Raw genomic sequence first — 72089 nt, 5'->3', positions numbered from 1 at the left:
TGCTGTATTAATTAATATGCATGCATAAAAATTTACCCCCAAACTTAGCAGCTAAAAGCAATACATACTGATTATTTTACAGTTTCTGTGGGGTTAGGATTCTGTGGGGTTAGGGTGATTTTACTGCAGAGTCTCCTCTCCCATAAGGTTGCATGCGAGCTGTTAGCTGAGGCTGCAGTCATCTGAAGGCTCGACTGGGAGAGGAAAATCTGCTTCCAAGCTCGCTCACATGGGTGTTGTCAGGAGGCCTCAGTTCCTCTCTGATGTTGGCTGGAGGCTTCAGTTCCTTGCCATATGGGCCTCACCACACAACATGGCAGAGATCTGAGAGAGAGAGCATGCATCCAAGACAGAAATTTATAGTCTTTATAACCTCATCTTAGAAATGACGTAACATCACTTCTCCCACATGCTATTGTGATATGGGAAGGGACTACACATGGCCCATGAACTAGGAATGATTTTACATTTTCAAATGGTTGGAAAAAAAAATAAAAAGAATAATTATATTTAATGACATGTGAAAAGGACATGATTCAAATTTTAGGATCCATAAATACACTTTCCTGGAACACAGCTATACTCACTTGTTTAGGTATTGTCTACAGCTGCTCTTACACTGAAATAGCAGAGTTGAGTAATTGCAACCGAGACTGGCCTGCAAATTCTAAAAGATTTACCATCTGGCTCTTTACATAAAAAGTTTGCCAATCCCTGATTTAAAAGAACATTTAAAATAATGTCCTTGTTACTCATATTGGCAAAAGAATATGAAGAACTTTTAAAATTGATAGTAGAGTATGTTTTAGGGATTAATATTTGTGTAATGACATAGGAATAGTATATTGACTCTTATAGACACTCTGATATTGCTACGTTCATTCGGCATATATCCAATACAAATATTTAACGGACAACGAGCTATACTTCAATAGATAATGGGAGGCATTATTAAACACTTTTGGTGTTTGATGAGAACAACTTCTCCTTATTTGTTGTATTTAACATCTATTTAATCTTTTTTTAAAAAAAAAATCTTTAAATTGTCATCTATTTTGTATGTTGTTAACTTTTTAAATATATGTATTACAGAAAAATCAGAGTATAATATCAAAATCAGAATATAATGAAAAGCAAAACAAAGAAAAAATGTCTACAGTTTCACTTACCCTGTGGAATATAATCACTGTATATTTTAGTGTATATCTTTATATATTAGAGAGACAGGACAGAAATTGTAACATTTCCTAGAGCCTTTAGTTTGATACAGTACATTTTGCATATCCAAAAATATAATATAGTATGCAATGTTTCCCAAATGTAGTTTGACTGCCAAAACTCTTTCCTCAAAATTAATATTAATATCACCGAGTGCACTAGTGTCCTATAAACGAGTGTTCCCATAAGTATTGAGAAATACTGTGTTAGATACACATCTGGGGATGTCCCCTTTTATGTGTCATTTGTTGAGGGTATAGAATAGACTCACATCATCTACTAGTAAGTTTTAAAATAAATAGAATCAAGCTCTATTTTGCTTTAATTATGTGCAATGTACTTAGGGGGACTGTGGCCTCCTGTCCAGTGTGGACTCCCTTTTCTCTCCCAGCTATCTTTGGTGGGATGAGAGGCAGGAAGGGCATGGAGGCAGCAGCAAACCACAGTCCTCAGCAACTGATGCCCAACGAGGAAATCCACCAGGATCAGAGTCAGCCCAGGGTTTCTTTCTCACAGCAGTGGCGATAGGTGTGGGGCAACATAAATTCATGAACATTTGGCTGTGACCACACAAAGGAGGAAAAACAGGTGGCCCAGTGGTTTGAAACACTCCTTTTTATCTGCTTTGCTTTGACTGTAACAGAACCACCCCATACTCATTTGCACGGGTTCTCAGGCCCTGCCTGATTCCCTGCAGTCTTAGTGGGATTGCCAAATACAGTGCTCCGTGCTGGCTGACATGCAGGGAAAAAAAGCAGTTTGGAGATGAGTCCTAGGGAGATTGTGATTTTCATTGCTACGGGCTGAGGGCCACCAAGGTTCCCGTGCATTCTGAGGCCTGAGCTTTCTACTTGAACTATGGGAACTTACTAGTGTCATCCTAATAAATACTTTTTATTATTTAAATAACTGAAGGGTAGCAGGATTTGCTCCTCCCCAAATACGGCACTTTGGCATAACGATTAACTTGAGCTGAAGGCATCTGAGAAGAACAGATACAAGAAAAGCTCTCTGCTCTCCTCTATTTGCCTAAAAGTAGGGCATAAGTTTATAAAGATGTACCCCACTCCTCTCTCTATCAGGAACGTCAGAAGTTAACCACCGAGACTATTCTAGACCCTTATCAACCCAGAGAAGGCACCAGAGGAATCTACATAACGAACCTAGCTGAAGTTAGCCCTTATCCACTATTGACTTCCCCATGTGTTTGCCTTCCCATAATCTGCTGCCCGCCCCTAGAAACTCAAAGTCTTTTTCTTTAATCTTGTCACTTCACTAGAAAATTATTGTTCTTTGCTAAGATGCTATATAAGCTCTCTGTGTATTCCCAGGTACAAGTGTGATATGCCTGTCAGTAAGCGTCTGTTTTTCCCCTGCTAACCTATCTTTTGTCTGTCTAATTTGCAAGGTCCCAGTCAATGAACCTAAGATGGGTAGAAGAAAAAGAAAATTCCCTCCCCTGCATAGGTCAGAGTCAGTTTTTCTTACTGGCAACCAAATAATAATAATAAAGTTGGGATGGGTGTGGGGATGGTATAACCAGGAAATGTACACCAATGTTTCAAAAGTAACAGTTGCTATTTTTCTTTATTTTTTGTGTCTATATTTCCTACAATGAATAATGAACATGTATTGCTTTTATGATATAATATGAAAGGATACTCAAACTACTTTTACAATTAGGATCAGAGACAGAGATGGGGCTGGGCACCTGGGATGCACTGGTTACTACAAGTGATTTTAGTTTAGATCTGACTTTTTTGGGAGTTAAGGAAAAAAGTTGAGACAGGAAACACATGGGTTATTTAGTCTGATAAAAAGAAGCACACATATTTTTCTAAGAAGACAAGGTTTTTCCTGGCACTGAACTTGAGGATGAATTTTGTATGTGTGGGTTCTTGTTTAAGGTACACTGAGTAATATAATAGATATCTTAAGATGTGTTTTTGCAAAAGACAGAATGTTCTTCAAATGAATTTTTTTTTCCAGTGTATGTATATATTGTTGTGCAAAACAAATTTATTTCAAAGCATTGTTGAATTCATAACAGCTTTTGTCATCAAATGTTTTCTCAGCAGATCCTAAAACCACAACTGCTCTTATGGGGATTTTAGAGATTGGAAGACATTAAAAATGTTTCTTCATATTCAAAAATGTTGCAAACCACTTAAGTGGGTGTCAGAGCACATGTGTAAATCTGGTGGAGATAGGAAAGGCAGGTACTTACTGAATGTCATTCAAATGGTCCTTCTTTAGCTTATGTTCTACGTTGGGTACAAATTTAATTATTCCTTTCTGAGAAGCTCAAGTACTGTCTTCTTTCTTTTTTTTTTTTTTTTTTTTTTTTTACATGCCTTTTATCATTATTCCCTTGACTGAGACAAATGTGGGACGGCAGAGACAAAGATAGAGCCCTGTTACAATCTCTTGGCAATACTCCCCCAGGTTTTTTTTTTTTTTTTTTTTTCCACACACACACACTGTATTTTATTTTTACAAGAGATAAATAGACTGACACCAAGCATTGTACATGGATGACCACAACAAAAGCAACAATGATTGCAATTACCAAACATGAAACACAGTTATACTATGTCATAATATTGACATTCAGTCCAGTAATCCTCCACTGTAACAGCTCCTTTACTTTGCAGTGAAAATTGATTTGTATATTCTTTTCCTCTGAGTCCTTGTGGGATTTTTTTTTTTTTTAATTCAGACAGAAAGTCACAAAAATTATACTCATCCTCATCAGTTCACTCAGTCCCATGTAATTAATTTCTTTTTTTTTTTCATCTTGATCTTTTGTTAGCACTTTTATGAGTTCATCAGTTTCAAATGAATTTTTTATATTAGCATGCTGTAAAAACTATGAGACTTATATTACATCTTAATATGGTGGAAACATTTCTGCCAGAGACCAAAATAATAAGATCGAAGTAAGTTTCATTCTCCAGATATTACCCAATACAAGTAATAGGCCTTGGCTCCCACTCTCACCTACCTCAGAGCCAAATTCAGAATTTCATCGCTTCTTCCAAAGTAGATCCAAATTCACATTGTTATAAAAAGTGGACATATTTGTGGTTGGTTTGTGATTCACATCCCTCACCAAACAGCAAGAACTTAATCAAACTCATCCAGTGGAGTTTGTTCCTCTTTCCAGATACTCCTTTGTCTCCTTTCTCTTCCCCAAATTACTACAAATACTGTGTTCCAGGTTTAGCTTTTGTCCTCAGCTGAGGACAATCCAGCTCTTGTCTGTCTCGTTCAATAAAACAAAAGCCTAGTTTGGTTAGTGGAATAATTTCCATTTATTGTTCTCAAGCAAGACCCTAATGCCTTACCAACCTACCAAGAAATGAGATCTGAAAGTCTTCTGCTTTTGACATGATGGTGGACCAGATGTCTCCTCTTACAAAAAAACCAGAATTTACATAAAGCACAATTTTTATTATATTGCTTGTATCACAGCAAACAGAGAACTTTCCAAAGGAAAAAACAAAACCTCAGTGAATCTCGTGCCTCTGAGAAGACAGAGTTGAACAGGAGGGAAATGAAATTACAATATCCGCCCTGCAATCCAGAAACTAAGCTGTTAGGTCAGTGGCAAGATGGAGGAGGGAGAGGAAGGGAGGGATGAGCCCAGGACTTCTGATGCTCCAAATGTGGGTTAAAAGTGGTTGCAGGTTCACAGCAATCCCAAGCTCCTGGAAGACGTGAATAAAAATCATATCTGGAGGAAGCATCCTCAACTTGGGCCACAGATTTTAAACAGATGAATATCAACCAAATGTCAGCTTACAATCAAAGATCACCAAAGCCATATATATAAAAGAAAAGAATGAGATTCCATACAAACAATAAACAACAAATTTAGACTACCAAGAACTCCAGATATTAGAATATCAGACAGCAACTATAAAATAGCTATGGATGAAATGTCTAAAGAAACAAAAGATGAAATCACGATGATGTGGTAGGTCAAAAGAGACTATAAAATAGACTCATGTGGCTATGAAAAAGAAATTTAAAGTCAATGAGACCAAGTAGCAGCAATCCCTTTCCAAAAAATATTTGGGGATAGAATCAAATATTCACCAGCAGTAGAATGGATAGATTTTGGACAATTGAATACCATACTTCAATAAAAACTAGAGCTATATGCAATAATATAAATGCATCTCTCAATGCCAAACAAAAGAAACAAGATCCTCAAGAATACAAATAATAGGATTCTATATAGTTCTAAAACAAGCAAAATTAAGCTACAGTAATCAAAACCGTGTGGTACTGGCATAAAGACAGACATATAGACGATGGAATAGAATAGAGAGCCCAGAAATAAACCCTTGCATATATGCTCAAATGATTTTCAGTGGGGCAAAGTATAGTTTTTTTCAACAAACGGTGTTGGGAAAACTGAATAGCCACATGCAATAGAATGAAGTTGAACTCTTAACTAACACCATAAAAAATTAACTAAAAATGAATCAAAGCCTTAAATGTAAGACCTAAAACTGTAGAACTCTTAGGACAAAACATAGGGGAAAATCTCTGTGACACTGGATTTGGCAAGGATTTCTTGAATATAATACCAACAGCTCAGGAAATAAAAGTAAAAATAGATTAATTTGACTACATCAAAATTAAAAACTTCTCTGTGTCAAAGGACACAATCAACAAAGTGAAAAGGCAACCCATAGAATTGGAGTAAATATTTGTAAATCATATATCTGATAAAGGTTAATATTTCAGAATATATAAAGAATTTCTACAACTCAACAACAAAAACTCAAATAACTATTTAAAAATGGGCAAATGACATGAATAGACATTTCTTTAAAGAAGATATAAAACTGGCCAATAAGGTGCAGCCACTGTGGAAAACATTATGGAAGTTCCTCAGAAAACTGAAAATAGAACTACCGTATGATCCAGCAATCCCACTCTTGGGCATAAACACAGACAAAACTATAATTCAAAAAGATACATGCACTCCTATGTTCATAGCAGCACTATTCACAATAGCCAAGCCATGGAAACAACCTAAATGTCCATCAACAGATGAATGGATAAAGATGTGGTACATATATACAATGGAATACTACTCAGCCATAAAAAAGGATGAAATAATGCCATTCGCAGCAACATGGATGCAACTAGAGATTATCATACTAAGTGAAGGAAGTCAGAAGAGAAAGACAAATACCATATGATATCACTTATATGCAAAATCTAAAATATGACACAAATAAACCTATCTAGAAAACAGAAACAGAATCACAGACATAGAGAACAGACTGGTGGTTATCAGGGGGGAGGGGTTTGGGGGAGGGATGGAGTGGGAGGTTGAGGTTAGCAGATGTAAGCTTTTATATATAGAATGAATAAACAACAAGGTTCTACTGTATAGCCCAGAGAACTATATTAAATATCCTAAGATAAACCATAATGGAAAAGAATATATATATAAAAAATGACTATATATATATATATATATATATATATGTGTGTGTGTGTGTGTGTGTGTGTATAACTAAATCACTTTGCTGTACAGCAGTACAACATTGTAAATCAACTATTGTAAAGCAGTACAACATTGTAAATCAACTATACTTCAATAAAAAATAATTTTAAAAAAGCTTCTCAATAAGATTAAATTGAATCATATCCCGAGACTGCAAGGCAAAGTAACTTTTTAAGCCTATTGCCACATGTACTGACTTTTTAATGTGAATGTTAGTGCTATCAGTCCTTGTATAAGCAAAATAAAGAATTCAACTCATACTGAAATTGAAAAATAAAATGACCAACAAGCATATGAAAAGATGCTCAACATCACTAATCATTAGGAAAATGCCAATCAAAAACACAACATCAGGGGCTTCCCTGGTGGTGCAGTGGTTAAGAATCTGCTTGCCAATGCAGGAGGCACGGGTTCGAGCCCTGGGCCTGGAAGATCCCACATGCCGCGGAGCAACTAAAGCCCGTGTGCCACAACTACTGAGCCTGTGCTCTAGAGCCTGTGAGCCACAACTACTGAAGCCCACGTGCCTAGAGCCCATGGTCTGCAACAAGAGAAGCCACCACAATGAGAAGCCTGCGGACCACAGCAAAGAGAAAGCCCGCACGCAGCAACGAAGACCCAATGCAGCAAAAAATAAATAAAATAAATATATTAAAAACAAACAAACAAAAAACCACAACATCACCTCACACCCACTATGAGGGCTGCTATAAAAAAACAAAAAGAAAAAGAAAAAAACAAAAAAATAACAAGTTTTGACAAGGATGTGGAGAAATTGGAACCCTGTGCACTGTTTGTGGGAATATACAATGGTGCAGCTGCTATGGAAAACAGTATGGTGTTTCCTCAAAAACTTAAAATAGAATAACTATATAGCCCCGTAATACCACTTATGGATATATATCCAAAGGAATTGAAAGCAGGGTATTGAAGAGATGATTGTACAGCTATGTTCACTGTAGCATTATTCACGATAACCAAAGGCAAAAGCAATCCAAATACCCTGTTGACAGATAATTAGATAAACAAAATGTGATATATATGTACAATGGAATGGCGGGGAATGGGAGCTGTCGTTTAACAGGTATAAAGTTTCAGTTTTGCAACATGAAAAATTCAGGAGCTCTGTTGCACAACAGTATACACTTAGAAATGGTTAAGATGGAAAATTTTATGTTCCATGTATTTTACCACAATTCAAAATTTTAGAAGACAAGCAAAATTACTATACTGGTTAGAGATACACTTCTACGTGTGCATTTACATGTGCATATAAATTACAAAGGAAAACACAATTATTATCAAACAGTCAAGATAATGGTGATCTCCAGGAAGAGGGAGAAGTATATGCTACGGAAGGGCGTATGTGGTTTCTAGGCTGCTGAGAATATCCTATTTCTTGACTTGGGTGATGGTTACACACACATTCACTTTGTAATTTTTCTTTACACTGTTTCTATGTTTTATTCACTACCGTGTATATGTTTATACACGGTAGTAAAAAGTGTGTATATGTATACACACTTTTTAAAGAAAAACATTAAAACTTTTATATAGATGAATAAAACATAGAAACAGTGTAAAGAAAAATTACAAAGTGAATGTGTGTGTATATATGTATATGCATGTATATATGTATATGCATGTACATGTGTATATGCATATGTATATATACATATCTATGTATACATATGTGTTTATTTCTTTTTCCTTCTGTAACAAATTACAACAAAGTTAGTGGCTTAAAACAACATAAATTTATCTGACAGTTTGGAGCTCAAAATATTTCTTCTGATGGCTCTGGGTGATCCCTTTCCCTGCCTTTTCTAGCTTCCAGAGGCCTTTTGCACTCTTGGCTCATGGCTCCATCATCTATCTTCCAAACCAGCAGCCTAGCATCTTCCAATGTCTCTCTCTGCTTCTGTCATCACATCACCTTTTCCTGATTCTGACCCTCATGCCTCCCTTTTACAAGGACCCTTGTGGTTACACTGGGCCCAACTGAATAATCAGGATAATCTCCCATTTCAAGATCCTTAATTTCATCACACTTGCAGGGTTTCTCTTGCCATGTAAGGTAATAGTATCATATTCACAAATTCCAGGGATTAGGATGTGGACATCTTTGGGAAGCCATTGTTCAGCTTACGGCAAAGTGTTTAATTTTTTTTTGGTCAATTTTTGTATTTTGTATTAAGTTTTGAGATTTCTTCATCTGTTTTAGTCTTAATACAGAAGTGATCTGCAAATGTTTTCTCCCGATATATGGCTTGTCTTGTCACTTTCTTAGTGGTGCCTTTTGAGGACCACAGTTGTTAATTTTGAAGAATTCCAATTTGTTTTTCTTATGGATCATGATTTGCTGTCATATCTAAGAAATCTTTGCCTAATCTAAGATCTCAACAAATTTTTTTCCTATTTTTCTTCTGCAAGTTTTTTAGTTTTTTTTAAAAAATTAATTTATTTAATTTATTTTTGGCTGCGTTGGGTCTTTGTTGCGGTGCGCGGGCTTCTCATTGCGGTGGCTTCTTCTGTTGCAGAGCACAGGCTCTAGGTGCATGGGCTTCAGTAGTTGTGGCTCGCGGGCTCTAGAGCGCAGACTCAGTAGTTGTGGCGCACTGGCTTAGTTGCTCCGCGGCATGTGGGATCTTCCTGGACCAGGGCTCGAACCCGTGTCCCTGCATTGGCAGGTGGATTCTTAACCACTATGCCACCAGGGAAGCCCAGCAAGTTTTTTAGTTTTAAGCTTTACATTTAGAGATATTATCTATTTTGAGTTAATTTTTATATAAGGTGTGAGGCATAGGTCTTAAAAATTTTAAGGTTTCACCACATGATATCATTTATATGTGGAATCTAAAAATATGACACAAATCACCTTATCTACGAAACAGGAACAGACTCACAGACATAGAGAACAGACTTGTGGTTGCCAAGGGGAAAGGTAGGGGTGGGGGAGGGATGGATTGGGAGTTTGGGGTTAGCAGATGCAAACTATTATATATATAGAATGGATAAACAAGAAGGTCCTACTGTATAGCACAGGGAACCATATTCAATATTCTGTGCTAAGTCATAATGGAAAAGAATATGAAAAAGAATATATATGTATAACTGAATCACTTTGCTGTACAGCAGGAATTAACGCAACATTGTAAATCAACTATACTTCAATAAAATAAATTTTAAAAATAAAAATTTTCAAGATTTAAGTCTTGAATGAATGATGCAAAGACTAAAATATAGTGAGAATTTATCAGCTGCAGGGGTGGTTAGTATTGGATGTTCTATACTAGCAGCCTCTTGGCCACAGTAGTCCTTCCAGAACACCTAGGTTTCTGTCTTCAAGTATGACAAGACAACTATACTGAAGATAAAAATTACATTTGTGTTCAACAAAACATAAAAAATCCCTAAACAATGTCCTAAAATAACAACAACAAACAAAAACACCTTCCTTAGAAACCAGTTTGTGATGATAAATATTCTTTTCTTTACCATATTTTAAAATGTTTAAATAAGGGATTTATTACAGACACTGAACAAGAATAAGACTAACTTACATTGTACTCTTCGTTGAGGAGTTATCTAAGGAGACCTGAACTGAACAGTATAATTTTTTTTATCCCGGTGATAGTTAAATCGATGTCTTAGAATATTGCTTGTTTGGCTGATCCCTTAATGCATCTCTTTGTTTATGTGTCTCTTCTCAGGTTTCCATGATGGAAAGAGATTTCCCCCTTATTATTATATTCTAATATTTTGTTCTTATTTGGTTGAAATTTGGGAAAGGAGGGAAATGAAATATGAGTTCTCAAAACACTCTGGACCTTTAAATGCTTAAAAATTATTTTTATGTCTATGTCTGCCTTTTTGATGTTGTCCACTGTGTTTGCTTTATACAAATAATATAAAGCAAATACAGATAATTTCTAAATGAGCGCTCTCAAATGCTAAATGCTACAGGATCAGAGATGGGAGAACATGCGTCCTGGCACTAGGTAGGTCTGGGCTTCAATCCCAGCTTTGGTGCTTATCAGACTTTAGAGAGTTTCTTAGTCTTGCTGAACCTCAGGTTTCTCTTCCGCAAAATGGAGATAATTATACCTTCCTTGGATGCACACACTAGGTGCTTTATAAACCTAGTTATTTGGAGGAGGCCATGGGGCTTGAGAGGAGGCAGAATTCGGGGCTGGATCTTGAGGGATGGTTGGGATGCTTTCTCTGACTTTTGCTTTTCACCAGCTTCTTTGTCTCTGTGACAAAGTAGCATCCCTCCTCCACTGCCTGCCTTTGCTGTTACCATGGTGATCCAGGTTCTATTTAGCCAGAGTTTGTGACAGGACAGATTGGTTTTGCGATTTGTGAAATCTCACTCTCTAAAATAAGGACCAGGCAGTCACGGCAGCAGTAACAACATGGTATTGGGTAGAGCTTCTGCAACCTCCCAGTCACACAGTAAGTGGAGAAGCTATTGTCAGCCTGGGTTGGTGCTGTCTTCTTTTTTTTTTTAATATATATTTTTTAATTTTTTTGGCTGCGTTGGGTCTTCGTTGCTGCGCTTGGGCTTTTCTCTAGCTGCGGCAAGCGGGGGCTACTTTTTGTTGTGGTGCACGGGCTTCTCACTGCGGTGGCTTCCCTTGTTGCGGAGCACAGGCTCTAGGCGCACAGGCTTCAGTAGTTGTGGTGCGTTGGCTCAGTAGTTGTGGTGCTCGGGCTTAGTTGCTCTGCAGCATGTGGGACCTTCCCGGACCAGGGATTGAACCCATGTCCCCTGCATTGGCAGGCGGATTCTTATCCACTGCACCACCAGGGAAGTCCCGGTCCTGTCTTCTTATTTTTTTTTTTAAATTTTTATTGGAGTATAGTTGATGTACAATGTTGTGTTAGTGTCAGGTATACAGCAAAGTGAATCAGTTATACATTTACATATATCCACTCTTTTTTAGATTCTTTTCCCATATAGGCCATTACAGAGTATTGAGTAGAGTTCCCTGTGCTATACAGTAGGTCTTTATTAGTTATCTATTTTATATGTAGCAGTGTGTATACATCAATCCCAATCTCCCAATTTATCCCTCCCCCACCCTTATCCCCTGGTAACCATAAGTTTGTTTTCTACATCTGTAACTCTATTTCTGTTTTGTAGATAAGTTCATTTGTACCCTTTTTAGGAGGGGCTGTCTTCTGAACTGATAAGATATAGCAGTTGAAGATTGCCATTATCTTTTGTTTTGCTTTCCTTCAGTTTCTTTTTTACATCACATGGCTTTGTGTTCCACCCTTTCTACCATCAAAGGCATGCTCTTAGCTCATATGTTCTTACTCAGCTGACATAGTAGAAGTCATGTAGTGGGCCTTAAACTTAGAGGTTTCTTAGAATTGGTTTCAGAAAACTTTTTATTATGGAAAATTTCAAACATTAAAAAGTAGACACTACTCATCACCCAACCTCAGTAATTATCAATTCTTGGCCAATGTTTACCTCTTTGCAATTTCACCCTCACCCATATTTTTGAAGCAAATCCCAGAAACTGTTATCACTTAGTCCATAAATAATTCAAAGATAAAAGATAAGAATCAGTGTGTGTGTGTGTGTGTGTGTGTATGTGTAAAACAGGACCACAATACCATTTACAATGACCTTGGAGATACCCTTCATCACTCCTGGAGAAATTATGAAGAATAAAATGATTGACTTGTGCTTCTTCTCATGAAGGTTTAACTGCAACAAGAATTTCTTTCCTGTAATAAAAAACTAGAAAATTAAACAAAATATATGTGACAACTATTGCTAGACAGTGGGTGGCAGGCAGCATAGGACTGTGAAATACACAAGGGGGGCCCTATGGTAGTCCCAGCTTGCCGGCTGCGGCCACTTCCAGGCTGTGGTGCAGGAAGGAGAATGGAAACAGAGCCTAGTGGACACACTGGATTGAGGAGCAGAGATCAGAATTACTGGCTAGAATTTGCAGGGCAGAATATCAGTGAGGGGGGGATTGGCAGGGGGACGGGGGGTGGGGAGAGAGGGAGAGAATGAGGATACTCTGGATGTCTGCAGGGCAGTCGTTGAGAATCTTTGGCTAACTGATCGTGCGGGGTGAAATTCCATGAGATGAGGAAAGAACCACCAGAAAGCACTAGGTTGAATAATTCCTGGAACTCACACAAGGCTGGGAATGGTTTGCATTGCTAGCGACCAGAGTGGAAAAGACCTTGTAATATTTGCAGCTCCTTTGTTGTACATTACCTTTGACTTGGTGAAAATAAGCAGTTAATGGGCCAAAGTCTATTTAAAAAAAAACTTGTGTAGATAAGTATTGTCTGAATTAGAGCCCTGATACAGAGCCCACCCTAGGATAACCGGTTAGCAGGAACCGTCTTCTATTAAATCACATGATCATTCTGAGTGATATAAAGATAGGCAATGCTGTAACCCTATCTTTTAAGTTTATTTCTCAATGATTTTTAACAATTTTTGGATCAGCTGTAAGCTTCTCCTCATCTGTCCCATTTGTTATGTAGGAAATAGAAAAAAAATGTGTCTTTCTCTGCTTCAATATATATACTTTTAGCTGTTATCTAGCTATAATCAGAAAGCTTAATACAAACACCTTAAAAGCCGTTATTTTTTATCAGCATCCCTCCCCTCAAAATTATTGATTGGTATTCAACAACTTCATAGGGAAGACCAATATGATTAATTACGTTCGGTATATTACTTTTCAATCTTCTGTCTTAGTGGGACCACTATGATTCTGTGTTGTTTAATATCCGCCTATCTGCCTATCTACTGCATCCCACTCCCAGCTTTGTTCAGGGCCTTTTTTTTCTTAGTGTGGCATGTTCATGTCCCTAAGAACATCTAGAACACTATACTTCGGGAAGCAGATAATAGAGCTATCCTAGTAATGTCTGCTTTTATACTCTTCTAGTTCAAAATCACTATTGCCTATGATATACAACCTTGATTAATCATTCACATATTTATATATATGGTAGAGTGGCCCACCAACTGTTTTCCAAGAAGAATCTTTGTCCTGGCGTAAAAAAACCCTGCAACCACCAAATGCAGAAGGGGTATATTCATCTGTAAGGTGTGAATTATTTGTGCATTTGACTGGAGTTAGCCTGTGAAGATGGAAGCAATATTAATCCTTTTACACAAAGGATAATATGCAGTGTCATAGTTGTGTACCCTGCTCTTTTCCACTTAGCAATATACTCATTCATCCATTCATTTAACATTTAAATAGTATTTATAGAGTTCTTAATATGTGCCAGGTCCTGTTCTAGATGCTGGGCATGCAGCCTGCCTTTTGGTGCTTTGTCTTGCCACCAAGAGTAGCTCCAGGTTCAGACTGGCAATCCAATTGGCAGGACTCAATGGGACCGAGTCTAGCAGTAAGGTTACTCTGTCAATGGAAACAGGTCATGGAAAGCAGCACACAAACTTGTTTGGGCTCATCAGTGATCCAGCAGGGAGTGCAAACATAGTTTCCATGAACAAGGTCAGGGTACGTGTGATTCATCTTGAAAAAGAGACTTTTCTGCCCTAGTTCCCCTCCTGTCTCTCTATATGATTCCAGTTATGTCAGCCCAAGGCTTGAGTGCCCATTTGCTGCTCTCTCAGTAAACAAGACAGATAACAAAAATGTTGTATGTAGTGGTCCACATTTATGCAAGGAAGTAGAGCTGTGAGAAAGCAAACCCAGGATCAGCTCCCCAAGCAAGTCTGCTGCTCACCCTTTACTTACACACATGCGCTCGAGGGGAAGACAGACAAAACAAATTAGTATATCGGTAGGTGCTATGACGACCAAGAAGGAGAAAGAAATAGAGGATGATGCAAGGTACTGCTTTATACTTTGAGGAGGGGAGTCCTTGTATACTTGTTATTTGCACACAGGTAAGTATATCCATAGGATTTTTGCTCAAAAGCAGATTTGCTGGGTCAAGGAATATGTGCTTTTTGGAATTTTGATATAGCCAAATTTCCTTCTGTAGAGTTTGCTCTGCTTTATACTCCTACCAGCCACGTGCCTATTTCCCTACATCTTCATCAACACAGGATGCCATCTAACTTTTGACTCTGAGCCATCTGATATGTAAAGAATTGCATCTCATCTTTTTTTGGGTTCACACATTTTTCATAAGTTTAAGAATCATTTGAACTTCCTTTCCCATGACCTGTTCATGTTCTCTAACCATTTTCATTGTCTTTACCTTATTTCTTTGTGTGAATTTTTAGTACATCAAGGAAATAAGTCTTTTGCCTGGGATATGTAATAAAATATTTTTTTTTGATTTGACACATTTTTTGCTTTGTCTGTGATGCTTTTTTTATACATAGTTTTTTTTTTAACTTTTATGTAATTTAATCTATCAACCTCTTATGGCATCACCACTCTGGGATTATAAAAATAATTTTACCTCATGTTTTCTGATAGGAATCTCCAGATATCATTTTTAATATTTACATTTTTGATCCATCTGGAATGTATTTTGACATAAGGTGTGAAATGTAGAATATATATATATCTGTAGACTATATATATCTGCTTTTTCTATATGTCTATCATCACTTTGATTTATTGAATAACAACTTGATATTATTTCAGAGCATATACATCTGCTCTTAATTGGCCACCTAGAATATACACACTTTAGGCCTTTGCCAAAGATTATAACATCAAATTTTTACTGTTAAACTTTTATCTCAAGCACTTTGATGAAAGATGATTTACATGGAAGATTGTTTAAAGGATATTCCTCTGAGATTTTATATACGTGTGTGTGTTTTCAAGTTTTATTTCTGGATTAAGACAGAGAGTTTTATATATAACTCCTATTGTTTTAACACCTTTTTGAAGGTGAGCACTTATTTCCTTACCTCAGATTTGTTGAGAGATTTTAAGAAATTGCTATACAAAATCCAAGATTGCATTTATCGTAGGGATATTTTATTCAGTGACTTCTGTATAAAAAACACAGTAAGCATTTTTTTTTTTAAATGAAGAGTCAATGAAGCTTGGTTCCTTATTTTGAAATGGTGACTCTTTTTGGGGTGGGGTTGATGTGAATTTCATGATTGATTTCTCTTGGCTGCCAAGCGCCTGAGCTTAAAGGGAGGGTATGCCAGGTATTGTGTGGAGCTTGTAGGCTCTGGAATGAGACAGATCTGGATCAAATCCCAACCAACTGTCCTTATGAGCTGAGCTGCCTTGGGCAAGCCAATTATTTATTTATTTGTTTATTTATTTATTTATTATCCGAGCATTCTCATTTATTTTTATGAATAATCTTTGTCCTTTAAATAATTTTTAAATTGAACTATAGTTGATTTACAATGTTTCAGGTGTACAGCAAAGTGATTCAGTTACACATATATATAGATTTTTTTCCATTATAGGTTATTACTGGATACTGAATATAGTTCCCTGTGCTATACAGTAGGTCCTTGTTATTTATCTATTTTATATATAATACTGTGTATCTGTTAATCCTGAATTCCTAATTTATAGCTCTTCCTCCTTTCCCCTTTGGTAACTGTAAGTTTGTTTTCTGTGTCTGAGTCTGTTTTGTAAATAAATTCATTTGTATCATTTTTTAGATTCCACATATAAGTGATATCATATTATATTTGTCTTCCTCTGTCTGACTGACTTCACTTAATATGATAATCTCTAGGTCCTCAGGCAAGTCACGTAACTCCTCTGTGCTCACTGCCTCACCCGCAAGCCAGGTACAATAACAGTTGCCTCGTTAGATTGGGAGGATTAGATGAGGTTAAAATAAATGAAGGGTTAGCACAATGCCAAAACATAGTAAGCATTCAATAAATCTTAGCTTATTATTATTATTATTATTATTATTATTATTATTGATTCATGTTGATCAAAGTGTTAAGAAGTATGCCATTTTAAAAATGGTTTATAGCATTTGGAAGATTAACATAAGTCTTAGATGCATTGACATCTGTCCTTCCCAGGAGGAGCTGAATTATTTCTCTTTTGCTATTGTCCTTAACATCCTAGAAACCAGGGGCTTGAAAAAGATCAAACTGTCAAAAAACAAACAAACAAAGCAAATGTGAGTGAATCCTGTTCATTTCATAGAATCATAGAATCTAGGTGTCAGAAAGGAATTTAGATGTTATTTGGTCCAGTTTCCCTTCCAAGAGTTATTTGCTAAATATTTAAATAAACCCCAATTTTAACTTTTTTCCCCTATAAGTGAGACTAAGATGTCTTTTAAAAGAAACGGGAAGTCAGTTTTAATCGGAACAAAATGTATATTTATTATTTCTAATTTGTCAAATATTTTCGGAACCAAATCAGGATCTGATATTTCACTTGGTTTAATTCTTTTGGGAAACAATTTCCTCTGTCTTTCATGGGAGGTTAGCTGCTAGAGGGCGGGAGATCTCACAGCGCTCCTGGCACCCACTCAGATCTGGTACCCACTGTGGTCCTGCACAGTCAGGCAGTAATCAGCAACCACTGCCGCTGCTGCAGAGAGGACGTTGTGCTGACCCGGGAATAACAGCTCTGAGTTGATGATGTCAGTAACTTTTAAAATAGCTTATTTAAAAATCTCTTCCGTGACCTCAGCTACACTTAAGGCCACTTAGCTCATCTAGACATGGGCAGGAAATGTAAGAAGGATAGGTGACAACTGGAACTCCAAGCAGCTGTATCTTCAGAAGCCCATTTTAGGAAAGAACTTGTCTGAACAAGCTGAAGATTGAAGATACACTTGGTATCAAGTGACCGTGATGTAGATATAGAACTTGTGTATCCCCAGCCCTGCAAGTCTGGGGAAAATCTAGCTATACAACAACAGTTGTACATGGTATTTCTCAAGCTCTGCACATACCTTCTGTGATGGGAGCTCTGGCTCCCTTCTCTGGTCCCCTGTGTATTTTGGAAATTCTGCAGGAAATGATTCACAGGGACTCATGGACAGCTCTATCAGTTACCGTGTGTTTCCCCCGTTGGCCCTTCTTAGCGTTCTCTCCTGCAGCTCAGGCTGCCACTGCAGCAGGCGGTGCCTCCCTAGGTCTGCTGCAGCCAGGCTGGGGATTCGTAATGCCAAAGATGCTGATGTCGTTTTTTCAGGAACCTCCATACTGTTCTCCATAGTGGCTGTATCAATTTACATTCCCACCAACAGTGCAAGAGTGTTCCCTTTCCTCTAGGACATGGAAGCAACCTAAATGTCCATCGACAGATGAATGGATAAAGAAGATGTGGCACATATATACAATGGAATATTACTCAGCCATAAAAAGAAATGAAATGGAGGTATTTGTAATGAGGTGGATGGAGTTAGAGTCTGTCATACAGAGTGAAGTAAGTCAGAAAGAGAAAAACAAATACAGTATGCTAACACATATATATGGAATCTAAGGAAAAAAAAAAAAGGCCATGAAGAACCTAGTGGCAAGACGGGAATAAAGACACAGACCTACTAGAGAATGGACTTGAGGATATGGGGAGGGGGAGGGGTGAGATGTGACAGGGTGAGAGAGTGGCATGGACATATACACACTACCAAATGTAAAATAGATAGCTAGTGGGAAGCAGCCGCATAGCACAGGGAGATCAGCTCAGTGCTTTGTGACCACCTAGAGGGGTGGGATAGGGAGGGTGGGAGGGAGGGAGATGCAAGAGGGAAGAGATATGGGAACATATGTATATGTATAACTGATTCACCTTGTTATAAAGCAGAAACTAACACACCATTGTAAAGCAATTATACTCCAATAAAGATGTTAAAAAAAAAAAAAAAGATGCTGATGTCTGTACTGAGAGCACGTCCCCCACTTGCAGAGCCACTTGCAGAGGGCGCCACTGACAGTCCCTGAAAAGCTGTGCTTAGTCTTCTGGAGCCTTCAGTGTAGCTGAAGCAACACCAAACCAGATGGCATTTTGGCATTTGTTATGCTATTCATCTGTTCATTGGACACCAAAGCTATACCCCCAAATCTCCAGCCATCTATACCTGTTACTATTAAAATTTTTATAGACCATTATTAAACATGCTCTTATTAAAAATTCAACAGTTGATTCCACAGCACCTGGATCATCACAGAACTCAACAACTTTTCAGCCTAATAAAAATTCTAAGTTTGGGGCTTCCCTGGTGGCACAGTGGTTAAGAATCCTCTTGCCAATTCAGGGGACATGGGTTCAAGCCCTGGTCCGGGAAGATCCCACATACCGGGGAGCAACTAAGCCCGTGCGCCACAACTACTGAGCCCACATGCCTAGAGCCCATGCTCTGCAACAAGAGAAGCCACCGCAATGAGAAGTTCACGCACCACAATGAAGAGTAGCGCACTGCTCGCTGCAACTAAAGAAAGCCCACACAGCAACGAAGACCCAACGCAGACAAAAATAAATAAATAAATAAATAAAAATAAAGTTCCCTTTAAAAAAAAATTCCAAGTTTGTTTTGCAAAAATTAGCACATAAAGTTTTGAACTGGTTCACGTCCTGTTTTTTTCCCCACTTATTTCTATTGAATGCCTTTATTTCAGTCTATACATGCTTTGTAATTCATTTAACCAACATTTTATTCTTGCACATTTAGATTTCCCCCTAACTTCTCATTACAGTGGTCCCTTGGTACCCGTGGGGAATTGCTTCCAGGAACCCCGCTCAGATACCAAAAATTGGCAGACGCTCAAATCCCTTACATAAAATGGCATAGTATTTGCACATGACCTATGCACATCTTCCTCTATACTTTATTTTTTTAAAAATAAATTTATTTATTTATTTTTGGCTGCGTTAGGTCTTCGTTGCTGCGCGCGGGTTTTCTTTTCAGTTGCAGTGAGCGGGGGCTACTCTTAGTTGCCGTGCGCAGGCCTCTCATTAGGGTGGCTTCTCTTGTTGCAGAGCATGGGCTCTAGGTGCGTGGGCTCCAGTAGTTGTGGCACATGGGCTCAGCAGTTGTGCCTCGTGGGCTCTAGAGCGAAGGCTCAGTAGTTGTGGCGCATGGGCTTAGTTGCCCCGCGGCATGTGGGATCTTCCCGGACCAGGGCTCCAACCCCTGTCCCCTGCATTGGCAGGCGGATTCTTAACACTGCGCCACCAGGGAAGCCCTTCATGTACAGTTTAAATCATCTCTAGATTACTTATAATGCCTAATACAATGTAAATGCTATGTAAATAGTTGCTGGTGCTTAGCAAATTCAAGTTTTACTTTTTGGAACTTTCTGGAATTTTTTTCTGAGTATTTTCTATCTGTGGTTGGTCGAATCCTTGGATTTGGAACCTGTGGATATGGAGGGCCATATTATAAACCACACTGCACAGAACATCCTCATGGCTATATTTCCTCCTCACAACTATAATTATTTCCTTAAGGGGGAAAATTCCTGATTGCTGAGTCAAAGGAGTTGTATTTTTTTAAGGCTTTTGCTATACACGATCTAGTTGCCCTCTGCAATGGTGGGACTGATTTACACTCCTACCATGCTCTTGACAACTCTGAGTAAATCATTAAAATAAATGCTTACTTCATTTATACGTAATTACTGCAAGAATACATGCACACTGTAACAAGTTCAAATGATAAAGAAGTGATTAAAGTGGAAGGTGAAAGCCTTCTGACTTCCCCGACTTCCTAAAACATTTGGGGTTATGTCAACAGTTTTTTTGTTTGTTTGGTTTTTTAGTTTTTAGTTTTTTGCAGTGAAAGCATGGGGTCCTAACCACTGGATCGCCTGGGAATTCCCAAGGTTAACAGTTTTGTATGTTTCCTTCCACTTCCCTGAGCAGTGCACCTAGAAGAAGGCAGTTCTGAGACTTTGGCATTTACCTGCTCTGATGTGATGAAAACGACCCTGTTAAAATATAAAATCACTGCTTTTAATGGAAAACACTTAAAACATCAATTCACCCTCTTTCATTTCCATATTTATTTCATTCCTTTCTGTACTGTTTAAAATGTTTACTGGTTTGTACTATTTCGATAATCCAAAAAAATCCATGAGTATATTTACAAATATGTTAGAATTGGGATGACCTCTAAGGGATGTCGCCTGTTGCCCAAAACCATAAAAAAGATAGTTGTTATATTTATTATAATGTATGCATATTACAGAGTGCTGAGAAAACTGTTAGAAATTTAGTTGAGGGGTTTTCTGTTGCTGTCTAGAGTTAAGGACAAAGGATCATACTGTAGCCTGTTTCCCCTAACCTGCAAAAAGCAGGAGTTCCCTCCCTCAGATTAGGAGTGGATAAAATGGCACATGGGCTAAACCGAGCTTGCCACCTACTTTTTTTTTTTTTTTAATTTTATTTATTTATTTATTTATTTATGGCTGTGTTGGGTCTTCGTTTCTGTGCAAGGGCTTTCTCTAGTTGCGGCGAGTGGGGGCCACTCTTCATCACGGTGCGCGGGCCTCTCACTATCGCGGCCTCTCTTGTTGCGGAGCACAGGCTCCAGACATGCAGGCTCAGTAGTTGTGGCTCACGGGCCTAGTTGCTCCGCGGCATGTGTGATCTTCCCAGACCAGGGCTCGAACCCGTGTCCCCTGCATTGGCAGGCAGATTCTCAACCACTGCGCCACCAGGGAAGCCCCAACATTTTATTTTTTAATTGAAGTATAGTTCATTTACAGTATTGTGTTAGTTTCAGGTGTACAGCGAAGTGATTCGGTTATACATATATATGTATATATCTATATTCTTCTTTTATTTTTCTGATTCTTTTCAATTATAGTTTCAAAAGATATTGCATATAGTTCCCTGCACTATACAGTAAAACCTTGTTGTTTCTTAAGTTGCATTTTTAAAATTACTACTGAAGTGGGAATTTTTTCATCTTTATTGGGCATTTATACTTATTTTGTGAAATGCTTTTTCATATCTTTTGACCCTTTTTTTCTCTTGGTTTTTTTTCTACTAGATTGGTAGGAGTCCTTCCTGTATTATAAAGAGTAACTTTTTGTATTTCATACTTATTTCAAATATTTTTCCAGGCTGTCATTTATGCTTTCACTTAAAAAAAAAAACCCTAATATTTACTAAGCACTTACTATTCAATACATACAAGATACTCACCTAAGAGCTGTGCATACATTACCTCATTTACTTTCCATAGCAAGTTTATGAGGTGGAGATTATTATTTTATTTATTTATTTATTTATTTATGTTTTAGAAATTTATTTTATTGAAGTATAGTTGATTTACAATGTTGTGTTAATTTCTGCTGTACAGCAAAGCGATCCATTTATACATACATATACATCCTTTTTCATTTTCTTTTCCATTATGGTTTACCACAGGATATTGACTATAGTTCCCTGTGCTATATAGCAGGACCTTGTTGTTTGTCCACTCTATATATAATAGTTGGCATCTTCTAACTGAGGCAGGGACTATTATTACCCTAGTGTTAAAAACAAGGAAACAGAGTCTTAGACCACATGGCTAGGAAATAGTCGAGCTGGGATTAGAACCCAGACAGCTGGGTCTGGTACCATAATCTTCGCCCCTCTTCCATACGGCCTTCTTTGCAGGCATCACCCAACATCTCCTGTCACCTTCACAATAGTCCTAGAGGTGGGTGCTGTTGCTATCTGCATTTTACAGATGAGGAAATGGAGGCCCAGAGAGGTCAAGCCATTTGCCCAAGGTGAGAGGTAGAGCTGGAAATTGAATGTGAATCTGTCTCCAAAGTCTGTGTTCTTACAGTTTCCCAGCATCTCCCACTTTGAGAACCTCTCCCAAATGGAGGCGCTCTCAGCAGGGTTGGCTGAGCTCAGAAGGGCTTGGGAAGACCTTGCTAGGAACTGCAGGAGTCACAGGGCTTTGTGTTCAGGCCTCCTGAGCTCCTTTAAGCCCCACCCAGTTTTCTGACCTTGCTTATTTAGAAAACTCCCTTCCTCCATCCTAAACTTGCCCGTGCATCACAATGGGAAATGGCATTTATGCACTGGTCAGTCTCTAATGGGACCCTTGAGTCTGTAGGACACTTGTATCTCACAATGCCCCTTTCTCCTTGTTCTGGACCACATCCTGCGTCCTACCTACTCTTGTTTTTGGAAACAAAAATTAATGTGAGTGCGGGTGGGTGGTGCTTGAATACACCATCTGTGTGAAAGGAGATTTCAGGGTCTGTGTTATGGGCAGCCTTCAAGAACATTCACCTTATGGTGGGAGCTGGAGCAGGCATGTTAGGCCATGGGATGGAAATCATGTGTCAAGGAGGTAGAACAACCAGATCAAATCTGGATCCCGACCCCCAAGAGCTGTATTGCGACACTGGATTGCTTAGGTTCAGCTTGTCATATGGGAGAGGAATAAATGTATCTTGTTTAAGCCTCTGTTTTATTTGCTTTATTTTTAAAGTAACTACCTTTATGCTAAGGCAGCTAATGAACATATGAAAAGAATTTCAATTGTATTGGTGGTCAGAGAAAATACAAATTAAAACCACAAGATACTGTTTAATATCCACCAGACTGGCAAAAATTTAAAAGTCTGATACTACTGATTGTTGACAAAAATGCGGAAAAACCAAAATTTTTAAACTTTGTTAATTTGGTAAAACTACGTGAAACAATTTGGTGTTGCTGTGTAAAATATGATCCAGTCGTCCCAGTTCTTGGTGTATCCCCAACGTAAATGAGTGCACTTAGGTACCTAGGAGACAAGTACCCAGCGTTCATTGGATCATTGTTTGTAAAAATAACAAACTGGAACTAACTCAAATGTCTACTAACAGGGGAAGTATAAATAAGTTCAAGTCTATTTGCATAATAGAATGCTATATAAAGGTGTAAATTAATGAATACATATATATCTATGTGCATTATTAGGAATATAATGTGGAACAATAAAGTAGGTTACAGGAGAATCAATATGACATTTCTGGTTTTTATGCAATATATTCTTTTAACTCTCTAATTATAATTTATTAATTATAATAAATCTTTTTTCTTTACCTCGTTGCACTATTTCTGTTTTCACACAGTTGTTTGGTTGTCTTGTTTATTTTTATCTCTGGTTTCAACTTAACATTTTTCTTCCTGTATCCGGTTATCTTTTGATGCCTTTCAGATTCAAAAATAAGGCACTAGAAATCTGCTTGTGCTTGGGTGGAACTTGTTGACTTACGTAGTGCCCAGGGGCTGAGTGGGCAGAGACCTTGCTGTTTGGCTGGGGATCTCCTCAGTGTCCATATGTGATGGTCATTTCCCCAGGGAGGAATCCCCCGATTATCTTCTTGATGGAGATCTGCCTGCCTGCCAACACGCTTGGCCCAAGCAGAGGCACTGCGCCTGGGATCTTGCTGGTTGGTAATCAAACTTCATCTCTCTGTTTTCAGCATGTGCTTTATCTCCATTCTCAGCTGTGACGGTGGTCTCAGAGAATACTTTCTTGTCTTTCTTGTTCAATAATTCTCAAATGAGTAGTTCTAATAGTGTGAGTCCCAGATCCCAGAGACTTTCCGTTGTCAGCCAGGTTAAAATTGTTTTCATAGTAATACTAAACGTTATTTGCTTTTTTTACCATGTCGACATTTGCAGTGATGATGCAAAAGCAATAATGAGTGTAATTGCCTAGCAGAATCAAGGCAGTGGCACCAAACTGTTGTTGTGTGTTTTTTGCTGTGACACAGCCGCAGATTAAAAACACCAAAAACCAAAAACCAGTTTTACTTAGGAAGGTCCTTCATGAAGCAGTAAAATTTATTAATGTTATTAAATCTTTACCCTTGAGTACATGTGTCTTTAATATTCTGTTTGACAAAATAAGTGTGCATAAAGCACTTCTATCTTTTAGCGAAGTATGATGACATCACAAGGAAGGGGACTTGTGTGATTCTTGGGGCTGTGAGCTGAACTAGACCCTTTGTTTTTGCAGAAACGCAACTTTTTCTTGAAAGAATGACTGACTAGCTGGTTATTCAGACTTGGGTATTTGGCAGACATTCACTTGAAAATGAATAAAGCGAGCTTGACAATTTAGAGACAATGGTATTCGTTGCCAATGATATAATTCAAACGCCCAAATGAAAATTAGAAATTTGGAGAATCTGTCTCTGCTACCATGATCTTGACAGCTTTCCAATATTTTAAAACTATTTTGATGAGATTGGTGATGATAGTTTTTAAAATGTGATTTTATTTATTTATTTAAACTTTTTATTGGAGTACAGTTGATTTACAATGTGTTAGTTTCAGGTGTACAGCAAAGTGAATCAGTTATATTAAATGTGATTTTCAATATTTTGTTAAAATAAACTGTCAACATTTGGAAGGGTGAACCAATACTTTTCAAATGATCAATGAGTCATGCTACAAAACTGTCCAGGGGCTAAAAATATCCATTCAAAGTGCCAGGTAAACTAATAATTTTAATAGAACAGAGTACCAAAAATCCATTCATATGGATTCAAATTCTACGTTGGAACTAACCTTTAAGAAACTTCTCGAGTTTTGGTGTAGTTTGTAAGAAGAATATCTAAAATTACCTAGAAGGGCTACTAAAATATACTCCTCTTCAAAAGAATATAAAAAAGAACGTGTATATATATATATCTGAATCACTTTGCTGTACAGCAGAAATTAACACAACGTGGTAAATCAACTTTACTCCAATAAAAAAATACTCCTTTTCTCAACTACATATCTGTGCGATGTCATATTTTCTTCATTGACTTCAACCGAGACAGCACGTCACAAGAGTTCAGACACAGAAGCAGAGCTGAGAATCCAGTTGCGCTTTATTAAGCAGGACATTAAAGAGCTTTGGAAAAATATAAACTAATGTCACTCATCACTTATTTGTTTTATTTTAAAATTATCTTTATTTTATTTCATCACAATATGTTATTTGTGTTAACATGCAGTGGGGTTATTGTTATTTTAAAGTGAATTAGTGAATACTTTAAAAATTTCTCATTTTTCACTTGTTTTAAGGATAATTTTATTTATTTATTTATTTATTATTACATTTAAAAAATTGAAGTATAGTTGATTTACAAGGCTTCAGGTGTACAGCAAGGTGATCCAGTTATATGTATATAACTTTTAAAGATTCTTTTCCATTATAAGTTATTACAAGATACTGAATATGATCCCCTGTGCTATACAGTTGATCCTTGTTGTTTATTTTATATATAGTAGCGTGTATCTGTTGGTCCCAAATTCCTGACTTATCCCTTTAAACTGAAGCTCTTTGAGGTCTTCAATAATTTTTAAGAGTATAAAGGGGTCCTGAGACCAAAGTGTTTGAGAACTATTGCTCTGCAGAGTAAACCTTTTCTCTTCTACTGGAGCAGAAGTGGGCCGGTCTTTGGGGTGTGCTGGCTGGGTAGGGATGCAACATTTCCATAAACAAACTTTCAAATATATTTTTTGTCACAGCCCTTGTCTGGGCTTCAAGAAATAAGCTTCTCACTGATGTCCTTTCCTGTAAATAGTTAAGGTTATTTTCATTACTTTTTTACTTGGGTCCTATACATCGTCAAGTCATTTATTTTTTTCTTTTTCTGAAAAAGTATATGAGTATATCTTTTCCAAGTCCTTAAACATATGAAATATCTTACTGAGTCTTTGAACATACATGACAGATTTGTTGTGAGTCTAAGACAATTTTTGTAGCTAGTTTTCTGATTCATCAATTCGTTTTTCTGCAGCTCCCATTTGCAGTTCTTTTGAACTGTTGAACTTGTAACCACATGTTAAACCAGATCTTGGAGTTTAGCCAGAAAGGAGCTAGCTGGTGTTAAATACCTTTACATTCTGAGTGAAGCTATAGACCAGGGCGTTGGCATACATTTTCTGTCAGAGGCAATAGGGTAAATATTTTAGGCTTTGTGGGTCACATGATCTCTGTCACAACTGCCCAACTCTACCTTTTAATGTAAAAGTGGACGTAAACAAGACAGAGGTGAATAAGTGGCTCTGTTCCAGTAAAACTTATTTATGAACCTGAAATGTGAATTTCATAAAATTTTCATGTGTCACAAAATCTTCCTTTTTTTTTTTTTTTAAAACCATTTAAAAATGGAAAAACCATTCTCAGCTGATAGGCCCTACAAAAAACAAGTAGTGAGGGGGCTATGGCCTACAGGCTGTAGTCTGCTGACCCCTGTGCTAGACTATTCACAGAGCACTTGCAAAAGAGGCAAACAAGCTCTACTCCCATCAGCGATCCCCTGGCTCCTGCCTGAGTATTGAGATTGGAAAGGTTGGGGAGATTTCCTTGGAGAGTCGTCAGTGTGCTGTACTCCCATCCCACTTCCCCATCCCCCCTTTGGAAAGGGAGGACATGCTCCCTTCACCTTGGACCAAGTGGAGAGGATTCAGGGGTACTCTCAGAGTGCTCCAAACCGGAAGTGTTTAAAGAAGGGAGCCCATGGGTGGAGTACTTCTCACTAGGAGGCAGAGATGAAAGAAATGCACTGGAGCAAAGCTGCAGTCTCTCTCTGCCTGGAGGCCCAAGAGCTTGGATTCTTGGGCCAGATGCAGACCCCTTGAGGGGAAGCCTGCCTGGGATAGCTTAAGAAGGATCCTTTCCACAGAGACCAACAGGAAGGATGAAGGGACCCTTTAAGGACAGCTTACCTGGTGAAACTCACTCCAGAGGCTGCGGGGTAATGGCAGGGAACATCCAGGAGGGAGACCTTGTCCACATCGAGGGGATTGTTGCCACCATCAGCAATGGCGGAACCAGGATGTACATCTTGGGAGAGAAGGAGCCGGCCACAGTGCATCTGCCAAGCGCCAGTGCCAACTGGTAGCTGTGCCAGTCAGGCAAGACCCAGTCCAGGGCCGACACAAATGGGTTCAGTGCAACTGAATGAGCGGGGCTGCTTGTGGTGAGTGAGTCCACTGGAAAGGAATCTGCGCTGTAGGGCATCTTTCATGTCCTTTAGGTTATCATGAAAAGCAGAGTTTTTCAAATAGTTTTAATGATGTACAAAAGTGAGCAGAAGACCTAAATAGACATTTCTCCAAAGAAGATATACAGATTGCCAACAAACACATGAAAGAATGCTCAACATCATTAATCATTAGAGAAATGCAAATCAAAACTACAATGAGATATCATCTCACACGGGTCAGAATGGCCATCATCAAAAAGTCTACAAACAATAAATGCTGGAGAGGGTGTGGAGAAAAGGGAACCCTCCTGCACTGTTGGTGGGAATGTAAATTGATACAGCCACTATGGAGAACAATATGGAGGTTCCTTAAAAAACTAAAAATAGAACTACCATACGACCCAGCAATCCCACTACTGGGCATATACCCTGAGAAAACCATAATTCAAAAAGAGTCATGTACCACAATGTTCATTGCAGCTCTATTTACAATAGCCAGGACATGGAAGCAACCTAAGTGTCCATTGACAGATGAATGGATAAAGAAGATGTGGCACATATATACAATGGAATATTACTCAGCCATAAAAAGAAATGAAATGGAGGTATTTGTAGTGAGGTGGATGGAGTTAGAGTCTGTCATACAGAGTGAAGTAAGTCAGAAAGAGAAAAACAAGTACAGTATGCTAACACATATATATGGAATCTAAGGAAAAAAAAAAAGTCATGAAGAACCTAGTGGCAAGACGGGAATAAAGACACAGACCTAGACAGACACATTCTCCTAGAGAATGGACTTGAGGATACGGGGGGTGGGGGGGGGGTGGGGGAAGGGTAAGCTGGGACAAAGTGAGAGAGTGGCATGGACATATGTACACTACCAAATGTAAAATAGCTAGCTAGTGGGAAGCAGCCGCATAGCACAGGGAGATCAGCTTGGTGCTTTGTGACCACCTAGAGGGGTGGAATAGGGAGGGTGGGAGGGAGAGAGACGCAAGAGGGAAGAGATATGGGAACATATGTGTATGTATAACTGATTCACTTTGTTATAAAGCAGAAACTAACACCCTATTGTAAAGCAATTATACTCCAATAAAGATGTTTAAAAAAAAAAATGAGGAATTAAGGCACAGTGCCTTGATAGTCTCTCCCCTCTGCCCAAACCCAGGAGCTAAGGCAGCTGTCCCAGTTGTTTGACCCAGGGACAGGCCTGATGATGTATTTTTCATCATATCTACCTCCCCCTTAGATCCCAGAGAGTCCAGAAAACCTGACCTAGCAAATAAGATTGGAGAAGGATAGGGTGAAGAAGCTGATCAGAAACTTCCCTCTTCACTCCAGGGTTCAAATCGGGGCTGAGGAAACTCTGTAAGTTAAACAAAAAAGTTTGGAGTGTTTAATATTAGACTGGACTATAGTTAATACGATCGTTAGGCTGATTTGGGTTGTTTGTTTTTAAAGCTAAGAGTTCTTGGGGAATACGTGGAAACTGCCCAAGATTTCACCCAAGGGGCCAAGAAGGAACTAACTGATTGTCAGAGTGTGGAGCACTGAGAAAAAGAATAGGTGCTTTGTGATTGTACTCTACTGGGTCTAGCTCCTTCAGGAACATGTTACAGTTGGCACTATCAAATCTTTTCAAATGTGCTGATTTTTTTGTTTGCTTGTTGTTCTTTAAGAGAGAGCTCTGTATCTTTCAATGTCAGAGTTGAAATGAACTCTATCCCTGTTCATATCTTTCAAGCCCATTTCAAGGAAGTAGAAAAAAATGTTAGATTTACTAGTGTTTTGTTTTAAAAGACCAGAAGCCTAATTGCTTGGGGTAGCGGCAAGGAAATGGAAGTGAGGGGCTTCTCCAAGGTCCTGTTTGAGTTGCCGCTTGGCAGTTGTTTGGGGAACTCCTTTGGGCTGCAGCTAGCCTGTGAAGGTCTATTGTTCATGGCAAGAGGCACCCCCTCTGAGCCGAGGAACCTCAGGATCACAGTGCTTAATTGGAGGAGGGTACTATTGCATACAAGATAAAAGCATCCCTTCCCCAGGGCAGCAATGCTGGAGGTCTTGTCAGACACCTTGAATCTCAGCCTCCGATTGCCGCCGTGGCAAACTGCGCGCGTGTTCTATGAGCCTGCAGCTCCCGCTCGCCCACCCTTTCATCCAACAATGGCCCCTATCAACAGGCAGCAGTAGCATTGCCCCTTCTCCTCCTTCAGATCCACTCTCTGTACAAGGAGTGGGCTGACAGTAAGTGCCCAGCAGCGCTGTTCCACCGTGCTTGGTTTCCTGCACTTCTCCGAATGTGCTGGCAGATTTGGTTGGCATCGACCTTCAGCAGTCCACACTTCCTTCCAATAGCTAGTTCTCTCAGCTTGGCTGTATTCGTGGGATTCTTCTGGGGACCCATCCTCTTAGTTTTCGGTTGTCATTGTTGGTATAAGACCTTTATTTAATAATATCTCTAAAAATCTGAAATTTGAGTGCTTTCCATCTTTAGACAACTAGAGACTTACACACTGCCTTAAAATCTTGAGATAACAAAGGTGCACTCTTTTAAAAAGCAGTGTTCTCTACCTCCATAATCTTTAGAGGGAGAGGAAGAACTGACAAAACGAAATTTCCGTTGCAAAACAGTCCTGAATGAATTTAAAGCCTTTCTGAACAAATAGGATGTACACATAACAATATGGAAATGTTTCCATCAGAATCTCCATCTGAATGGGATAAAAATTAAGAAGATGAAGATAAATCGGAAATGCTTTCTTTTTATCACAGTATTGATTACATTTTAGAATAGTTTTAGATTTACAGAAAAATTTAGACAGTATAGAGAGTTCCTATATGCCCTCTACCCAGTTTCCTCTATTATTAACATTTACATTAATATGGCATATTTGTCACTATTAATTAACTGATACTGATACGTTATTATTAACTAAAGTTGATGCTTTCTTTAGACTTACTTGGTTTTCCCTTAATGTCTTTTCTCTGTCCTGGATCCCATCCCACGTTACATTGAGTTCTCATGTCTCCGTAGGCTTCTCTTAGCTGTGATAATTTCTCAGAACTTCCTTGTTTTTTGATGACCTTGACAGTTTTGAGGAATACTGGTCAAGTATTTTGCAGAATGTTCCTCAACTGAGGCTTGCCTAATATTTCTCTCATGATCGGATATCAAGAGTGCATACTTTCAACCTGACTTATCACCGTTGATGTTGACCTTGATCACCAGGCTGAGGTTGTGTTTGTCAGTTTTCTCCACCATAAACTTACTCTTTTTTTTCCTCTTTCCATGCTGTACTCTTTGAAAGGAAGTTATTATAAGCGGCCCATGATTAAGGAGTGGGGATTTATGCTCCATCTTCTTGAGGGTGGAGTATTTACACAAATTAGTTGGAATTCTTGGAATAGATTTGCCTTTTCTCCCTCATTTATTTATCTGTTCAGTCATTTATTTATCTATTTTATTCTTTGGGCTATAGTCCAATAGTGCTTTATCTATTTTGTTGTTTGAATTGTTCCAGCTTTGGCCATTGGGATCTCTTTCCGCTGGCTCCTGTGTCCCTTTGACATAAGCCATCATTGTGGTTTTATTTATTTATTTAAAAAACTTTTAGCACTTCCTTGCTTTCTGACACTACAAGATGCTCCAGGCTCATCTTGTAGATTTCCTGTCCTAGAATCATCTCCTTCTCCAAGGACCCCTAGTTCCTTTCATTGGAGATAGTGTATCAAGATCTGGGCACTAGTGTCTTGGTCAGTTTAGGCTGCTTTGACAAACTACTGCAGACTGAGTGTCTGATAAACAACAGAGATTTATTTCTCACAGTTCTGGAGGCTAGACATCCAAGATTAGGTTGTCACTGCAGTTGGGTTATGATGAGGGCCTTCTCCCATGTTGCAGGCTACTGTCTCCTCATTTTATCCCCACATGGCAGAAGATCAGAGAGAGAGAAAGCAAGCTCTCTTGTGTCTTCTTATTAGGGCACTAATCCCATTCATGAGGGCTCTACCTTCATGGAGTAATTACTTCCCAAAGGCCCCATCTCCTAATACCATCACATTGGGGATTAGAATTTTGACATTTTGGAGGCATACAAACACTTAGTCCATAGCACTGTGAACGTTGCTACCAGGGTGTTGTTGCTTCTAGGCTCTCAGTTGACAGAGCACGGAAATATATGTGTGGAAACGCTTTCATTGAAGCAAATGGGTATATGTATATATATACTTTTATATTTCTTTTATCATTTCCACATGAATTTTGTGTCTGTTGGGAAGAATTGCTTAATATGCGCTCTCAGTTATGCATTTTGAGCTGGAGGCCCATTGGGCAGCAACTAGATATTCTCTAATGGGTTTAAATAAATTAACAACTTAAGGCTTTCCTTTTATTGGGAGATAATTCTCCATGGATCTCTTGTGCTTCTTTACAATTGGCAAGGAGAGGCACTATCTTTTCACGGATGTTTGCTTGTACAGTGAACAATAACCTTGGGAGATGGAGATGGGGTCTCTGTGCAGAGCAAGGGCAGATTTGTTTACTGTCCAGTATAATAAGGATAATGTCTCCTTCTGAGGCAAAGTTTGGGCAGGTTTGCTTGCAGCCCATGGTCAAAGATTTGGGTTCAATAAGCTCCGATATGTGCGGCACCCATCTAGGCTGCTTCATCTTTTCTCACAGCAATTGGGGACAAGAGGAACAACACAAACATGAAGCCTATCCCGCCTACTGTGTTGTGAGTAACAAAGTCCTTTGTCAAATTGTAAGGTCCGGAAGTCTGGTGTCTTCTAGCAGCTTCCACAAAACTGTGCAGACTAACTTGTAAGCTTGCACGTAGGTAAACCTCAGACTCTTCTCTGGTTCTGACACCTTCATTTAGGTTGAGTACTAAATGAATTAGGTTGAGTACTCATGAATTAAAGTAGGAACCAGCCAGCGGTCACAACTGGTTCAAAGGAGAAGTCAAAGACAAATTGATATGGAGTAAAGGAATGGTAAAATCAATTTACAAATGGACAAAAAAACTGGCTTTTTCCGTGGGGAGTAGGGTGGGGTTGAACCTCCACCAGACAGAATTTATTTGCATGTCCATAGACAAGAATTATTTGCATTGCTATCAGGTATCCACAATTTATAGAGTTGTAAAATAATTCAAATACATGGAAAGCACAAACTCCATAGAATCAGATAACCTGGAAAGGTGTGCTGTAAACGATGCCTTGTTTTCCACTGGAGACATGCAGTAATCTTTTTTGCTTATTCCAAAGTCTTAAATATTCTCTACACCAATAAAATGTACTGTAAGAATTGTTTCCAAGGTATTGATCCAATGTGAGAGAATTAAAAGGAGGACAGAAAGAGATTTTTAAAAGTAAGCCTAGGGCTTCCCTGGTGGCGCGGTGGTTGAGAATCTGCCTGCTAATGCAGGGGACACGGGTTCGAACCCTGGTCTGGGAAGATCCCACATGCCGCGGAGCAACTAGGCCCGTGAGCCACAACTACTGAGCCTGTGCGTCTGGAGCCTGTGCTCCGCAACAAGAGAGGCCGCGATAGTGAAGAGGCCCGCGCACCGCGATGAAGAGTGGCCCCTGCTTGCCGCAACTAGAGGAAGCCCTCACACAGAAACGAAGACCCAACACAGCCAAAAATAAATATAAAAAAAAAAGTAAATAAATAAATAAATAAATAAATAAATAAAAGAGCCTTCCCTAAATTAAAAAAAAAAGAAAGAAAAGCAGCTTCATTATTAAAAAAAAAAAAAAAAAAAGTAAAAAAACACATTCTTATAAAAAAAAAAAGTAAGCCTAGACACATACACATAAAAAAGATATTGGAAGAGGTTCTAATGATCTGATCTGGGAATAGAATCCACCAGAGCAGAAGATCATTTGTTCAGACTCCGTCCAGTAAGAGAAGGAAGTCCTAATATGTCATTGATTCAGACAGTTCCCTCTACTGACCACTAGGGGTCGCTAAGCAGGCATTTTGACCCCTGACCGGAGAGGCAGGGGTGGCAGCATCTAATCCAGCCATGGTAATACTCACCTGATTTAACACATTTGGGAAGCTCATTGGTGGCAAGACATTTTTACCTAGTCCAGGGCCTGGCACATAGTAAGCATTCAATACATATTTCTTGAAAAGAATTATTCAGAACGCAGGGGGTGCTTTTACACTGTAGGCATCTAAGAGATACGATATTTCAGAGTAAGGATTCGTTAAGACTTCTGGTCATATTAGGACAAAAGGAGAAAACATTATAAATTAGAAGTCACTAGGTTAATTAAACAAAAAGAGATACATTTAGCCATGAAATTAGACTTGGTAAATCTGTGAACAGTTTTCGTTGCCTGTACAAACACCAACGTAACAAAACACTTGTTTCAATGCAGACCTGGCAGTCCTCCTTTTCTTTGTTTCTGTTTTGCTCAGGTGCCATCAAATGTTGATTCTTCCACTCCTATCCTGCAAAACTTTCTAATTTCCTACTAATTTTGGTGCAATGAGAAACTGGTGGCAAGTCATCTATAATTTTAAGGAATCGATTAGGATAAGATGAAAAGTGAAAAATAGAGGGGCAATGACTATGGGTTAGATCCACAGCTGGAAGGAAGCAGGAGAGCGAATCAGGAGGCTCTTAGAAAACCCCAAGAACAGATCTTCTTCCTGCCCTTGACTTTCCTGGCTCCTCACATGCCTTCTGTGGACATCTGTTGTTTTTGTCTACCTAGGGGCCCTTCCCTCTTCTACTGTTAATAGTGCCTTGATTTTACCCTGGGGGGATGAGCCCCTCCCCGACTGGGCACGGTCTTGATGGGGATGTTAGTTCAGGTGCTCCCCCCATCAGATGGCTGAGGGGTAAACACTAAGCCAAGCTAGGCCAACCAAAGGCCCGGTCACTGGAAACTCTTGTAGAGCCTGAAAACCACTGGACTTCTTTCAACCTAGTGTCTCAAAGAGACCGTCCATTACTTCTTGCTTTGTAGAATCCCACAGCTGTGCTCTTTTCCATCCTTTCAAAGACCTGAGTCTTTATTTTTTCCTTCAAGTCCGTGAGTCACCCCACATTCATCTAGTAAATTCCTATTTGCCTATATAAGCCGGAGTTGGTTTCTTTGTGACTGCAGCCAAAGAATGCTGACTGATGTAATGGGAAAAGGGAACGAGTCAAAAACCTAGTCCTATGTTACTTCTATAATCTCAGTTGAACTTATTATTGAAAAGGACTAGCCGTAAGGAAATGGAGACTCCTTGAAAATGAGGCATTACTAACATTTATGGACACATTATGTTCTAGACACTTTTCTAAACATTTACAAGTATTCTTATTTAAGAATACTTACCTAAGAATGACCTCATGGAATAAATGTTATTTTTTCCCATTTTACAGATGAGAAAACTGAGGCACAGATTATTAAATAACCTACCCATTTTCACATGACCAGGTTAACATTCTCAAAGTTTATTCTGTAGAATACAAGTTTTTCAGACGTGTATTAGTTTCCTAGGGCTGTTATACCAAAGCACCACAAACAGGGTGACTTAAAACAATAGAAATGTATTGTCTCACAGTTCTGAAGGCTAGAAGTCTGAAATCAACTGGCAGGGCCATGTTCTCTATGACTGCTTTAGAGGAGAATCCCGGCCTGCCTCTTCTAGCTTTTGGTATTTGCCAGCAATCCTTGGCATTCCTTGGCATGTAGAGGTATTCCTCCCATCTATGCCTCTGTTTCTCTCTGTGTGTCTCACTCCTCTTCTCCTAAGGACACTAGTCATATTGGATTAAGGGCCCACCTACTCCAGTATGACCTCATCCTAACTGATTACATCTGCAATACATTATTCCCAAATAAGGTCACATTCTAAGGTACTGGGGGTTAGGACTTATTTTGGGGGGGTGGTCATTTTTAGATATTCATGTTAAATATGTTTTTGAGGGTTTTTTTTCCACTTTAACTCGTCACAAGAATGTTGATAGCAATTGCTCAAAAAAAGAATTATGTGGTCAAATAAATTTGAAAAACACAGGATTAACCACCATTACAGTAGGATTCTCAGCTGTAGTACTTTGGGAGGGTCTTTCATTTGTTAAGCTGAAAGGGAGCCAGCAAACTGGGACTGTAATGGACAATTTCTCAAACATGTTTGGGTATGGACTTCCTTCTACTGTGGGATTAGTGGTCTGTGTGACACAGATCACAGGCCCGACGCGAGGTAGCAGCACCCTGTTAAGGACCCTCCCTACTCTTCTGGTTTTTGCCTCTTACCTGCTGTGTGTCCTTAAGACAACTGCTTTCTTCTCTGAGCATGAGTTTCCTTATGTCTAAGATAGAGGCAACAATATCCTTTCCTCTGTGGGTTTCTTATAAGAACTCTGCTAAATGAGGTAGGCTTTCTTCTCTGAGCATGAGTTTCCTTATGTCTAGGATAGAGGCAACAATATCCTTTCCTCTGTGGGTTTCTTATAAGAACTCTGCTAAATGAGGTAGGCTGAAACACACCTAGGAGAACACCTGGGACAGAAGTAGACATTAACTTAATAGTAGTTGCCTTTGTTATGCTAACTAGACCGTTCTGAATTTCTTGGCATTTTTATTCAGCCTTTCTAGACTCTCGGATATAATTCCTAAGCCAGGAAAATTTCCACCAGTAGGGTTTTCTTGTTCATTTTCCTTTTCCTTTCACCATTTTTTTTCTCTTTAGGAGAATTATTTCTTTTATGATAATAAAAATTGACCTTAGGTAAATATTTGACCCAACTGTACTTTTGATAAATCTCCAATGTTAGCAAAGAATGGGTTGTTTCACTCTGCAGTTCCTTATTCGGATCTTCCACCCTGGTGAGGGGAAGAGGATGTGATCACGCGACAGCCAGCAGAGGGGAAACTGTGAAAGGGGCCTCGCTCTAGAAAAGCAGCCCACAACGGCCCCAGCTCTCAGAGGAGGGCGAGCTTCTGAGGCGACTCGTCTGCGGGGGGACTCGGCCATCTCTTTGTCCGTCCGACATGGAACCAAAGCGGATCAGGGAGGGCTACCTTGTGAAGAGGGTAAGCAAAGTGCCACCTGCAAGGGTGTCTCTGGAGATAGGGCGGGGGAGGATTGGAGTCCAGCTTTGCACTCTCTAACCTGCTGAACCTATTGGGCTGAAATGGGAGAGCATCGCAGCCTGTAGAAGGTTGGAATGGTGAGGAGAAGCCAGTACGTGTTGCCTTCTGGTTCTTAAAAGTGAATTAATCCAGCTCAGGCGTCAGCACAGCTTGATTTTGTGGGGCTGAGAATTCCAGACGACAGGGTCTGGAAATGCTTCAGGATTTAAAGCATCCTTTTCAAGAGTCACGCATGTGTGTTATGCTAGAAGACTGAAACTCTTCTTCTATAGAGGTTACTAGGAGAAACTATTCATTTGTTATTTAAATTCTTCTTCCCCTCTTTTTTTTTTTTTGGAAAGGAGGAAGAAGAAAATGATTAAAGATGAGCGGATATAATGATACAGTAATGGTAGCTTATTCATCCTTTTTTATTGGACTGAAATCTCTTCACTCACAGTTCTTAGTGAATTTGGATAACGTGCTGTTAAGGTGGTAGGTAGATGCACCATTTGAAAGATTAGAAAACAGAGACGCGAGTTTACTCAAAAACGCTTGGTTTCGCTGGTGTGGCATCAGGAAATTGAATTTCGTTAGCACTGCTGGTTTTTCTCCTGGTGGTGGGTGGACGCTGTGTCACTGTGATACTCCCCAAGAGGGTGAGTTCACACGTAGGGCTTGTTGGCATCCTGTGGGCAACACCTATATGAACATGTAACTCACACTGACCCAAGTGAGTTCAGGGTGTTAGAAGTGAACTGAATTCAGTACATTCCTTTAAAGGCCCAGCTTTTAATTGAATGAGAGCATAATGGGACTCTGTTTTAGGCCATTCATGGTTTAACATTTTAGCCTGAAAGTTCTACCAAGAGGAGGTTAAACTGCTCACATTGCTGCCTGATTCTGTTTTGATTTAAATCTGGAAGGGGCCTTAGACCGTCTGACCTCATTCCCTCATTTCCACAAGAGTAAGCTGAGACCCAGAAGCTGGGTGACTGCTCCAAGTCACGTGGCTGTGACAGATTTGGGACCAGAAACTCACTCCCTGACTCCTGGCACTGAGCTCTGTCTAGTACACCGGGATTTTCATTGAGTGAATTCAATCTAAGTTAGGGTTTGCAATGTGTCTATGGTCATGAGAGTTACGAGTAGATGCCAGAGAATAAATGAGCCCTCAGCTGGTATTCTTTCTAGCTAAGCCATATTTTGAAACATCCTTTGGAAAAGACACATGTATATACACAGAGGTGTATGTAGATTCTTTGCAATAGGCACTAATACTCTCTTGAGAGCCAACAATAATTAATGTTGACATTTCTTTCCTGGTCACTTAGGCTAGTATCCTGAGAAGAGCAGGTAAATAGAAACATTTTCTGCAAAGGTTTTTTGTTTGTTTGTTTTTTTAAAAAAAACAATTTAAGCATTTTGTAATTAAAATTGCTGTTATATTGTATACTTACATTTTAAAGTCTATAAATTATAGAGGATTAAAAGACTCAATCTCTAATAAGTGAGTCTGCCCCACTAGAATATGACGATGAAAGAGTTAGGGTTGTCAAGAATATGGACTTAAATTAATAAATTTTTAAATCAGTGAGAGTAATTCTCTCAGATCATGGCCTGTAAAAGTCAGTCTAGAAAAAGTACCTAGAAAAAAACATGGTGAAATTTCATATTGAGTTTTCCAGTTTATATCTCCCATAATTTTCATGTCTACAATTTACATCTTCCATAATTTTTGCATTTCTGTCTGGGGCCTTTCGAACACTCTCTGTTATAATGTGTTAGGATTCTCTAATTTGTTATTTCAAAGAAATGCTTGGTTCAGAGATTCCCTTTGTCAGCTGCTGAACTGAAGTCAGAATTTCCCAGTAAGGTGTTAAACTTCTAAACTTCTTTAGACGTCATTTTTTTCTTTTCTTTCAGATACTTCATATGCATGGGTTAAAAAGTATATGTCAGGAACCTAGCACACAGTAGATGGTACCTAAGTCACAATGATTATTAATATCAGTATTGCTATATACTTCAGTAGATAGGCAGTCCTCTCCTAGATGCTATTGGTCATATGCCCTGCTTCCTGGGTTGGTTGCCAAGTTAATAGTGAAGAAAGGAGCATGGAGATCTTTCTCTGACAAGGCTGGGAGATGCCTTGACTATAGTCATTGATGTTAAAGCACAACAGGCGATAATATATGTCTCCCTCTGTTCACTTTTTTTTCTTATGCAGTTTAAGATATCTGGGTGGTAATAGAGAGTATATTTCTCCCTATTCTTGTTTTATGAAATAATTTTATTGGCTATAAAGATGTTTTAGGTGGAAAAAATATGACATTAGAATATGCTAGTACAAGGATTTTGTCAAGTCAGTAATCTTGGGGTCAGTAGTCAATGGTATCGACTCTGTAATGTTTCTGCTTTTCTTCTGTGCAAGATAACTGTCCACATTTCACAATTCAGGTTTCCTCCTTTGCCTCCCTCCTGGTATCTTTAAATAGAGTTGATGGACAGATCTTTAAAGCGTTTTTTTATGAAGAGCAGGAGGGGAAATACATGATTCTGTCATTTTGCAGCTTTTTCATTCTAAAGAAGACCCAGATTTTCTTGCCTCAAAGTCTTGCCACTTTGACTTCAAAAAAAAAAAAAAAAAAAAAAGGAGCACTTAGAGCCTGCCGTGTAGCAGCTAGCCACTGTACAAACTCCATCTCATTCAATCCTATCCACCCTATGTAACAGGACCCTTATCCCCATCTTACAGATAGAAAACTGAGGCTCAGAGGGAATAAGTGGCTTGCAGTAAGAGGACAACCTGGGATTCAAACCCAGGCTTGCCCAACCACAAAGCCCACCATCTCGTTGATCCCAGGCAGCCTTCTGAAAAGCAGGCTTCCCAAGCCAGCAAAAGGGAGGTGAGATGAACTTTGCAGAGCCAGAGTGGGGCCTGGACAAACTGTACTGTGGGCAAGAGTGTGTGTAGTGACCTCAACCTCCCTTTTTCTCTGATTAGGGGGTTACTTCCAGCTAATAAACATATTTTGGGGGTCCTTGAAAATATACTACTGATTTGGATATGTTTATGATCATAGCTTAAAAAAAAGAGAGACGAGCAGTTTACATGCAACCAATAACCTAGACTCCACCAAGTCATGTCACAAACCAGCCTCATTCCTAGAGGTTTATGCAGCCAACTGTCATTTCTATGACAACAACCAGCATGTTGAGTGGCAGGACTGACCCAAGGAGTGTATTAGGAATTTAGGTGGCCCGTGAGGCCGGGGGAAAGCACAGGAATCGGGGTGGTGAGAAAGAGAAGGACAAGAGACTTGGTCAGGAAAGAAAAGGGCTGCAAAAAACGCTGATGTACTGATAGAAGGAGGAAAGCCTGGGGCAAAACAGAGAGCAGGACTCAGGGGTCTCTGCCCAGCAATTCTTTCGAACGGCTACCTTGTCTTCCAGACACCATGAAATAATCCCTCTTGATTGGCACACATTGATCCATTGTCATCAGAGTAGCCAACATACGTAGAGCTTACCCTGCAGCAGGGACAGATCTAAGCATTTAATGCATTAATGCAATATATATATATGTATAGTGGGTACAACTATTACCCTTACTTTACAGAGGAGGAAAGTAAGGTACAGAGAGGCAAAGGGCCTTGCCTAAGGTCACACAGCTATTAAGTGGCAGAGAAGAACTGGAACCCAGCAGTGTGGTCCCAGTGTCACAGAGAGCTGTGCCTAACCGTGTTATACGTGACCCTCATGGGCTCAGATTGCAGTGATTTTCTTTTCCAAAGCACTGTTGTTGTGATGCGTGGTGCCCAGGAGAACCTTAGGCCAGAATGACTTCATAGTATTGCCTCCAAAACGGTGTCATCTTATCTGCCGTTATGGTTACCATTTTTTGAGCACCTACTACAAGCTAGGCATAGTGATCAGCCCTTTAAGTGTATTATCTTATTTAATCTTTATAACAATGGGAAATTGGTACTATTATTATTTTCATTTTATAAGTGAGGAGACTAAGTTTTGGACAAATGAAGTAACTTGCCTAAGGTCACACAGCTTAGAAGAGGCAAAGTTGAAATTTGAACCCAAATCCCTAAGATTCCAGAAATCATGCTGTTAGACACTTTGTGTCATTTTTCTATTGCTAACCTAATATGTTTTTATTGAGAAATTGTCCAACCTGGAAGAGTTTTTTTATGTAAAAAATATTCTACTGAACAGATTCGTTTCCTTGCCTTCAAAGTATTTAAACTGGCACAAAATGACCATTGATCTGGGATGTTATACAAGTGATGTCATAGATCAGGTTGGACAACTAGATGATGCAATTTATGATGTAGCAGAAATAAGGACTTCATAGAAGCAACACCAACTTAAAATAACATGTCCCGTGAGTGTGGGAGAACAGATGATACTAACTCACACTTCTGCTTTAGTTCAATACGTAGTTTTGACCATCATATAGTTTTCCTTTGAATTCTAGCTATATGTCAACATAGGAAAAGAGAAGTTTGAAGAAAAGGAGAAGTGAAAGGAGGTGTCTTCACTTGGTGGGAGATGTCTGGGAGGGGCTCGGCACCACAATCACGCTGTCCCCGCCCTCGGCAATGAGTCATGGCTTCTTTCTGTGAAGCCACACATGCGCAGGAAGGCCTGTCTCAGTTTGTGCATTCATCACGCCGACCTGGAGTTGCAGGTCAAGGTCACTCTCTCCCCTGTTAGATTGTGAACATCTTGAGAGCAAAGATGGCGTCTTGTTCATGTTTATACCCCAACACCCAGGCCAGTGTCTGAAGCATGGGAGCTGCTTTATCTATTGTTATTTGTAGAGAAACCAAAAAAATCAGGGGTTCATATTATGGTAACTTAAAAAAAAATTTCTAATGGGGTCATTTTTAGATATTCATGTTAAATATGTTTTTGAGGGTTTTTTTTTTTTGCAGTTTTGTTTTGTTTTTGCTTGCAGATGAAGCCCAAGTGTTCAGATGAAGGCAAGGGCATCTGGAATTAGAAGACTAAAGGCACGATAGTAACAACACGTTTTTAGAACAGATGTGTAGAATCTGAGGATTGAAAGGAATGTAACACATTTTGATAAGCATTTAATTGAACTTCTCATCTGTGGCCTGCATTTCTTTTACTACTCTGTTCACAAGCGTGCTAGAAGACCTCTCGTGCCAGGGAACTCACTAATTTAACTTTCTCCCTTAAGTTACGCAGCAAACTGTTTTTTACTGAAACTTTCACCTACTGAGACTTCAAAACAATTGAAATGTTTCACACCCTTGAAGACAGTCTTTATCTACTCTGCCTGTCCCTTTTTGGGCTAAAACCTACCAGTTCCAACAATTACCCCAAGAGAGATGCCATCCTGTCACTCTCTTTGGAACAAGCTTCACTTTATCTGTAGCTTTGAGATTTCCTGAGCTCAAGTTCATTCTCCAGGTGCAACCATAAGTACAGAATTACAAGGACTAGATAGTATTTATTGGGTGCTCACTATGTTCTGGATATTGCCCTAAGCAATTTACATGGATTATTTTATTTAATCTCCCAATCATCCTAAGAAATAGGTGGTAGCATTATCCTCATTTGCCAGATGTAGAAAATGAGATTTAAAAACTTCCTTAAGGTCACATTGCTAGAATGTGGCAGAGCTGGGATTTGAGCTTGGGTCACCCAGCTCCATGGTCACCTACTGGTAATGCTCTATTTAAAGTTAGAACGTTACTTTCCTATGCTTCTATTTATATAGCCTACAAATGACTTTAGTTTTTTTGATAGCCCACATCAAACTGCTGACCAGTAGAGCTCCATTTTTTTCCCCACACGCCCATTTTCCCAAATCTTCACCAATACATTTTATAAATCTTTAAAAAAAAAAAGGATTGAAGAATAAGTTTATATTTTGTTTAATTTGCATTTGTTTAAATGCTGTTGAAGCAGTACATTTTTATGTTTATTGGACCCAAGCATTTCTTCTTTTGAGAATTGGCTGTTTCTACTGTTTGTCCATTTAAAAAAAAATTGAGAGGGTTTGTATATTTCTTATTGATTTCTAAAGGGTTAAAAAATATATTAAGGATATTAACCTTTAATTATATGATACTATATTATAAATAGTCATACATTTTAATTTGCTTTTCAGTTGTTCAGGGTTTTTTGTTGTTGTTGTTTGTTCATTTGTGTGTTTTTTTTTTAAAGGATACATTGGAAAGACAGAAATTGCTACCTTACAAAGTTCTTTTTTTTTTTTTAAATTATTATTTATTTATTTATTTATTTATTTTATTTTTGGCTGTGTTGGGTCTTCGTTTCTGTGTGAGGGCTTCCTCCAGCTGCGGCAAGCGGGGGCCACTCTTCATCGCGGTGCGCGGGCCTCACTATCGTGGCCTTTCGTTGTGGAGCACAGGCTCTAGAGCACAGGCTCAGTAGTTGTGGCTCACGGGCCTAGCTGCTCTGTGGCATGTGGGATCTTCCCAGACCAGGGCTCGAACCCGTGTCCCCTGCATTAGCAGGCAGATTCTCAACCACTGCGCCACCAGCGAAGCCCTCATTTGTTTTTTTACTGTACAGAAATTCAGTTTTTTTAAGTGGTCAAATATCTTGAGCTTTAAGATTTCTTCTTTTGGTATCATGCAATGTCAGACTCTTATGCACTAAACTAACCACTTCCATGATGATGTACAGTGACTCACTTGGAAACTTTAAATTTGACTCAACATTTAAAACCTGCCCATTCTGACATGTAATTGTATAGGTTTTGGCCTATAATGGAAGAAAGCAGGCATATGTCACATATATATTTACTTACATATATAAACCTTTATATATTTATAGTATCATAAAACATATCTATTATATAGGATCATATTATGATGTGATTTACAATTTAGATATGTTTTATGATTTTATGTACACACATATACACATATATGAGGTTATATATATATATAGCTGGCTAAGTGGCCTAAAAATTGATTTAGATTCCAGAATGACTCAGTGAGAACCAAAATGAAGATGGCTTCTAAGGGGAAGTGGAAAGAACATAAAATTAGGAATCAGGAGGCCTGGATTCTAATCTCAGTCCCACATTAGCTGGTCAGCTGTACTAGGCGCAGTCACTTAAAGTGGCCTCAGCTTTCTTACGTGTATGATGAAGGTGTTGATAGATGATCCTAAATGCCTTTCTAGCATGGGCAGTCCGTGATCACACTTCTGAGTTTGCTCTTGGGTGAGCACCAAGAAGGTTAAGGACAGAGAAGGGTAAATATAGCGGTCATGGAAAGGAGGTGCTGTCAGTTTATCCAGGGAGAAGCCAGCAGGTGCAGAGGAGAGAGATGACCCAGAATTCCATCATCCTAACCTAACTAACCACTACCAAGCCTGGAAGAAAGTCCCACTTTATAAGCTGTCCGATTTCCCTTGTTTTACCAAGTATCAGCCTCCTCAATGGGCATAATGCCCCTGAATCCCAAATGACACTTCCTCCACGCAGTGAGCTGTCAGACCCTGAGGCTACACTTGAATTAATAAAGCACAAATTCATTTTGAATAGTTGGCTCCGGAGTAGTTTTATTTTAATGGTCCACAGAAGGAATGTAGTGCTGGCTGACGTCTCCTAATTTTATCCCGGTTCCAAGGTCAAAAGCCCTGAGTGACTCTGGCAGTTATAAATCTTTGATAGGTCTGAAGTGGAATATAAAATTTGAGACTTGCAAGGCATTTCAGCAGTCATCTGGTCCAACTTCTTACTCCTAGCTCTGTGAATAGATCTTTTATTAATTTCATTTATTTAAAATTTTTTAGACTTGTCTATATATTTCCCTAAAGGCCCATCCCAAATTTTAGTATGTAGTAGTATCATGTGTTGTTCATTTATTTATTAATTTTTCCCAATTATTTTGAACACTTTCAAACCCACAGAGAAGTGGAGAAAATAGTATGACTACCTATATACTCTTTCCCTAGATTTATGAATTGTTAACACATGGCTACATTTGTCTTATCTCTGTATTTCTGTATAAATATACACACATATTTTTATGCTGAGATATTTGAGAATAAGTCAGTTTATCATGCTCCCTCATGCCTAAATATGTCAAAATATGTCTTCTAAGAATTAGAGCGTTCTCCACAGTTTTCCAAATTGGATGTACCATTTTGCACTCCTGCCAGCCATGTATGGGAGTTCCAGTTACCATCCTTGCCAAGTCTTGCTCTTCTCAAGCTTTCAAAATTTTAGATGCTCTAGTGGGTGTGCAGAGGTATTTCATTGTGGTTTTAATCTGCATTTTCCTGATGGATAATGATGTTAAACACTTTTTCAGAGTTTTTTTTTTTAATGTAATGCCTCTTCCAGTCTTCTGCCCATTAAAAAAAATAGATTATTTGTATTTTTTCTTATTGATTTGCAGGAACTCTTTATATTCTGAGTTTCTCTCTGATAGATGTAAAACAGAAGGACACTTGATTGAAATTATTTCATGTGTTGGCGTAGTGTCTGACCTTGCCCATTTTTTCAAAAAGGGAAATAATTCAGTGTTAGCATGAATAATTATTCTGCATGTTCAGAAAAGAGATAGCGTGTATTAATTTAAAACTTTTCTTTTCAGTAACTAAAACAAAGGAAACACTTGGACAACCAAAATGATAGTCCCACAAGTATTTATCGTCTTCGCATAAATAGTCTTCCTTTTGGGAAACTGGACCTTTATATAGAGGCTCTTGGTATTTTAAGATAAGCAGCAGGATCTTCTGGGAACTGGATGATAATCCCATTTTGTGGTAGTCATGACAGGGTGACATCGTGGGTTCAGAGATAAGAGGCAAAGAACCCTGTTCTCTTCCTTTTCCAAAACCCTCCCAAAATATAGACACAAAAGAGAGACTTCCTTGATGTAGTCAAAATGGTTATCTGTTGATAAAGGGACAGTTGGCATTAACCCAAACTGAAAATTTTTAAGTAAGGATATTCCTAAAGGCAACACTGACATGACAGCATCATGCTGGCATTAGAGACAGTTCTGCAGGTGATTTTCATACCTCTTAGCCATGCCTGTACACAAGGCTGTGCTCAGAGTTTCTTCTTGACGTTCATATGCAGATAAAATCTGATTAGACCGAAGGATGGAAGTAACTGCAGCTAGCATGCCACCATTTATGTATGGTACATGCTATCGATGGTGGCACTTTTCCAGTGAGTCCAGCTTCAGGCATCCTCTACTCTTCAGTCTGAGTTGGCACTTGAGGTAGAATCTATTTGCCATCCCTAAGTTGAATGGAACACAATGGGCAGGGCTGGGAGAAAATAAGCCACAGATAGTCAACCTGAAATGTACAAGAAGGAGAGCTGAGATTCACACCCTATTCCCTTGGCAACGGCCCAGGAGAGGCTTATGGTCTAATTATAGGCGTGTATATATTTTATCTTAAAAATTTTTTTTAAAAAGTTCCAGCAGAATGGTATTCCTCTTCTCCCCTGAAGGCTGCTTTCCTAGCAGCCTGGTCACACAAATGTGGGTCGCCTGTGTCCACACTGGCCAAAGCTAGGCTATTTATCAAGCACTTTGCCACCTATAGAAGAGTTTTAGAACACATCAGTACCCAGCTGTTTCTGCTGTCATTACAGGGGAGCATGTTCAACACCTGGAAACCCATGTGGGTTGTATTGTTAGAAGATGGAATTGAATTCTATAAGAAGAAAAGTGATAACAGCCCCAAAGGAATGATCCCCCTGAAAGGAAGCACTCTGACTAGCCCTTGCCAGGACTTTGGCAAAAGGATGGTGAGTTGATGTCGTTAACCACAATGAATACCTTGTCAGGCGCTGGCCTTTGAGCCCATGCATAGCCTGCAATGTGAATGGAGCTTCCTGGGCCAGTCCCTCTCCCCACCACCCACCCTCTACCCTGGGCATTTGGGTCTTTCTTGGTCAAGCACTTCCAGAACAGGGTTGGCTCAACTGCTGTGCTTCATAAGAGACCTCAGCCCCTTGAAAGGAGTCATTCCTAATGGGATGTGTTTTTTCAGTTTGTGTTTAAGATCACTACGACCAAACAGCAGGACCACTTCTTCCAGGCAGCCTTCCTGGAGGAGAGAGATGCCTGGGTTCGGGACATCAAAAAGGCCATTAAATGCATTGAAGGAGGCCAGAAGTTTGCCAGGAAATCTACCAGGAGGTCCATCCGACTGCCAGAAACCACTGACTTAGGGTGATTTTCTTTTTTTTTTTTATTATTTTTTTATTTTTTTTAACATCTTTATTGGAGTATAATTGCTTTACAATGGTGTGTTGGTTTCTGCTTTATAACAAAGTGAATCGGATATATGTATACATATGTCCCCATATCTCCTCCCTCTTGCATCTGCCTCCCACCCTCCCTATCCCACCCATTTAGGTCGTCACAAAGCACCGAGCTGATCTCCCTGTGCTCTGCGGCTGCTTCCCACTAGCTATCTATTTTACATTTGGTAGTGTATATATGTCCATGCCACTCTTTCACTTCGTTCCATAGGGTGATTTTCTACGTTTGCTTCCCTTCACTCTTCCCTCCTCCCACCCTGCTTCTTGAGGAAATCTCACAACGGATCCTGCTCCAAGGCCTACTTTGATCACCTCTGAAGGCTGTATCCACCCTTCCAGGTCCTTAGTACTGGCACTTGGTTTACTAAGGTGCTTACCTGGGTCTGAAGGAGTGATTGTGGCTTCTCTAAGGTCTAGCAGCTGAGGAGAGGAGGCAGTGGAATTTAAATTCCCTCATTTTGGGTAATCTTGGCAGAGAGAGAGACGGGCGATGGAGAGAGAGAGAGAGATAGAGATAGAGAGATGCATCATTGTATTTATGAAGTAGCCATAATAAGTTACTCTTAAAAGAAAGCTTCAGGATCTATAGGTAGGTAGGAAAAGGCAGAGGCTGTGTGTCCTATTAGGTAAGGTTTCAAGTTCAAGTTCACACATTCAGCAAGGGTGAACACCTCTCCTAGCAGGAAGCCATTTGTGCCTTGGCCTAGTTTAATGACCTCTGATGTTGACTGGCCTGGAATTGCAGGTGATGGTTGTTGCCTAAAGGTTAATATCACACGAGCCCCTTTCTCTAGGAGTCTCTTTACTTTTTGCTGGTTTTTGCTTTTATGTGGAACATATCCTGTAACAGGAGCCCTGCCAGGAAGAATTCCATATTGGCTACTTAAAGCATCCAACCAGGATTCTGTTTACAAAATGGGTGGGGGGAGTCCTTAGGAGGGGACTGAAAAAAGCCCTCTGCATGCCTAATGCAGGACGTGGCAGGTCACAGGAGTCTGATGAAATTTGTGCATTGAGCTTAGAGAGGATGAGCACTTTCTCTCACCAAGAAAGCTTTTTGGTAAAGACCCAAGAGGAGTTGCCTAGTCTAGCTGTAGCTGCTGGGTGGGGTGGTCAAGTTATCACATTTCTAGCCACAGCTGTCAGAACTAAGTGCGAATGATACTTGTGCTATGTGGAGCCATGAGATGCATGAAAGTGGCCTTGGGTTTTGTTGCTTGCAATTTCTCTGATAAGGCTATCTTTAGTTTATTACTTCAAGGACAAAAAATGAGAATGTCTCACTGTTTTGCTTTATCTCCTAATTTTCAGGATAAAGGGATAAGCTTAGTCAAGACATTCACTTTCAGGGAGGCAAATGTCTATACCAGATGGTCTCTTGAAGGACACAAAGAAATGGGACATGAGGATTGAGCCCCAAGAACCTTTCATCTTTGGCATCTAACTGGGGGCAACTCTCCATCTCAGACACTAAAAATTAAACCAGCAGAGTTTAGTGAATTTAAGAGACGTTAAGTACCTTCCCAGTACATTTGGCTGAATGTTGCTCAGGCCACAAAGTTATGCAATTATGAACTCTGCCCTCTAATGATCTACTTATGATATACTGGAGACATTAGGCTCAGGGTTCACCTGGGGAGGGGGAAGCTTGTACTCAGGGGCAGCCCCTTCGAGGCGGCAAATCCCAGAGAGGACTGGCCATTCTGAAATGTTCCTGCTCATCCATGTGTTTTCATCTGTGCAGTGCCTTGTATTTGTCCATGAAAGACACTGAAAAAGGAGTAAAAGAACTGAACCTAGAGAAGGACAAGAAGATTTTCAATCACTGCTTCACAGGTAAAAGGCCTTGTGAGTCTGAAGTGGGGCCTCTGGGGCAGGCGGTATGGAGGCCTAGCTCAGCCTCACGTGTGGGTGACGGATGTAGAGCATGGGGGTGGGCAGTGGGGTCATGGAATGCAGACTGGTGGACATGATCATTGAACTTCCCCAGCGTGGAAGGAGAAAGAAGGGTAAAACAAAACTTTGTCGTTCAAGATAAAAATCTCAGAAGTTCCAGCTATATCAATCAAAGGGTCATATTTTGTTTTCCAATAAATGGCAGGATGTTGAAATAGACACAGAGTTGAATAAGGTGCTAAACAGGAATCAAGATACCCAATGTAAGATTTAGGTGGCAATATTTGGGATGTTTGAGGCTGCACAGGGTGAAGCATTATGTATTATGGGTTTAGGGAGGTGGTGTAGTGGTTTAAAACATGTTCTTTGGAGCCAGACTTCCTTGGTTCAAATTCTAGCTCTTCAACGTACTAGCTGTAAAACCTTAGGCCAACAATTTAACCTCTCTGTGCTTCACTTTCCTTGTCTATCAAATAGAGATAATCATAGTGCACCTACATTAAGGCTTGCTGTAACTGTAATGTGTTTAGAACACACACTAAGTACTATATGGTGCAAGCTCTCAATGCAGTTATTATGACTAAGAAGTTGCATGTCTGCACAGACAATCAATTCTGTGTGTTCAGAAAAGAGAAAGAACTCAGGGGTAGTTGGGATGAATAGAAGGTGGGGCCTAAATTCTACTCTGAAAGATGAGTAGAATTTCTTTAAGTATTTGTGGGAAGGAATTCTGATGAGGATAGTTAGGCTGAGCAGATGGTGAGGACAAAGTTATGGGGCTGAGATTTCCAGAATATTCATCAGGGAAAGAAAATGACCAGCCTGGTAGGACTGATGGTTCCTTAGGGAAAAAAAAATGAGAAGTACAGTTTGGGACTAGGTTGTCAGATGTCAGACATGGCTGACTTATGGTGACAATAGAGGTCAGGAGAGGAAAACACTGAGAAGATATAACAGATGGAATCCGAAGGGCTGTCCAATCAATAGATAATTCACAAAAACGGTAGAGGTCAAGGTTAGGAAGGTGGAGGATAAAGGGTGCGATCTGGGGTAATGGGGGGGTGGGGGGGGGTGGGTAGTATCCCAGGGGAATTCAGCCTCAGAGAGTCAAGGCAGTAGCCCATTAGCAACAGAAAAGCCAGGGTTGAGATTTGGAATCAAGATACCAAGAATAAGGCAGGGCCCTAACTCAAGTAGGACTGAGGTCACTAAGACAAAGCCTCTGGAAAAAGAAACCAAGGGGAGGTTCTGATATAGATCTGGGCACAAGGTCCAGGTCAGACTTATTTGCTGTGAAATGTCTTACTGAGTTCCATAGTACTGGGCTTGAACTACTTAAGTTCTCTCCATTGAAGGTCAGACCAGGTTCTAGAAATTCAGGTGGCTTGAGCCTTCATGTGGGACTCGGGTGGTCTCAGCAGAGTGACATGTCTGGGGCAGAGACCGGGACTCAGGCACTGATGACATGTGATGGAGGACCTTGAATGTCAGGTGATGGGGAGACTAGACTGAAATTGTCTTTCGAGCTTCAGCATGCCTAGCTGAACACATATGGAATCTAGGCTTAGAGCACTTAAGTGAAGGCCCATTGCAGGTGTAACGCTGGCCTAAGGTCACTTAAACCCTCTGAGTCTTAATTTTCTCATTCTTAAAAGAGGTCTGTAATTACCGCCCTACCTCTTTTACAGGGTCACTACAAGGATTAAAGTCAGAAATGCAGTATTAATTAGTTTATCCTTCTAGAGAAAGAAAAGTGGGCAAAGCATTTTGTATATGAAATTCATGGAAGGTACACTAATCAACTGCTTTCACTCTTGTTTCAAGGATGGCATACCCTACTGCTCTTGCTTTGATGACCTGGGACCTGTTATGTTGGCTCCCTGGTTGGTTACATTTGTACAGAATACATATGTGTGTGTGTGTGTGTGTGTGTGTGTGTGTGTGTGTGTCTATATATATATATATGTATAAAATGTTTGAAAGAAATTTGTTTTTTTTAAATTTTTACTTTTTTTTCACACACACACACTGTATTTTATTTTTACAAGAGATAAATAGACTGACACCAAGCATTGTAAATGGATGACCACAACAAAAGCAGCAATGATTGCAATTACCAAACACGAAACACACTCATACTATGTCATAATATTGACATTCAGTCCAGTAATCCTCCACTGTAACAGCTCCTTTCCTTTGCAGTGAAAATTGATTTCTATATTCTTTGCCTCTCAGTCCTTGTGGGATTTTTTTTTTAATTCAAACAGAAAGTCACAAAAATTATAATCATCCTCATCAGTTCTGTTTTATTTATTTACTTATTTTTATTGAAATATAGTTGATTTACAATATTGTGTTAGTTTCAGGTGTACAGCGCGGTGATTCAGTTATAAATACATATATATATATTCTTGTTCAGATTCTTTTCCCTTATAGGTCATTACAAAATATTGGGTATAGTGCCCTGTGCTATGTGGTAGGACCTTGTTGTTTGTACAGAATATTTTTCATATAAAGTTTCATTGTCACCTGCTAATAATCCAGTTGATGGCTCCTCGCGATCCTCTCTTGAGGCAGAAGGCTGTTTGAATGGCTTCTCAAGGTCTCTGCTAGACCCTTGTCTAAGGTGTGACATTCGGTGCAAGGGACATCATCAAATTCGAATTTAGGACATACACGTACTGTCATGGTGTTTTCTGCTTAAAAACTTGCAATAGCTCTTCACTGCCAAATATCCTAATGTGCCATCAAAGCTCTCCCCACTCACACTGGGCCTTCCTCTCTCTCTTGTTTTGTTTGCCTTCTTTCCACCAACTCCTCCCCCCCACCCACCAGCGGGGCTGCTTCATGCCTGTGTGAATCTGTTCCCACTGCAGCTCCCTCAGCCCCTGCTGGTTCTCTCGGCCCCCACCTGAGTAGATGCTTGGCAAGCACCCACTCGGTGTCACTTCCTCTGTGAAACTTTTCCTGATGGCGCACACACAGTAGCCCTTCCCCCACCCACCCCTCCACGCCTTCCTGCAGATTTGACTCGGCAGCTCCCTGTATCCATCCACAGCAAAGCACTTGTCACAACACTTATCACCCAGATCTCCCTTTTAGATTCCCTGAGGAAGCCTCCCCAGCACCCATCACAGAACTTAGCTCCTAGCAGAAGTTCGAGGTCATTAATGGAATAAATGAGTGGGTTAGTAAAAACTATTTCTTTATGCATGCATTGCTCCTTAAGGAGCATGTAGATTTTTTTTTTTAAAGGAACTCCTTTATTTATTTATTTATTTATTTATTTATTTATTTATTTATTTATTTATTTTTGGCTGTGTTGGGTCTTCGTTTCTGTGCGAGGGCTTCCTCCAGCTGCGGCAAGTGGGGGCCACTCTTCATCGCGGTGCGCGGGCCTCTCACTATCGCGGCCTCTCTTGTTGCGGAGCACAGACTCCAGACGCGCAGGCTCAGTAGTTGTGGCTCACGGGCCTAGTTGCTCTGCGGCATGTGGGATCTTCCCAGACCAGGGCTCGAACCTGTGTCCCCTGCATTGGCAGGCAGATTCTCAACCACTGCGCCACCAGGGAAGCCCTCTAGATGTTTTTTAAAACATTTTACATGGTTCCTTTTGTTTCTAGGTAGCTATCCCACGGATTTCATTTTTCCTTCTTGGAGTAATAGGGAAGATGAGACAAGTCCGACCCTTGGGTCATCCGGAGCTCTCCAGGGGCAACTGTCAGTGGCTTGTTCTTTGGTAAAGAGAGCTAACATTCCCTCTGATGGTCCCATCCAGGTAACTGTGTCATCGACTGGCTGGTTTCCAATCAATCTGTTCGGAATCGCCAGGAGGGCCTCGTGATAGCCTCCTCCTTGCTCAACGAAGGGTACCTGCAGCCTGCTGGAGACCTCTCCAAAAACGCGGTGGATGGAACTGCTGAGAACCCTTTCCTCGACAACCCCGACGCCTTCTACTACTTTGTGAGTGAGAGAGCTCCCCATCTACTCCTCCTGGATTGGGGGCTGCTCTGGGCGGGGTCTGGGTTGGTTTCAGTTCATATCCGCTTTGAAAGAAAGAGCCCAACCCTACAGCATTGATGCATGTCCCTGACTTGACAGCTGTCCCCCTCCACAGTGCCTGTCACATCCAGTGAGATTGTTTAAAGGAAAATATTGTTCACTTGAATAGTTTTCTTTGTTTACTTTTAAAAATTTGCTCTATCTATTCTTATTCCAAGCAAGAATTCTTTTATAAAAACTTATTAGGCCCAAGTACGTGACAGGCACCCACCTAGACAAAGGAGATACAGTAGTGGAAAGAAAAATAACAGGCAAAAATTATGGCCCTCTGGGAGCTTCCTTTCTAGAGGGAGATGTGTAAAATCACAATGGGCCAGTTTTATATTTCCAAATAAACATGAAAATATGTGACTCAATACAAAATGTGTTCATCCAGGTTCCTTCCCCCTGCACCATGAGTATCCCCGGTGGCATGCTTACCACAGATTGGGAAACACTATATTGTACAATATGGACTTAATCTTGGGTTACATGAGAAATCTGGCAAAGTGGATTTCTAGGGGGATTTTGGCAATTTTGTTTCTATTTGGGGTCAGAGCACAAAAGTAAGGAAGCTGCTTCTAAAAATGAAGTGAATGTCACAGAGAGTTTCATTTCACGTTGGGGAAGTTCCCCTGTCAGAATTTTTTTTTTTTTTCTTCAGAATTTTGATCTGGTTGTTTATAGACATTTAAATGTGGGACTCTAAAAATACCCAGCACAGTGGCTCCTCTTCCTCTGTGTGATTCATTGCTCTCTCATAGCTGAGCAAGGCCCAGCTCCCTCCTGACCTCAGAGGATGTGGCTTGGTCTTCTCATAGTGGAGGAGCTGAGTGGCGGAGGGCATTATAGAGATTGTGTTGTGTGCACAGTGTCTTATAAACTAGCCAACTCTGCTTTCAGGGATTTGGCCAGAAGGTCCCAAGAGAAGAAAAGGCTTTGAAAAAAGATGTGCTGAGCTAGACTTCCAATATAGCTTGGGGAACCCAAGAAAATGAAAGGATATTGATAAAATCGCACTTGAGCGGAGACAAGAGAGCATCTAGAGACAAGAAATAAGCATCTAGATGGGGCTTCCCTGGCAGTCCAGTGGTTAAGACTCTGAGCTCCCACTGCAGGGGGCGCAGGTTCAATCCCTGATCAGGGAACTAAGATCCCACATGCCACGCTGCAAGGCCAAAAAATAAACCAAAAAAAAAAACACCCCAGAAACTTCTTTAAAGTTCAGGTTGGAATAAACCAGTAAACCACAGGGGGAAGGAGTGGCTGGAGGGGAGAGGGAGATGGAGATGGTATAAGTAGCAATATGCCTAAGACTGGGAAAATAAACTTGCTTTTTGGTTCCCCAATAGCCAGACAGTGGGTTCTTCTGTGAAGAGAATTCCAGTGATGATGATGTGATTCTGAAAGAAGAATTCAGAGGGGTCATTATCAAGCAGGGATGTCTACTGAAGCAGGTGAGTGGTCACTACTATTCCATCCTAACCTTTCTCCCTTACCAAGTCCTTTGTATTCTAAATCACCAAATGGTATTTTGTTTGTTTGGTCAATAGTCAATTAGAAAATGATACCCACCTAGTGAAAGATAGACAGATACTTAAGTAGATGATCAAAGTGGCATTAGGTCAGGAGGACTGAGGCAGGCAGGGCAGAAGCACCTTAAAATAGGGAAATTCGGGACGTCCCTGGCAGTCCAGTGGTTAAGACTCCACGCTTCCACTGCAGGGAGTGTGGGTTTGATCCCTGGTTGGGGAACTAAGATCCCACATGCTGTGCGGTGCAGCCAAAAAAATTAAAAATAAATAAATAAAATAGGGAAATTCTTCTTCTCTCAATGTTTCAAGAAAATGCTGACCATTTCATTAGCTGGAGGATATCAGCTGGCTAAGAGATGCCTTCAAAAGACAGGGATGTTTCATAGTGAAAGTACTTCCATTGGCCTATCCCTCCTCCCTGCAAAGTAACCAGGAAATAGGAACAGGCCATACCCAGAAGAGGGACATCATAAACCACTGAGAGCAAGGAAGTACCATTTCAGACTGTGGGTAGGTCATGGTGAGACCAAATCCAGACCAGCTCTGCAAGAACAGCAGCAGACAAAGGTCACATCTGCTCAGAGGGCAGACACTCAGTAATTACCAGGTGTCCACCAGTCCTGGCCACTGTCAGTCTGGAAGGCAGGGGCCGGGGTGAGCTGAAGAGCTCTGGTTAGTTACCAGGCGCCAAGGCACGGGATGCCAAGAGGTAAGGGATCATGAGGGCTGGGGCTGAGTGAAGAAGTCAGGGCCAGCACCTCTACAGGAAAATATGAGAATATTCAGGGTGAAACAACTGAGGCTAGCATATGTTGTCGAGAAGCCAAAGCTGCTTTTTAAGGCCAAGGTCTTGCCCTCGTGGCTGTGCTGTGAGCTGTCTTAAAGGCACTGCTCAGTACATAACAGAGAGAATCTGGATGCCATAAGGAGATTTCCATGCATTGTCTACAGGTCCCGTGGGACTGAGAGATTTGACTTATAATAGGACCCTGGACTTCCAGGGTGAAGAGAGAAGAACCAAAGTTGAGCATATATTTATACTTAAAAAGGAGAACGTTGATATGGATTTTGAGTTTCACTAGGGGAAGTAGGGCATTAGTGTGGAAAACTTACCTTCACATCAGGTTTTGAGAGAACGAGGTCCTAAGGAATAATACAGCCACGGTTTAGAAAGAATTCTAGACTATTCTACTAACTTTTATGACAGGGTGCTCACTGACTAGATTAAAGGATGAGCATAGGAGTAGGGCCAGCCTTATACAAGGAAGGATCTGGCAGTTGCCCATAGGCAGAGCTTGTCCATCACCTGCTTTCTCATTTGTTCTGACAAACGTTCCTACGTTATCTGGCTGTTTGATTACAGGTGCTGAAAGGTGGCTGTTAAGGCAGGAATCACTTGGGGGGGAATTTCATTGTTTCCTTTTTGTTGATGTCTTCTATAATTCTATATTGTTATCAACCATGAAGGACTTCTCTTGAGTTACTTGATCTGACAAGCCTTAATTTAGAGTGGAGCCCTGAGGAAACTGAGCATGAAGGTTGAAAAGGGGTAGACAAAGTCCCGTCTGGACTGGAGTCATGTCCAGGCAAAGGGCCCAGTGGAGATGCCGGATGGTCAAAAGTCGGCTGAGGGTAATGGTGCGAGCGTGTGTTGAAAGTAATGGTACTGGAAGTAGGCTTACTTCCCTGTTTTCCCTTGCCTTCTTTACATGGCCTTTGGTAGGTGCAAGTTAGCCTTTCGATTGCCCAGTTGGTGCACATTTGAATCCTCCAGGGATCTGTTAAAATTGTACCCCAGGCCAATTAAATCAGAGTCTCTGCATGTTACAGGTCCCCAAGAGATTCTGATGTGTGGCCAATGTTAAGAACCACCTTTTTCTTAAAAGAAGTGAATTTATCCTATTATCAGAGTACCACTGTTTAAATAGTCAGAAGCCTCCTTTTAACAGGAAGAAAACAGAAATCTTTGTGCATTCAGGAATTGTGTTCTTTTTCAATATTTTCCCCTTTAATTTTGGGGGGGTGTAGAGGGAAGAAAAACCTCTTCTGCTTGAATTGACAGCCCCCTTTAATGTCTCCAATCTCTTGTCTTGGTGGTTTACAATCCTGGTTCATAGCAGAATCACCTGAGAAATTTCTGAAACTCTTCTCTTTAAGTACCACAAAACTGAACTACCCTGTGTCTACTGTTAGGAGTTAGCCAGGCTTACCTGTGTAGAAGGCTTATCTCGAAAAAGGACACCTGTGCCCCATACCTCACAGGTGGGAAGTGGCTGCATCCAGCTGGTGGTCAGTGCCCTCCCCCCCATTTCCGCCCCCCTTCTCTCATCCCAGAGGAAATAATTCTACTTGGGGGCAGAGCAAATTTGAGGATGAATGATTTTGGATTACATTCAATATAATCCTTTTCATATAATTCATTCTGTGACGACAGCGAATAAAATATCTAGTTTCTCAACCACATGTAGATTCTTTGATGAGGAGATTCTTTGTGTTATATGTGTTTTTCTTGTATCTGCTGCAAAGTTCAGCATCTTTCTTGGTCTGTAATAGACAACAAATATTTTTAGAGGGAATTAAATCGAATATAAGCACAGCCGTTCCTCAGTATCCGCAGGGGACTGGTTCCAGGACTGCCACGGATACCAAAATCTGCGGATGCTCAAGTCCCTTGTATAAAATGGCACAGTGCATAGATGACGCTGACAGAGCAGCAACAATTCTTGGAAACCCCAGGCATGCATGCATTCCTTAAAATACCCCAGGAAATACTCAGTCAATGAAAGATAACTCTTCAGTGCATCACATTGTGATGCCAGTGAGGGCTTAAAGACAATGTGGTGGTTGGCCAGGGTTGGCTGATTTCACATCCTCCTGTACCTTCCTCTTCCACTGACTTGTGAGTGCTTGGTATTCACCCAGTAATTGCGTAAGAGAATGTGACTTGTGTATCCGTGGATCTGGAGGAAACGGCGTAGGGCAGAAGCCTCAGCGTCCTCAGCCTATGGGCCGCATCAGCTAAGGCAAGGAGTAGGCACTCATAACAAGAATTCTAGAAACTGACGCTTTACAAAAGCCATTCTGTATGTGATACTGCAGATAGAAATATTCTCTGTTCTCCCATATGACTCTACAGCGTTCCTGGCTCCATTCTTCAGGCAAGTAAAAGGTTCTTTGGAGCTGAGCTCCTTGACCGGACGCCCTGCCAAATAACTTAGACCCATTCTTGAAAGCTCTCTTTACACTCTTCTGACCTGGCATGATGAAGGAGACACAGTTTGCTAAAATCACAGACGTTTCATTGCTTTCTATACAAGCGCAGTGAAAAATTTTGGAAAATTTGTATATGTGCCTCTTAGCATGTGGTGTTTCAGAAATAGCATACAATATTCTTCATATTGGCAAGATAGAAACTATAAATTTTCTAATCTAATTTTTTTAGCTTCTGGAGTTGTCATTTGAATTTACTGTGGGAAATCATAGAATCAGGTTTAACATAACATTTTAAACAACTACTATCAGCTAATTGAAATAACTGGGTAATTCGAGGCAATTACAAACAGATATGAAGGGGGTCCCGTGTGCCAGGCACGGTGTTGGGCATGGGAGGAACAAAGATAAACAGACACAAATCCTGCCTCAGAACCCACAGTCTAGACAATGTCAATGTTTAATTCTAAGGGGAAGGGCCAAGTCCTATTCTTCTTCATCATGTCTGTCACAACCACTATTGCTTCCAATTTCCATTGCTGCTACCCATTGTTAGTCCCTAATAATTTTATGCCAGCGTTGTTGCAATCATTTCTTGATGATCTTCTTATTACCATATTATCTTTCCCCTGGCTTATCTTTAACCTAGCCAGCTGGGCCATCCTGTATGTTGTCACCATATTAATCTTCCTAAAATGTCACTGTAATCTTTTCGCTTCCAACTCAAAAGCCATCAATGACAATACCCCCCGTGTTTCATTGTTTACTGTCTCCTTCCACTTTTCCAAACTTGCCTCTGCTGTTCCTCATGAACCCTGCCTTCTAGCCTGACTGGTCTTACTCATCAGGGTCTGAATATGCCTTGGACATTCCCACCGCTGCTTTTTTTGTTGTCATTGGTCTTCCCACCCACCTCTTTCTCACCTATATAACTCCTGTGTGTCCCACATGGATAAATGTAGGTTTTTATGAGGCTGTCTTTGACATCCCAAACCCACAATTACATATCCTTCATTTAAATCCTTTGGAACCAGGATCTACTGTATACCACAGGGGATACTCAATATCTTGTAATAACCCATAATGGAAAAGAATCTAAAAAAGAATATATATACGTGTGTGTATATAACTGAATCAAATTGCTGTACACCTGAAACTAACACAACATTGTAAATCAACTGTATATCAGTAAAAATTTAAAAAACCCAAAAACCCAAAAAAAACCCCAAATTGTTTCCAAATAATAAACAATAAATATTTTAAAAATCCTTTGAAACTCATTACCTATACATGTTATTTGATTTGGACATTTGCTATTTTATATTTCCACATAGGTTATAAATTCTTTGAAGAACAGGGCCATGTCTTAAATCTCTTGATAGCCCCCCATTACCTAACACAGTACATTGTACATAGTACTGTCTTATATAATGCTAAAGCTGTAAGACAATCTTAGAAATAACTTAATCCATGATTTAATAACATCTATCTACTGCTATCTCTCTGACAAAGGTCTGGGTTGTGGCCTGGTTTCTCCTGGAGTTAGGATTTCATCTTTATTTTTTTCTTATTTCAACTCGACAAGACTTATCACGTAGGTACTAGGTGTACCGAGTGATGCGAAGAACTCATCCTTTCTTTTTCTGTGTTGATCCTGGATACAGGGGCATAGGCGGAAGAACTGGAAAGTGAGGAAGTTCATTCTGAGAGAAGACCCTGCGTACCTGCACTACTATGACCCTGCTGGGGTGAGAGGCTGTGCTCGATAAACCCATCGCCCTAGAAGCCTCTGCTGCTTCTATTCACTGGGCTTCCCAGGCCCCTTTCTGCTCTGTTGAAGCCCCTTTCCTCTTCATGATCCCTCTTCTTTTTCCTCACCCTCCTCTGCCTTTTCCTACCCCTTCTGATTGCAAAGATCTGAGATCTTAGGCTTTGAGGCCAGCAGAATCACAGGGATGGAAGAAAATATCACTAGATGGTCATTTATTTGGTCAACTCAACATAATTTTCTTTGTTTGCCCCAATCTGATATTTTCAGAGGAATTCAACCAATCCAACTCTGTGCTCTTGGCTTAATATGCAAAAAAGTGATAATTCCTCTTCTAGGCCTACTTCAGTGAGAACATTGTTTGAGTCCAGCCATTAGGGCTGTTGATTATTCAGAAGAGGGCTTTTTCCTCAGTAAAATGAGCCATGTCTACCTGGATTGGGTCCTCAGCCTTTGCTTGCAGGGCAGGGCTCTTCAATTCCCTCCTGTGAAGGTTATACTACTATGTCTGTTGCCTGGGGCCAAAGGGCTCTGGAAACATGTGGTCCTTCTGTCATGGGACGTGATGATTCAGCCTCACTGCCTCCTCTGCCTGCCACTTTCCTCCGGATGTGAAGCTCAGATTGACTTGTGTCTCCGCATCCAGCTCCCACACCTCCCCGCTGTGTGAAGTGAGGGATGGGGGATCCAGAAGGGGGTCTCTTTCATCTCTTTCTGCTCTTATCTACACCGCAGTGAGTCTGTGTGACTTTTGCAGCAACAGGATAAAGTATACCCATACATTTTACTTTGGAAACATAATGAAGGACTCCTCTCTCCTTTAGGGGGAAGATCCCTTGGGAACGATTCGCCTGAGAGGCTGCGTGGTGACCTCAGTGGAGAGCAACCCAGATGGTAAGAATGAATTTTTGTGGGAGACAGGTGTGTCTACCCAGTCTCCCTTCCCACACCTGGGCACCCTGAGTCAACAGCAATCACTCCCTCACTCCGGCATGAATGAATTTACTGTCTGAAAACTTTACAGAGACCCAAAGCTATTCTCTCCCAACTGCTGCCCTGGCTCTCTGGGCTTCGGGGACTTGGAGTGGTTTTGTGAATGCCTTGAATAAATCCTAGTGCAATGCTGAGAAAAATCCACCACCTCAGAACCGGCTTAGGTGGAGACACTTGTTACCTCCTGATGCCTGAGACTGAGCCATGACATTCCTTAAAGGGGACCTTTTACAGACTAGGAAATATCCCACAACAAAAGGAACATTTGTGCCGTGAGGCGGTATGGGGAGGAGGAAGTGCTCCTGGGTTATAGTTAGGTCTAGGCTAGTTAGTGAGTGGCACAACTTTGGGTGAGTTGCCTAACTAATCTGGGCTCTCCCTTCTCCTCCGAGAATGATAGAGTCGCACCAGATGACCCTTGGGTCCTGATCACAAGTCTATGATTTGGTGATGAAACGACCGTGTCTCCTCAGGTGTAGGGATGAGTGGTGTCAGTGGGCAGATGCGGTTCAGACATCCAGACCCCGGTTTCTCCTTGTCATTTTGGGTCTGTGAGGTTATAGAGGCTGACAGGAAAACACTGCAGCTGCAAAAGCCGAGATTTTTACTATGCCTGGATCTGCTCACTCCCCTCTCCCCGTAGAGTCTTCCTGAGTGTTGGGGTGGAGTGCGTGCTGCTTTTTGATCTGAGATGAATGTGTTTTAAGTCTTGTCACAGTACTGGAAAGTTTGCTGCCTTCTGATCTTTCAGCAAAGAGTCTCACTTAGCCCTTGATAAAAACCAGTTCAGGCTATACTGATGGCACTGGTGGTGAATCTGGGGTTTTTTTGGTGTTTTAAAAAAATATATTGAGGTCAGCTCTTGGTTTATATTGTGAGTGGAGGAAAGATACTCACCGGACACTCTTACAAGGTTACTCGTTAAACACTATTTGTGTGCAAAGTGAGAAATTTAGTTTGCTTATAAACTGTTTCTCCTTGAGTGTTTTACTTCTTAAACACACATACACACAGACGCACAAAATCATACTACATACCTGTATATATAAGCACTATATACATAATCATATAATGAATATGTACGATTATACAGTGATGGTAAGTTTGAAAATCACATCCTTAATTTTCTTGGACTGCTTGAAAAATGGGGATTTCATTGCTTGCAGGAGGGTGAACTAAGTGGCCTTTCTGGTGCCCATGCCCACTGTCACTTCCTCTCTCACCAGGCAAGAAGAGTGAAGAAGAGAACCTCTTTGAGATCATCACGGCTGATGAAGTTCACTATTTCTTGCAAGCGGCCACCCCCAAGGAGCGTACCGAGTGGATCAAAGCCATCCAGGCGGCCTTCCGGACGGGGAAGTGAGGACACATCAGCGACCTGCACCACCCCGCTTCCCGAGGGAACCTCATGGATAAGCTCGGTCCAGGACCTGGCCACTTCTGCGACAGATCAACGAGAAAGGGCCCAGGGGTGGGACATTGTCATCTTCGGGGGTCCTGAATGTAACTAACCACGTGCTGCGTGATGTTCGCCTACACCGACCGCATTGCTCACTGAGGCCTCTCTGCCACTCTCTGTGTCCCCCAGGCAGATATGACAAGCTGTGTGGCCTGGGGACGTTGCTTACCCTCTCCAGGCCTCAGGTTCCTCCTCTGGAAAATGGCTTTGAACTAGGAGAGCCCTGAGGTCCCCCCTAGCTTCAAAAGCCCCGCGATTCTAATACCCATGGCAGTGCAGCTGGAGTCCCTCTGTGACCAAGTCTCGGCCTTCAGAACCTGAAACAACTCTTCCCTTTAAAACTGTTGCCCATCTGTACTAAGAGCACTAGATACAAACCTCTTTTTTTCCCTTTTGCTGCCTTCCCTTGCTCTTGGCCACAAGATCATATATCACGGTCAAGGAGAACCCTCTTCCTTCCTTGCCCTACCCAGAAACTTCCTGGGAGCTAGCGCCACAGTGTTGGCTTTTAGCTTGAAGCCTTGTGATGACAGCCTGGAAAGTTATGTCTTCTGAGAAAAAGACCCGAGGAAACCAGGAGTAGCCCAGGGTCCTCTCCACGTCCTGAAGCTGCCCAAAGCAGGCGTGTTCCACTCGCACTGGAGACTGATCTGCCTTGGGGCTATCTTTGTCCCTTCCCAGAGCATTTCTCTACCATTTTTTCTAATTAGGAGCAGGAACTCCAAATCTGCAAGATTCTGTTTCATTTGAGTGTTTACAGAAAAAAGTGGCCAGAGGAGTTTTCTCTATGGGGTCTCTCCATGGGTGAGGGGGCTGGACAGCTGCCCGCCTGAAGTGTCCCCCCAGCTCCAGAGGGTGTAGGGGCTGGATCACAGGCCAGCTGATTGGATGATGAGTTTATAAAAAGACAGCTCTGAAAGGACTTACATCTAGACAGCGCGTGGAGGTGGCCGTCACATTGTGCTGTGCCTTCAGTTCTTGAATTAAAGATACTGTGGTTGTGCCTTAAAGCATATGCTTTAAGGACAAGCTGTCCGGTCTCCTGCTTGGCCTCTGAGGGGCCTCATGAACCCATCATCAGCCAGCGGGATCTGACCTAGATTCAAATTTTTGACCCCGTCAAAAATTTTTGACCCCGTATGTTGTGCAGGTGTATTTTCCAACTTCAGATTTTTAATTTTAAGTCCCTAGTGAGGAAAGGAGAGTAGAAAATTCTTCCTGATTTTATCAACTCCTCTCTTTCCCTCCCCCAATTCTACACAATATCCTTGAAGCTATTCCTACCTCCAGATTGTTTTCTCAATGGCCGAGAGATGAAAGACTACCTTTTCTCTGATTCTTTAGTAAACTGTATTAGAACATGCATAGTAGTTTTCCTATATTCAGTGTTAAAAGTATTTATTAATATGGAATCAGTTTTGAGTTTTGAAATAAATGTTACCATGTTTAGCATCTTCTTGGTACCATGACTCTGATGTTTTGCCTGACATTAGTGACTCTCCTTTTTTACCACCTACTTTCCCTTACTGAGGATAACACCATCTGTCATCTCTCAAGTCATCCCAATGTCTTTGCAATTTTTTAAAAAACAAGTCAGTATATTCTAGGGAGCAAGATTATAGGGAAAATAAAATATGGGGAAAATAAAGATAAGTCTTAGGGAAAAGGAAGATATACGGACAGTATATCTTCCTATTCTCTAAGCCTTTATCAGTAATTTTTAATTTATGAGACCATGATTATAATGTTTAGGCAAGCAAAAGAGTCTATAAATGGCCATTATTTTTAAGAATGCAGAAAATGATTTACATTAGAGGAAAAGAAGTTTCCCACTGAAAAGTTGCTAAGTATGGTTGTGCAGGGTGTGCACTGCTTAATTCCAGGGAGCATTAGTCACACTGTAGTCTAGGTGCTTGTCACCTCTTGGGATTTGCATTGCACAATCTGCACATTTGTATATTGTGGTCTGCAGAGAATTCAAAGCATCATTATGGCTTCCTAACAGGGGCAATTGGAACGAAGGTGTCACTCGCCAAAGTAAATACTTAGAGTATAGGTATAGATATTATGTCTGAACCTCTTTGGCTTAGAAATCATACTCAGGCCCCTTCAGCACAGAAATTAGCAAACCCACACGGGGCTGAGCCCCAGAGAGACAGAGATTGCCCTCAGTGATATGGGTCAAGGAAAGTACTACCTGTCAATTCCATTTGAAGAACATTAGAAGCTGGAAAAAGGGCTGCTCAGCATTTACCCAGGATTCCAATTTAGAGTGGAGAGAAAAATAAATTGGAGGAGAATCATTTATGGGAGAATTAGGAAAGAATATATAAAGGGAGAAAATGGCTTCTTGCATCATGTGACTGATAGCAAGTCAGAAAAATAAAGCCTTAAATGTGATAAATCTAACACCCTTTTGGGAAAAAAAAAAATAGAAGGAGGCCTTGTAAGGTGAGAATCTTCCACTCAGGTGAACACAGTACTAATTTAAGGAAAGACGTTAAGTGTCTCATAGACACACATACAGTGGCTAAAATCCTACCAAAGGGAGATGGCTTTCGAAAGCAGAACAAGGAACTTGCTTAGATGAAAATAACAACCAGTGTCCCAGTGCTTGTTTGTAGACCTTCGAGAAAGCTAAACCGGCATCCACATCATTTCGTGTGGATTTCAAGTGAAGCCTCCTATGGACAAACCCTCCCCCACCCCCTGCTGCCACCCAATGTCACCCTTAGGGTAAAAAGAAAACCACAAAAGGAATCATTTAAGATTTCATGTTGTGTTCTGCTATGAATGAGGAGTTTCAGAACTGCATAGGGTGCTGCCCCCATGTTTACTGCAGCATTATTTACAGTAACCAAGATATGGAAGCAACCTAAGTGCCCATTGATGGATGAATAAAGATATGGTGTGTGTATAGGTACGTATATGTATGTATGTATATATGTGTGTATATATATATATATATATATAGTGAAATACTACTCAGACATAAAAAGGAATGAAATCTTGTCATTTGCGACAACATGGATAGACACTGAAGATATTTATGCTGATTGAAATCAGTCAGAGAAAGACAAATACCATCTGATCTCACTCATATGTGGAACCAAAAAATAATGAACAAGCAAAATAAAACAAAAACAAACTCTTACATACAGAGCTCTGATTAGCGGTTACCAGAGGGGAAGGGGGTTATGAGATGGGCAAAATGGGTGAAGAGGGTCAACTGTGTGGTGACGGATGGTAAGTAGACTCATGGTGATCACTCTGTAGGGTATACAGAAACGAAAATCCAGTTGTTGTGGGCTGAAAAAATCCAGAGAATATAAATTACTACTTGTGAAGAGACTGATACTTTGCTTTTATTTTAATATATCGTAGGAAAACATTAAAGAGTAGATGCATGGCCATTTTCCTTTGATGTTCTCCAGAGTTTTACTTTACACTGTCATGCTGTACACCTGAAACTTATAAAAGAAAACAAAACTGCACAGGGTGAATTAGGAGATACCACAGAGGAAAGGGTGGAGGAAAAAGAAAGAAGAAGCTCGGTTACAAGAATAAACTCCACCTGAAATGATGGCCCTCAGTGATTCTGGCTCAGCTTCAGGGCAAAGGGAAGGTAAATTCAGATTTCACTGGAGGAGAGAAATGAAGATGGGAGAAGAGTGCTTATGACGCCACATTTGCTACTGGACTTTGTTTGACCGGCACTAAGTTTCAGGAGAAAGATGCACACGGGTGTTTCTGGGGCAATCAGGTGGTACAGTGGGAAGTACAGTCATCCTGGAGCCTGGGACCTGGGTTTAAAAGCCCTGTCTGTGGCTTACTGTGTTTGTAACACGTCCAACTATTGGCTTCTTTATCCCTAAAATGAGAATCATAACGTCCCCCTAATAGGACTGTTGTTAGGACTCAGTGAAAGAATACCTGTCAGTCCCCTGGCATGTGTGGGCACTCAGCAAATCCTAGTTTCCTTCCTCCTGACCTTTCTGCCATAGAAGCTGTTCGTGGTAATCCAGGTTTTCGAGGCTCTGTAGCAACGGCTTTCAACTTTCAAATAATGTCAGAACAGCCTGTGGAATTCTTTCTCTGAGCCTCAGTGTCAGGGATTCTGATTTCCTAAGTGTGCAGTGGGATCTATAAGTTTGCACTTCTACTTTTTAACAAAAACGAGACGTGTAATTTTAATCAACATTAAAGTTAAAAACGACCAATAAAGTCCTTCAATCCCCACTGCTTCTAGTGTAGACATTGAAGCAATAGCCTAGCTTTAAAGACTTTTCAAGAACTGGCCTCCACCTACCTTTCCTAACTGATTGCTCCTTTGCCCCCTAATCCACACCTGCCCTCTCTCTGGTCCTTGGGAGACCAGCACCCCCAAGGGCACCCTGCTACCTGTCTCTTTGGCTCTCTCATTCTTATTCCTCTTTCAAGATCCAGCTTGATGCCATGCCTTAGCTCCCCACCCCTCTCCCTTGTCCTTCTCTCCAAGTCCATGGTAGACCTTTCACCTCTGAAATTCTCCATTATCTTTTGCATCAAGCATTTAGGAACAGTTGCATACCGTGTTGCTTGAAGTTACCAACCATGCTTCCTGATTTAAGGTTTGTGTTCTTTGGGGTAAGAAACGTACCCGTGCCTTACAACTCTTTCAATCCCTCCTAACACCTAGTTGAGTGGTTTGCGTAGCAGGCGCACTATAAATAGCTGTTGGTTAAGTAATGTGAATGAAATAATCACTAGTCACAGTCAGGAGGCTCCTGATACACCGCCTTGAGCTTAGGGAGATCACTGCAGCTGTAACAGCAAGCAATTCCTGTCTGCTACCACCATTCTAAGGACTTTGCAGACATGAACTCAGTTAATGCTCATAATAACTCTAGGACATTTATCCCATATTATTCCCATTTTACGGATGGGAAAATTGTGGTCCAGAGAGGTGAAGGGACTTGTCCAAGGACACACAGCTAGGAATTGTCAGAGTTGAAGTTCTAGCCAGCTCTGGTTGACCCCAGAGTTCATGCTTTTAACCCCTACTTTAAACTTCCCCTTCCTAAGAGCTGAAGTTTAATTAGTGCTGACTATGAGTGCTAGGAACTTGGCTACATACCACACAAGTTTTTCCACTTAATTTGTACAACAATCAATTTTTTAAAAAAAACTGGGAGATATATTTGAGTCCAGGCTCTGATTTTAACTTGCATCATTTCACTATAGTTAGTAGCAGTTTATGGTAGAATGACCCCACTTAGAATTAACCCAACCATGTTGTGATTCCATATCTGCCTTTGTCTAGATGAATGCTATTTTGCATCATCTTTTCCAAATTAATCTGCTAAGCTCTTGATAAATATTAGCTTCCTTATACTTAATCTACAGGTAATGGAGGGCATTATTTTGATTGGAAAGAAGGGAGGCAGGGAAAGAGAGAAGTTGCATGCTATAGAAGTGATGCCGTTGGCAGAGAGTGGAGGAACCATTGGAAATGGGGTAGACATTTGTTGGGCTGCGTCCCCAATTTGCAAATGAAGGAAATGAGGTTAATCATATTGTTCAAGGGCCCCAAACTGGTCGCCCAATGAGATTCAAACACAGGTCAGCCTGGCTTCTGAATCCTGGTGCTTAAGTGCTCTGCTCTGTCAGTGGATATATCTGGCTTTTACCACCTTTTGACTCTCTCTCTTGTTGCCATGGGAACACCCGGCTTACTACACCCACCACGCATGCTCTGTCAGCTGCAGCAACATTTCCTGTTAGGCCACGGCCACCCTCTAGGCTTTTCTTTATCTAAAGGGAAACCTCTGTGGTTAGATACAGCTATGCAAATAGCTCTGCCCTCTTGATATTGGTTTTGAGGCTTCTGAGGATTTTATCCTCTAATGTTACATGTGGCAAAACATTTTCCTGAGTTGGTTACTGTGTACGTGTCTATATATGTGTGTATATACACACACATATATACTTGTGCGCTTATTTGTGTATTTAAACTTTTTTAACCTAACTCTACTGATATCACAGGGTGTATCACAGGAAAAACTGCTGTGGTCAAAAGCCATGTTTTGTCAATAATAAGAAAACAAAACATAATAAAAGGGGGGACATTTTACTGAAGGCATGTGGTTGGCAGATAAGCACATGGAAAGGTACTCAACATCATTAGTCATGAGGGAAATGCAAATTAAAACTGCAATGAGATGCCAAGGCATGCCTAGTAGAATGTCCAGAATTACAAAGACTGACCACTCCGGGTGTTGACAAAAGTGCAGAGGAGCTGAAACTCTCGTATGCTGCTGGTGGGAAAGTAAAATAGTTGCAACCACTTTGGAGAACAGTTTGAGAGTTTCTAAAAAACTTAAACATACGTCAGCCATTCCACTCCTGGATATATTTCAAGAGAAATGAAAGCATATGACTATGTAAAACTTATACGTGAATGTTCATAGCAGCTTTACCTGTAATAACCAAAAACTGGAAACAACCCAAATACACAATAAAAGGTTAATAAAGAGACAAATTATGTATATTTATACAAGGGAATATTACTCAGCAAATAAAAGAAATGAATATTCAACATGGATGAATCTCAAAATAAGTGTGGTGAGTGAAAAAAAGCCAGACAAAAAAGAGTACCTACTGTATTGATATAAAGTTCTACAAAATGCAAATGAATCTACAGTGACAGAGAACAGTGGTGGCCTGGGGATGGGGAGGAGGGCAGAGAGGAGTGGAGGTGGATAAGAATTTCAAAGGGAAAAGGACATTTTTGAGAGCGATGGATGTGTCCATTTATCTTGATTGTGGTGATGGTTTCTCAGGCACATACATAGGTCAAAACTTACCAAGCTGTATGCTTTAAATGTATGCAGCTTCTTGTATGTCAGTTTTATCTCAATAAAGCCATGCTTTGCACATAAGAGGGTTTATATTTGGGGTTTGGCAGACACAAGTGTTCTGCTCATGACTTTTTTAGCTGGCTCTCCCCTGCTCTCAGCACTCCTGAGGGGCTAGTCCAGAAGTCAGTGGAATTTAAAACACCTTCCCTTGTTTCCTCCCCTAGTGGGACGAGGAGCAGCTGAGAGTACAATCTGGAAACCCAGAATGCCTTGGGAGTGTTCCGGCTAATGCAGATTTCTTGCTCTTTGCATATTAAGTGGGCAGCTTCCTAATATCAAGTGTTTAACCTGATAACCTTCCTAAAGCTGTAAGGTCAGGCTCCAGCCTTCCTAAGAAGTGCAGTGAAGCTGCCTGAGATTCTCTTTGCTGATTCAGGAGCTTGCCTTACTGGAGGTGGGCCTCCTGGGCTTCAGCTACCATTGCCGGGGGTGGGGAAGGAGAAGGGAATGGGCAAATGTGGAAGGAAGTGGTTGCATCTGGACGGAGTCAGGGCACCACTAGGAAGCTTCCTCTGAAACACCCCATGCCCCCTCTCCGCCCCCAATCTCTCACATTGACCTGCTGTCTTGTGACTTGCCTGTTTATTTTAAACTGTAATATAGAAGAAAGTTCCTGTTATTTTGGAGTTCTGATCGGTTGGGTCTTGTCCAGTCAACTGTTTCCTATAATTCCCATAATCAAATTTCCCTTTGAATGGCAGCTCAGAGGAAATAGATTGTCTGATGTGTGCAAATCTGTGAAGCTGAACACACTTCCAAGAAAGGCCAGAATGACAGAAAAAATGATGAGGTAGCTGATGAGCTCACATTAAAATTGAAATGTGGTTGGCTTCATGTTCAGACAAGGAAGACTGTAATTCCTTCTCACCGGGCACTTTTAACAGAAGATCAACCCACTGAAGTCGAATAATTTTAAATGACTGTGAATTTTTCTACCCCTACTACAGAAGGGAGTTTTATCTCCTAGTCAGTAGGCAGATCAAATGCCAGACCTCCTTCACCAGTTCCTAACTAACCTCTTTGAGCCTTGCATATGCATCTGTAATATAGGGAGGCTGGCACCAACATTGCACCATTGACCTGAGGATTAAATGAGATCATGGAAGTAAGATGACTTATGCGGGCATGGATGGTCAACATACAATAGTTTAGCAAGATGTTAAAGTAGGATTCTTTTTTTCTCTATTTGGCTGATGCCCTTAAAAAGTCCAGGTACTCCCACATCAAAACAACATGGGACTTGCAAAGGAAGGGTAAAAGCCAGATGTACGACACTTTGCTCTTCTCCCATCTGGAAGATCTAAACGAGAAGAATTTGGAGAGATCAGTTGGAAATCAGGGAGATTGTTTCTTTGGGGAAAGCACTTGCAATGCAATGGAATTTTCCTTTTCACTCCATGGGGGTGGCGTGAGGGTATTTCCCTTCACCCCAAGTAGACCGTGAAAGGCTTCAAGAAGTCTCTGACCTTGACCTGTATCCAATGGAATCCATGTAGCCCAGAGGCTAGTGGCAGATCACGCCTGGAAACAGCCTAAGTCCAGAGGCTGTGACTGGTGTGCCCTGGTGGCAGAGGCAAGGAACAGAGGCTACCCTAGAATCAGCCTCTTCTCCTGGATTGTTGGGGCAAAGCCTGTTTGAATGAGTGCGTCCCAGTGTGGGCCACAGGCAAGAGAGGGACACATGGGGCTTTAAAAAATTCTGCCAGAGAGGACTCCCTGAACAGGAGGGATATGACCTCAACAAATGGAATGGACCATCGGATTCTCAGGGGTTGAAGGAGAAAATGCAGGCAGCCAGCCATGGGAACACACATGGCCAACCTCATGAGAAGTGCATCTTAATGCTGCTTGGGGTAGATGAGGGGCAGTGTCTTTGGGAACCCACCAAAACCTCCCTGAAGAGGCAGCTTTGGACTTGCACAAGTTGAGAGGAGAGTAACACAAGATAAGGTTGGTAACAGGAAAGTAGAACATTTCCTGTCCCTTGCCTTCCTCGCCACCCCTCTCCCAACCCTTTTTACTTCTGGAGGAGCTGGAAGAAGCAGGGGCAGGGGTATGAGGCAGGAAAATGGAGTGGAACTTGCCATGCTGTCACCCTTTCTCCTGCAGAGTTCTCAAGCCCCCCAGGCCTGATCCGTCTGAAAGGCAGACTCCTTACCTGTAAATGAGTTTTAGGGTATTGTACGGAAGCCTACATTTTAATTACCCAGTTGAGATGGTTTTGTGACTTCAAGTGACTGGAGGATTTTTCATTACCCCAGAGACTGAAAATATGATGGAACCGGCCTGAGAGTCCATCCAGGGTGGGGAAAGTTCTAGCCCCAGAGAACTGATTTGTGTTTTTTACAGTTTTTTTCCTGTAATTGATTTCTAATCTCATAGTGTGGGGGTCGGAAAAGATACTTGATACGATTTCAATTTTCTTAAATTTACCAAGGCTTGATTTGTGACCCAAGATGTGATCTATCCTGGAGAATGTTCCGTGTGCACTTGAGAAGAAAGTGTATTCTGCTGCTTTTGGATAGAATGTCCTATAAATATCAATTAAGTCTATCTGGTTTAATGTGTCATTTAAGGCTTGTGTTTCCTTATTAATTTTCCATCTGGATGATCTGTCCATCGGTGTAAGTGGAGTGTTAAAGTCCCCCACTATTATTGTGTTACTGTCGATTTCCCCTTTTATGGCTGTTAGCATTTGCCTTATGTATTGAGGTGCTCCTATGTTGGGTGCATAAATATTTACAATTGTTGTATCTTCTTCTTGGATTGATCCCTTTATCATTATGTAGTGTCCTTCCTTGTCGCTTGTAACAGCCTTTATTTTAAAGTCTATTTTGTCTGATATGAGTATTGCTACTCCAGGTTTCTTTTGATTTCATTTGCATGGAGTATCTTTTTCCATCCCCTCACTTTCAGTCTGTATGTGTCTCTAGGTCTGGAGTGGGTCTCTTGTAGACAGCATATATACGGGTCCCTTCAGCCAGTCTGTGTCATTTGGTTGGAGCATTTAATCCATTTACATTTAAGGTGACTACGGATATGTATGTTCCTATTACCATTTTCTTAATTGTTTAGGGTTTGTTTTTGTAGGTCTTTTTCTCTTGTGTTTCCCACCTAGAGAAGTTCCTTTAGCATTTGTTGTAAATAGAGAACTGATTTGAATGGGTTATGGGAGAGAAAAAATACAGACTTATTCTGATTGCTTCTTACGAGACCAGCTTTCCAACATAATGGTTACAGTAGCTATGGTTATGACAGGAAGATATTATTCCTGAAGGCATATGTGA

General features: G+C 40.6%; 1 protein-coding gene across 1 annotated transcript; it reads left to right on the top strand.

Moving 5' to 3' along the window:
* Positions 1–36486: 36486 nt before the first annotated feature.
* On the top strand, positions 36487–63355 carry PLEK (pleckstrin). The gene is made up of 9 exons (XM_007189766.3): positions 36487–36647; positions 46327–46482; positions 46728–46909; positions 48746–48837; positions 52676–52860; positions 54291–54395; positions 59348–59431; positions 60276–60345; positions 61671–63355. Exons 1-9 carry the CDS (start codon positions 36606–36608, stop codon positions 61805–61807), a joined length of 1053 nt encoding a protein of 350 aa, XP_007189828.1. The 5' UTR covers positions 36487–36605; the 3' UTR covers positions 61808–63355.
* Positions 63356–72089: the final 8734 nt, after the last annotated feature.

This window comes from Balaenoptera acutorostrata, chromosome 12 (genome assembly GCF_949987535.1).
Source record: "Balaenoptera acutorostrata chromosome 12, mBalAcu1.1, whole genome shotgun sequence".
Classification (NCBI taxonomy): Eukaryota; Metazoa; Chordata; class Mammalia; order Artiodactyla; family Balaenopteridae; genus Balaenoptera; species Balaenoptera acutorostrata.
Note: the sequence above shows the minus strand (reverse complement) of the source record. Positions and strands in the feature narration are given on the sequence as shown.

What these genes read in the sequence shown, in the direction of transcription:
- PLEK (XM_007189766.3), top strand. Translation starts at nt 36,606, where the DNA reads ATGGAACCAAAGCGGATCAGGGAGGGCTACCTTGTGAAGAGG. An exon ending in AGGGCTACCTTGTGAAGAGG is followed by an intron (nt 36,648 to 46,326) that starts GTAAGCAAAGTG and finishes CTGTCATTACAG; the next exon opens with GGGAGCATGTTCAACACCTG. An exon ending in CCGACGCCTTCTACTACTTT is followed by an intron (nt 52,861 to 54,290) that starts GTGAGTGAGAGA and finishes GTTCCCCAATAG; the next exon opens with CCAGACAGTGGGTTCTTCTG.